Source organism: Mycetomoellerius zeteki, unplaced genomic scaffold, assembly GCF_001594055.1.
Source record: "Mycetomoellerius zeteki isolate Tzet28-1 unplaced genomic scaffold, Tzet1.0 scaffold135, whole genome shotgun sequence".
Classification (NCBI taxonomy): Eukaryota; Metazoa; Arthropoda; class Insecta; order Hymenoptera; family Formicidae; genus Mycetomoellerius; species Mycetomoellerius zeteki.
This window is the reverse complement of record NW_017256287.1, coordinates 2,720,126-2,792,214: the sequence shown is the minus strand read 5'-3', so window position 1 is coordinate 2,792,214 and position 72,089 is coordinate 2,720,126. Positions and strand designations below refer to the sequence as shown.

General features: G+C 39.9%; 2 protein-coding genes across 6 annotated transcripts in view; both read left to right on the top strand.

Moving 5' to 3' along the window:
- The first annotated feature begins 22,376 nt into the window (after window positions 1-22,376).
- On the top strand, window positions 22,377-63,673 carry LOC108731670 (titin). 5 transcript variants are annotated; one of them, XM_018462105.1, is made up of 8 exons: window positions 22,377-22,813; window positions 45,684-45,796; window positions 53,603-53,650; window positions 53,961-54,425; window positions 54,507-54,788; window positions 54,895-55,548; window positions 55,669-62,830; window positions 62,937-63,673. In XM_018462105.1, the coding sequence occupies exons 2-8, from the start codon at window positions 45,706-45,708 to the stop codon at window positions 63,040-63,042; spliced, it is 8,808 nt and encodes a 2,935-aa protein (XP_018317607.1). In that variant the 5' UTR covers window positions 22,377-22,813; window positions 45,684-45,705; the 3' UTR covers window positions 63,043-63,673. The 5 variants fall into 5 exon arrangements, with proteins under 5 accessions (XP_018317607.1, XP_018317605.1, XP_018317604.1 ...); XM_018462103.1 differs by having other exon boundaries at window positions 54,892-55,548; XM_018462102.1 differs by having other exon boundaries at window positions 54,892-61,439; window positions 61,536-62,830.
- A 3,985-nt stretch (window positions 63,674-67,658) lies between these two features.
- The window catches only part of mib1 (E3 ubiquitin-protein ligase mind bomb 1), a 418,118-nt gene continuing 413,687 nt past the window's right edge, over window positions 67,659-72,089 (top strand). Inside the window, exons 1-8 of the mRNA XM_018462058.1 lie at window positions 67,659-67,859; window positions 68,319-68,666; window positions 68,746-68,946; window positions 69,049-69,168; window positions 69,282-69,611; window positions 69,697-69,844; window positions 69,939-70,180; window positions 70,268-70,465. Of these exons, the coding sequence (XP_018317560.1) occupies window positions 67,758-67,859; window positions 68,319-68,666; window positions 68,746-68,946; window positions 69,049-69,168; window positions 69,282-69,611; window positions 69,697-69,844; window positions 69,939-70,180; window positions 70,268-70,465 (1,689 nt within the window). The 5' untranslated portion in view covers window positions 67,659-67,757. The remainder of the gene's footprint in view (window positions 67,860-68,318; window positions 68,667-68,745; window positions 68,947-69,048; window positions 69,169-69,281; window positions 69,612-69,696; window positions 69,845-69,938; window positions 70,181-70,267; window positions 70,466-72,089) is intronic.

Below are 72,089 nucleotides of genomic sequence, written 5' to 3'. Positions count from 1 at the left end.
TGTAAAGTAGGTTTCATAGATTTTTATTAAAACGTTCTACATCTCTACCGCGCGCAAGAATTACAAGGAACGTTGCACGACAGGGGGATGTTATTTGGGTTCTATTTGCTGCTTATGACTTTATATGCAAGATAGGTACGACAAGATGAGTTTAAATAAACGTCGCCTTTACGAATATTTACGTAATACACGGCCGGCATTAAAATAATTGCTCCGCTCATTACCAGTAATCGTGCCCCGCAAAGAAACTCTTTGAAGTCACGAAGACGTGATCCTCACGATCCTATACGGATCTTCGTGACTAGGAGAATCCATGAAGGAATCTTCCAAAGGATGTCGGTTATCCGATTGGATCCTGCGGAAGAAAGCGTATCATCTTGTAAATTTCTTACGCGGTACGAGCGCGCGACGTCCTACGACGTATAGTATACCCTGTATACTTATAGGCATGGGGGTAGGTACGTGCATACCGTACACGCAGATTGTCCGGCGATCCTGTTTAATTACGGGGATCGTAGTAGCGCGACAGATGCCGTGAAGAGGCGCCTCGTCGATTTTCTGGGAAGAGAAGACGCAGGAGCCCCGTCGCGCGCGTTGCTTCCCGTGTCCACGTCCGCGTCCTCGTTGCCGCCGTCGTCGTGCTCGTCAACGGGCGAATAGCTTGCGAGTAGAAGGAGAGAGACTTTGATATTTATAGTGCCGTACGCTGGGAGACCCGCAAAAACACCCGGCGATTCGCAATCCTGAAATAACAGGTTACCTCGGAGCGGAGTGAACGGGAGGAGCAGAGCGCGCAGGGCAGAGTCCTGCAAGAACCCTGAAGAGGGCGAGGAGTATGAGAGAAGAAGGAGAAGAAGAAGAAGAAGAAGATGAGCAGGGAGGAGAACGAGACGCGGTGGAACGACAGGAGGGTGGGCGGGAAGGGGAGGCTATGAGTGGTTCGGCCTGTAAGAAGGAGCAGGTTTCTATTTATACCGCGTCACCGCGAATCAAAGACCCTGCGGAGTACGTAGGGAAGTCAAGAAGGGTACTCGTTCTCCTTTTCCTTTTTGCTCATACTTTCTCTCTCTCTCTCTCTCTCTCTCTCTCTCTCTTTCTCTTTCTTCCTTTCCAGCTCTCACTTTTTCTCGCGATACGCCCCTCTTCTACACGGACCTCTCCGAAAATTGGTAAATGAGCCGTTGGTATTCGCCGAACGTTCCCGACGTTCCATCTTCCTGCACCCGGCTTACGCGTTTAAAGCGCGACAACCTTTTTGGGCAGACATATTACAGCGATGCCCGGTACCTGACAGGGCCCTCCCCGATCTTCGTCGCCGGCGATCTACTTCACCCCTTTTTCTTCGTTCTCCACTCTTCTTCGCGTCCTCTTCCTGAAGCTTTTTCCGAGAAAGCTGATTAATGAACGTGACAGGTTTCGGCGCTTCGCTGATGTCGCGATTCGAGAGTGGAAGCGAAGCGATGTGTCACTCTCGTGACAGGTCTGACAAGAAGAAGTCTGCAAGAAGAACCAAATCGATATCCCTCAAAGTCAACTATTTCTGGAATTAGCCTATAATGATTCCAAGAGAGTTTATGATTCGGAGGAGAAGGTATAAAAGTTGATCTTCTGACACATCTTTCAAATAAATAAATCCTATCCCTCCGTTTAATTTCTTATACATTTCCAAGGTTGTATGATTCACTTTTATATGATGCAATTTGACCATTCAATTTTCTTTAAGAGCAATTTCTTATTTTCATATTAATATACAAATTGCACTTCATAAGATGAATGTTCACGCACAGACGGATTCATCCTTCGTCGGTAGAGGAGAATAGAGTAGCATGCAAAGAGAAGTGAGAAGCGGAAAAAGCGGGAAAAGAATAGGCACGTCGTGCCGTGCACGTGATGTATCTTTATATGGTTTAGTCGCAAGAGCGTAAGGAAGACTAGGGGAAGTAGTAAGAAGCGTGGAAACCTTTCTCGCGATAACAGTTAGTCCATTGTTAGCATCGTGGATCTACATGTTAACACTTTGAACACTGTCTATTCGTTAGCTATATTCTAACTGGATCTATGATATAAATAACTTGTAAAACGAGATAACAATGTTATAATATTTATGACATAACATGTTATTTTGACCTCGGTATATACATTTAATTAAAAAAAAAAAAAAAAAAAAAAAAAAATTAAAAAAAAGAGGAAAGGAAAGATCTTAAATTTCTGCTAAATGTTATATAAGATTCTGCAATATCCTATATGTGTATATTTTTATCTTTTCCAATTAAGGTTTTATGTTCACCTTTGCACTTTTGATGTTGCCTCTTTTATCTTCTTGCCTAGTAACCTCGAAATCCACGAAACATTCTATTCTTTACAAATCCGTTGGTATCATCAGTCCAACAGCTGTCAGCATGCCGAGGGAACTGGGCAACGCGGCAAAAACCAAATTGGGAAACGAAACTCCTCGAGCGTGACGGCGGTCGTCGCTGTGCTTCAGTCAACCTTGACTAGGACACATCGATGCTCACGGAACATCGCATTCACAGGCGCATGTACGACTGCGTCTTTGAAGGTTGTCCAAAACGGATGTATACCGTCAATGATATTATTTACTACCTCGTGAACATCGATACCCCGCGTTAAGACACCGGTCCTCGTACCGAATTATAACGATGTTTGTCAAAGAAAGGAAACCAAGGAAAAGAAACAATTACCGATTCATCAATCATCATGCGAAATACTCGCTGTTTCGTAAAAATACGGGTTCGGTTTGCAATCCTTAGAACTGTCTCATTTGCCGTCTCACGTGAGATTTGATAATATTGATCTATGACTGATTACGTGCCGTTTGGCTTTCACTTGGCGAATAATTTTAAGACTAATAAAGTTAAACGACGAATGCCAGAAAGTATATTTAACTTTCCATCGAAGATTCAAATTTCGAAAATTGCTCAGAAAAGAGATTTTATCCGAAATTAGCTGATGATTTACTTCAAAGGTGTGGACATGTGAACTTCAAAGCTTTGACATTAAAATTTTCGAAGATTTGAAGCTTCGAAAGTTCGGAACTTTGATACTTTAATCTCCAAAACATAAAACTATATCATTATTAAGTTAATATAGTTAATATCTAATAACAAACATATTTTTATTTAAAAAGTTAAATAATCATATTATATGAATATATGTATATTATGAACATTTTTAATTTTTTTCTATTCACACAAATATATTTTTCGAAGCTTCCAAGCTTCGGAGTTGTCAAAAGTAAAAGCCCAGTCCGAAATAATTAAAAGTTGCGTCCATCTTCATTAATTACCAATCACGACGATGCATCAGTATGAAACAAATGGAAATTGCTGGAAAGTGTTTTCGCGCGATATTTCTTTGAATGAAACTTGTTAGAGTAGGCTTCGTCGTGACAAAATCGCAGAAAAATTCAGTTATTGGCGCTTCCACTTAATCAAAGGTCTCTTCACGCATGTCTCTGCAAAGCAAAAGCCAAATCGGAAGATGGAAGGAAGTCTAAGTCGAGCGGAAGACGGCTCCATCTAATCGAATTTCCCCCTTCGTCTCGTTCCCTTGTTCCTCTGTCTCTCGCTTCTATCTGTGCAAACCTCGAGAAGAAGCCGCTTCTCGCCGGGAAGAGTGATTTATTCGTCAATGGGCGACGGTACAGGCGGGTCGTAAAGTTCACGATGGAAATAGGATTTCAGCGGACAGGTACGGCGTGTATACTTCTTCGCGAAAGAGCCGCGCATCTCTACGCTTCTGCGGCCTCCGCTTCTTCTTCCTCGTCCTCTCTTTCTCTTTCTCTCTCGCCTCTTTCACGCCAAGTCAGGGTTCCGTGTCGTAATAAGAATGACAGGTTTCCACCGGTGGCGTTGGTGTATTTCTACGGTTGACACGTAGAATCCTCGTTAGGCCGGAAAGGATTCGCGAATAAATCACTAGCGGTGTATTAACGGCGACGGTAATTTCGTGGCACGAATTACCGGTCATACACGGAGGCTACCTACCTACCGGCCTCTCAAGATTCCCGGAGACTCGCGGTCGACGATTTAAGGCGCATGTAAATCATCGTCTGGACCGTTTAACGTCGATAACATCCATTTATTTCCTTTCTTTCGCGGTACTTCTTTCTTCAGTTTCACTTCTCTTTATTTTCCATCGCGGAGTGTCGCGACGGTTACTTCGTTCGCGGTGGAAAGAAGTTATTCACAGTGGCGTACGTTTCTGTGAAATTGCGTCTATATGTATCCGCTGCATCTAAGAAACCACGGAAGTGGACGATAAAGCCATTAATGAGATGTTTCGATAGCGGTCTACCTAAGGATACAAGCCGCGAAGGACTCGCACGAGGCAATTTCCGCAATACGTAAAAGATCCTGGCGCCTCTGGGCTGCGGTGCGAAAAGCAACAACAGAAGAATGCGCCTGGGAATGCGTGGTAGGCTCATTTAAATTCCTATCATTCGTTATCAGAACCGCCCCGGTGGACTCTTATTTTACCGTACGTTATCTCCGTACTGTAATTGAGCGGAAAGCGGCAAAAGGGAGAGAAAAAGAGAGAGTAGATGAAGAGGTCGAGGGTAAGGAGATGCGCGGGTGGGAAAGAGAGCAACCAGGTTGGCGCCACGGAGGTACAGGATCGGCCAAGCGTGACGGTAATATGCGAGACACATTGCGCTCGCCAACGGTGCGTCTAATCCGATCGGGATTGCCGTGGAACGTGTAAGGCCGTGCCGCTCGGCAAAGTGTTACGCACTTGGCCGCTGCATGGCTGCATCGTTTACGCACCAAGTTCACGGTTGCATTGCACTGCGACGCGTTACATATGCATACGCGCATATATGCGCGTGTATGTGCGGCGGATATGCCTTGCCGCGACATATCTCGGGGGTGGATCCATCTGTCGCGCACGGGGGTTACTGGGGTGCGATGACGAATACGCCTTTTATAGGGTAGGATTTTCCGAACTATGACCCACAACGCGGTCCATATCTTTAAAGGGCGATAGGGAATGAATGAAGCATATCAGTATTCAGCTGAGTCACTTCGTGATATACAGTTGAATACTAATATGCTTCATTCATACCCTATCGCTCTTTAAAATTATAACTATGTGGGCACGCGTTTATGTAGCAACGCGTATGTGGACATCGTGATGACTAATTCGATAGAATCATTTTTAATACAGATTAATCAATGTACCAATCAATTTTGATAAAGTTATATATATGTGTATGAAGCGATATAAAGTGTTTATGAAATTTCATTGGAACTGATCAGCCAGTGTTTATTAAAAGTAGCTCCATTAGAATTAGTCATCTCGGTGTTCCCAGGCATTGCTATATGAATGGTAATTTACTTATGCATTTTATTTTGTTGTTGTGCGAAATATTATGCTTATGTAATTAAGTTTCCGGAAAGTCTATTTCCCTTATTTCTGAGAAGGAAGGTATCTTAAAATCAAATTTTTTAACCGCAAACGTTCGTCATTGCTTCTATTCATTAGTGTTTTTTTTTCTTCCTCGTTTCATCTTCATTAAGGAATCTGTGGAATGTACACGATTCCATTGTATTAACAGAATATAATTGCTATGTATTGGGCGCATATGTTCTTGAAAGATGGTGGAAAATCCAGAACAAGGATTTCTAACGAAATTATCATGATTACCAGCGAACTTCGTTGGCAATGCCGCTAACATAATTAAGGCGTTACGTCTGCCGGTAAAATGTACCTCTAATTACTTGTTTATCTACGCCATTAAAGCTTACTCCTGCCGAGTAGAAGTATCCATTTTAATACATTACACGAATTCTCGCGATGCCTCGGTGACTGCCGTAACCACGCGCGGTTCCCACGCGCGTGCACTCTGGTAATACGCGTCTGTTACGCATCGTGTGCCGAATGTTAGCAACGGGGTGGCTAGCAAGTTGCGGTAATAGAGATTCCAGTCGGGCGTATCCAGTGTGCGCGTTTTTTAACGAAATACAGGGCGCTCTAGACCGCCCGCAAACTTTTTTCCGAGCGTGTGCCAACTAGCTGGAACGTGGAAGGAGATCGCGTTGGTTGGCGCAGAGTGTCGATGGCTGATAAAAATAGAAGCCAGGAAGAATGCGAAGATTCTTATATCGTTGGCAAGGTGCAGCAAGCACGTCGATCGCGCCAGTGTTCGCTCGGCGCTTTCCAAGATTATCTTGAAGTCGACGTTCGATAACATGTTCTTTTATACAGGATTTTTCAGGATTATTATAAATATTCTTTCAGTCATTTTTATAAATATATATAATGAAATATATAATTTTATAATAAATTTAAAGTTATTTTTTCTTGGAAAGAATTTGGAAAAAAATTATTTAACATAATTTTTGAACTTTTTGTATTGAATGTAGGATGTAACCTACTTTATTTGATATTTTGACTTTAGGAAAATAAAATTCAATTAATACTGAATTGATAAATAATGGATAATGCTATAACTAATGATGTTACTAAATAATGGCTTATTTTTTCATTTTATATTTGATAGTCTAATATATATTCTGTGCATTACGTATACAGGAGTTTACTTGAAATTTTCCCTTCGATTGAGTCCCAATTCGATTCAGTCCGTATCCGATTCACGTAAAATTGCTCTTCCCACAATGCCGTGGCGAATAGTCTTTATGGAATCCATTTTGACTGGATTCAACGAACGAGGACAATGTTTTCGAGCAGACGGTAACTTCGAAAATCAATACTTCACCCCGGTTGTCGTAAATCTGAACGAAGAATCCTTTTATACATTCTTATAACACTTTTATTCCATTGAAAGTATTTTTGAAGATATTGCTTGCGAGTGAGATTAGTAGTACGATTTAAATTATGAATATAATTTAACAAAATATAATAATGTAATATTTTGAGGAATAATTTTTAACGTTGTTATCGAGGCGAATATAATATAATGTAGAATTAATCGATTTTGGCATCAAGTAACCGCGATGGACACTGCATAGAATCGAGGATGGCTAGAAACTGTTTCCCGAGCTTTTTAAAGCGAAACGAGCCGTGTGATTGGATCAATAATCTATAGGGACCCCATGGGGCATCGAGGATAATGGCTTAATTCATACATGGAGTTCGTTCCATTGTAATATTAAGAGAGATCATTATCAGTAATGACGACTGAGGTGTAAATAAATTCTACAAAAATACCGTTATAATGCTTTTATAGAACTGGTACTCTATTTCGCGATCTATTTAAAAAATGTTATTTGAAGTAGATTAAATATTTCAAATCAGAAATAATTTATAAACTATCCGATTGTTTAATGAATTTTAATTTAATGCATGCAATGAAATCTTTATGAGAAATAGTCGTCGTTTTTATGAACATTTTAGATCTTAAAGTAATCCTAATATTTCTATTTCTCATAAATTTAAAACTTTATGGCATGCATTAAATTTTAAGTATTCATAGGTTTTTATAAGTGTTCTCGAAATGTCAATTGATTTGAATAATTCTGTATACAGGATGTAACGCTTAAAAAGCGTCCACGACCCGTACAGCGCTATTTCTAATCAAAAACTGAGTCTAAAACTTATAAATCATTTTTCAATTTTCGCAAATTTTTTTTTAGTTACGCAATAAATAGAATGTCTAAAATCGACAATAAAACAACTTTAAGAAATTTCTAAGAGTTTATCTGTAAGATATTTGATAAAGAAAACTGAAAAACATCTTGAAGTTGTCTTATGCGTCGATTTTATCCGCTTATTCAGCAATCTTTAAAAATTAATATCTCGTTAACTATTGTGAAAAGAGCAAAATGGTTCATAAGTTTTAGACTTAGTTTTTGATCAAAAATAATGCTATACGGTTCGTGAGCGCTTTCTAAGTTATATCCTATATGTAATTTTCATCATATAGACGCCTACTTTATTAATAACGATCTAATATTAGTTATTATTATATAGAGATATAGAGAGATAGATAAATATAGAGGAAAATATTTGTTGAGAGTAATTTTTCCGTATTCTCACGTTATACACTTAGAACCGTACTCCCTGAACACGTATCTGTTCTTTTTCCAGGCATTCTTTCGTTAGGTTTTCCGATCAAGATCGGAACTGAAAGCTGATATTAGAGTCAGAAGCAGGAGGAAGCGAATCACTTCTGTTCCCTTCGCGTTCACGGCGTTCCCCGCATCTTCGTATCGCGATACAGCGCAGATTCGTATCTGCGATTTCCTCTCGAAGCGTTTCAAACGTGACCGCGTGCATACACCCACGTATATCTACGTACGCACGCACCTGTATACGGACGCGCGTACGTAGGAATTTTACAGATAAACAACATCGCGGACGCACACGGACCAGCAGCACTTGCACGTATAGGTTTCGTGCTGGTTGGTGCACCCTGGAAAAATTCCCCCGTAATTTTCTCGTGCTGGTATCGTGTTTCTCGTAATGATGTTACGGTTGTGCTGTGCGCGCGGCGGGGTCCGTGAACTCCTTGCTTTGATCGATACGGCGAAGGAAAATCGGCGTTGGGAATTTCTCATTTATCAGAGTACACGGCGGGAAGACCGGCGGAAGAATCAACGTGAACCGCAACGGGAAGGAACATCGGGAATGACGTGACATCTTTGTCACTTGCCTAATTTAAGAGTGAGCGCATTTGTTTCTTGCTTTTCTTTACCTTTTGTCTAGAATATATAATGGGAATATCGGTTTTTGTAACAGTAGAAAATAATCTGAACAAATAATTTTTATTACTACTGAAAAAAATAGATTGGGTGATTCAGCAAAACTACAGCTTGCTGCGCGAGTTTAATATCTATAACTAAGAAGATTTGATGATTCAACAAAGAAATTATGCCTGTAAACAATTATCAGTATGATAATTCAGCTAATTTTTTGTTATAACGAAAATGACTAATGTAATAAGATCTTCTTCGTTACAGTAGCAAAAGTATGCGTCATCTCAGCTAGCATGTTTTGTTAAAAATTTTGATTTATATATTGGATTGATTTTCGTAACAAGTTATATTTTGCCGTATTATTATCAAATTTGTTATGCTATTATAACAAATAACTAGCTAAAAATAATAACTATCTATGTATAATCGCTAATTTTATTCAGCTATATAGCTTTGCTAATTCAACGTACATAACACGGTTAAATTTGCTGAATCAGTGAAGTTTTTATTTGTTTTAACACTTTTTCTCGTGAATGTACACATAATCGTAATGCAAGCAAAAACCGTGAAATAATTCATGAATAATAACTAATGCTTAAAATATGCGTATACATTTTCAAAGCATACGAGTGCTAGATTATTTCTTCTGTTTGTTACAATTGCCCGTGTTCTTCTGTGAAATCATAAAAATGCAAATGTACGCGCATAAGTGCGAGCAAGCGGATGCGTTCACGATTGTTTCGCGAAAAAATGCAGCCGCCGCGGCTCTTACTCGATTTTATGAAATCCTATAGAAGTCGACGGTACGTCGGGAGACGTCGCGGGAAGATCTCGATGATTATCCGTACACGCGTATAATTTGCTGGCATTAACCCGATAGTAAATTCCGCGGTCGTATGAATTGTGCGAATTTTGCGGACGTGCGTACTGCCGAGCACTACAATGAGACTACCGTCGCGTCAGGTTAATGCTGCTAATCAACGCGGAAGGAATTTGTCCGTGATCTGTACCGCTGCGGAAATACATTTCTGCATTTAACCTTTAAGTAGGTAGGTAATTTTGAGATATGCAAGTTGATAGCTGGAGTGCTCAGAACAGCCTAAAGAATTTCAATTTTATAGTTACATTTTTTACTAGTATATTACATTAAACACTGAGAAAAGAAGTTGCTGATTAAAAAAAATATTAGTTGATTCAATTAAATGCAGCGGTCATGCAAATATTTGAGCTGCTAAGCAAATATTTGTTAATTCAAATAAATAACATGATTTAAATTACAAGATTTTGTTGATATGACTCACGTATATTTGACCTAAATTTAAATATATAAATACTTGAATTAAATAATCATTATGAACCAATCACATTTAGGCAAGTTAACAACTTTTTTTCTCAATGTAGTTAAATTTACATTGATTACCATATATCCTTATTAGATAAATGTAAAAATAATGAACTTTATCTAGACATCTAGGAAATACTTTTTATTTTTCTTTTTTAGAATAAGAAATTTAAAGAAAACTATACTGGGCTATTATGATCATCTCATCTGCCTACTTAAAGGTTACTTGGTGATGAGGAGACTCGACATTAACAAAACTCTCGGATTAATAACGAGACTAGTCTTGGGGGCGCAAAAAGGGGAACATCACCATTGCGGAAGATGCGAAAGAGAAATGTAAGAATCGCTTCTAACAGGAAGTACTATTCCGTGCCGCGCTAAACGAGATTTAATTGCTCGTGAAACCGTTATACAATGTTACAAGTGCGCGCGCGCGAGCGTTTAATCAGTGACAGCGATTTGATCGAATTAAGACATTCAATGCCTCGAGCGCTTTCCCTTCTTTCATTTTTTTTTCTAGAAGTGTAAGTAATGATTGAAAGAGAGAGAGAGCGGAGAAAGAGAAAGAGAAATACTGACGGTTCTTCATTTCTTCGTGTTCATTCCTATTCAACCACGCGTGCATAATAACGTCAAATTACATTGCATCGTGTAATTGTCAGGCGAAATAAAACAGTTTAACGGTTAGCAACCTTGTAGACGAGTCTATTGTAAAATAGCAGCTATTGCACTTGGTAGCTTCGGAATAGAGATACTTGTAGTCTTATTGTTTGGTATTTATCATATTATTAATGATGTTGTATTTAGTAATATAATTGATATTTAGGAACAAACTATTATGCAGATTTGTAGATTTTGAAAAAAATATTAATTCTTTGTTTACAATTTTTCAGTAGACTGACATCTTTCTAATAGGATGCCAGATTGAGCATGAAATTATTAAATTGCTTATCGATTTAATTTGTGATATTACTATAATATTTTAATTGTATTTATAAGTCCGAAAATAATTTCGGCGCGCAATTCAAATAACTACATATTTAGTATATAAATTCACATAGAAATTATTTAAAAGCATTAAGGGGACAGTCCTATGAATTTGTCGAAAAAGAACCAATTTTTTTTTTAATATTCTTAAAAATATAGGAAGAAGCGGAAGGATTCCTTTACGGCCCTGGCATCGCTGATTGAACGTAAGTCGTATAAAAATATTTCTTACCTCGCAAAAACCACTCCTCAAACTTTAAACGCGTTTTTCTCAAAATGATTTTTTCGAACTCGGCGAGCAGTGTATCTCGAAAACTTATTATCCGATTAAGATGAAATTTAGAGGGAGTTTTCAAAACATATCACTGCATGGAATGAACCTATAAAAATTTTAATTTTTTTCAATTAACGATTTTTTATGCACCCTAAAGACAAAAAAGAAGGTAAAAAATGATACTCTTCATTTACCGTCGTGTAATTTCTATAATTTTGAGTTTTAACTTCTGGGGGTGGTCCATTCCACGGAATATAGTGTCTTGAATAACATATTTTTTGTTTTTTTTATTTCAGACAAAATGGCAGAGAGTTATTCTACCCGCCAGGTGGACACTTTCCTTCAAGTGCGACGGATGTTCTTATTTATATCTTCACAAATAAATGTTTTTAAGAAATATTGCGACTCGTGTACTTTCATTTGTGTATATTCAAACAACCCTGAAAATTTCAATAAAATCCCTTTATAACTTTCGTCAGAAAAAATTCGCGAATATCGTCCAATTTTCGACCCGATTGATAGGACTGCCCCCTTAAAGATCCAGCTTCGACCGGTATAGGCTTCTAATTTATCGATTGTTCTCACATGTACGATCTAAAATAAAATTCTTATTGTTTAATTCTTTGTATTATCGAAACTTCGATTTTCGAAATAATAATTTGTGCATAACGTGTTAATAATATAAAAGCTATTGAATATTCGATATCAATATAATCATGATCGCTTGTTTCCACTGATGTGTTTTATGACTGAGCAATATTGCTGACATGAATTGGCGCATAAGAGAATCTATTTATAATCGAACGTTATTACTGGCTCTCTCATTCGGCCAATTTCGCCGCTGTCCCGAAACGCGATGTGATACGCCTTTAATCTCACAGAGCAAAAAGAAACGGTCAACAGATTGAAAAAAAACGAGTGATGCTCGCTCGCGGAAGCTAATTTCGTGGTGGTAATCGCCTGTCGGTGGATACTCGAACGTAAATCTCGCTGTCGTCGAATGAGACCCGTCGTGATACAGTTTTGTTAGAGCAACGGTACCGTCGGAACGTCCCTTTTTTTGTGACGCTTTTTTTTACACAAGATGACTGTTATTCAGGCCCGTCTAGGTGAAGAAATTTCGACGATACGGTATTGTGCAAGAATGTGCAAAAAAAGATTCAATCGTACGATTCGCAATAGAATATAATGTATTTTTTAAGTAAATTATGATTTAATTCGGTTGACTCTTACAGAAATTTAATACTAGTACTGGCTAATTAATTATTTATTTTAAGTATTAAAAGTACTGTTAATAATACTTTAGTTAATAGTACTAGTATTAAGTTTGTAGGAAAAGAAAGGCAATGACAGAAGCGTAATAAAATTTTTAGATTTACGTAATTAATTCTTAACATAAAATTTATCATTTTAATACTTTCCTTCTAGAAATAAATAGAATCGACATCAATGCGTTGAAACGTTAAATGGTTTCTTGTTATTTTTTGCATCATATTGTTCCTGTATTAATACACATGTTAACAGTAACAAATATTTTTATAAAATTTATTGTCTTTAATCTATTATCTTTAATTTGGTCAATTTCATATTTTTGTTATTAATTTCCGACTATCATTTTTTCTACTAAACTCTGCATAATTAAAACGAATCAATCTTGAGCGAGTTGATGGAGACAATGAAAGAAGGGAGAAAAATGTATATAAATATTATCGAAAGTTTGACATACAAAATAAGTGAAATATAAGAGTAGACTTGTATTAATATAATATAAAGTTAATATATAATGCGGTAGTTCCAGCTTTAGGCAGCGCACAATAAGTTTCCATAGAATTGACGCAAATTTCGAAAGCGTAGTACGTACTGTGTATTCGACGAAGAATTAGCCGAAAAACAATAGAAATTTTGTGTAAATATTTGCAATTAGTCAATTAACATAAAAACAATTATACATATATGATAAAGTCAAAGATAACAAAGAATATCAAACAGATGTCAAATTGATGCCGACTTAACTAATCATTTCTGGCTAAGTTTACGATTATCTTTTCTCCTTTCTTGCCAAATTGTTTTCTTTGATAATTTTTCTTTCCATATTTTTAGAAACGATTAGAGTATTGATAGTTTTATTAAATAACGGGAAGCAAGGATGCAATGCCTGAGATGAGTTACAGCGCGTCGTGCGAAGTTCCCTTTGGATGTTAAACGTTGAATTCGGAAGGGCAGAAAAGCAGACTCCGCTTTGTTACTGCCTGATCACTGATGTGTACAAAGACCCGGAGGGGTACTGGCGGGAGACACGTCGGAATCAAACGGCAACCTGTGCATTGTGCGTCCGGAGGGGGCGAAGGAATTGGAAAAACGAGACGCACGGCACGTGAGCAAACGCAGCCACCAGGACGTGCACGAAGACCTTCTCGAGTATCCACTTCGTGTCAAAGGGTCTGTCTGTCTTCTCCTTTCGTTCTGTCTCACTCGAATAAACGTAGTAATCAAACCACCCGCGCCCCAATGTCATCTCCCTCCCTCGGCGCTTGTAAACAGAATCACCCTCTGGAAGGAGAATCAATTTCCCCGCGGGCGAAGATGAGAGAGTGAGAGGACCGCGGCCGAAGGTTCGTATCCACCGGCGATTGGACTTGACGTTCTTCGTCCATTATCAATATTTGAGTGATGCTTCAGCGAAGAATTGATGGAACGCAGGAGTGATGAAGAGTGGCGCGGAAAATGGTTATCGATTTAACGAATTTTGCGAGGTCTGTTGATGCTTGCCGGTGTTTCGCGGAAGATAATATATGGATTAATTTCCTGTTCTTCGGTTATAACGCTGAATCATGCCATTGACTTGGTCCTAGGAAATTAATAATGCCCGTCTGAGACAAGGTGACCACCATAGTCGCGATAAATCAGGAGCTGTTCAGCGAGCAGTTCCTACGCTTGAGTCTCATAGAACTTCACTTTATGATGGTACAGTATAGTAAAATAGCTCGAAATTACCAGGAGTCAGGCATAATTCCCTCATAAACGTCGAAATGAAATAGTTACACTCGGTCGAGCACCTAGACTTGAGCTCGGCGCCTGAGTAAATATACTTAATTCCGAACGTGCTCCATTGAAGATAACTATGACGATCGTTCGCCATAATTTATGACTCGAGTTCAGGGCCGCGTGGCAGTTTTTATCTTCGATGATGGAGAATATATGCACTCGATGAAACTGGGGCGTGTTAAGCAGGGAAGCAATGCATAAGTCGCGTTTCAGCGTGTTTCATCTGCTATTTATCTTGAAATCCGATGTCACGAGCAAGTACGATATGGATATGTGCATCGAAGATGTATTAGAGAGGATATATTTTGAATCGCTTCGTCATACATTCACGGAAACTTTCCGCCTTCCTTCCTCATGCTTTCTTTCTCTCTGTCTCTCTCTTTCTCTCTCTTTTTTCGTACGTCCGATACAGCGGGGATTTACTCTCTCATGCGGGATTTGCGAATGCAATGTGATGTCATTCTTCTCTGAGAGCGCATATGCGTCCACGCATGTGTGCCCAGTGTCTCCCATTGTAATCCAACCTGCCGCGCCGGTATCAATCGAAATCAATGAGACCCGATGGGACAGCTGCAAGCTAAACAGGAACTATTCGAAAAGCCTCGGATTATGCCGACCCTCACAAAAATCCAATCACCAATAATTGATATTTGATTCCGTATCCAAACATTTTCTGACATGCCATTAAATTGTTTTGCAAATTTGCGATCGTATGAATTGTCGGAATATTTCAGCAATCATAAATGGTTTTTATGATTGCTTGATATGCCATAGAGGGAGCGAGCGCGAGAGAAAAGGGTAAACTCAACGTGATAGGAATATTACGAAAATAACAAAAAAAAGAGAAAAATCGTAAATGGATATTCGACGACCTGACTTCCGCTTCCTGTCATCTACCCTCCCACATATGACACGAGTCACCCCTAAATCCGTACCTCAGCTTGAGATTAAAGTCGTTTTTCATATCGCGACCGCGGTATTTCGACCGGTAACATATGAGAAATGGAATATCTAGAATAATGGAACCAGTTGGAGAGATGTAAGAGAAGATTAAGTTTTTTTATTAATAAAGCTAATAAAAACATATTAAAACTATTTAGTTATAAAATTGATAAAAGATTCATAGAAACTGCTTATTATAAAGATTAATAAAAAAATAATATTCGCAATTATATTAAACATTTTATTTAGTCATATTCTTATAACGTTAGGTTTATTAATTCAATATTTCTAATAATTTCCTATGTAGATAAAAATCTCATTTTAATAAAAAAAAATGAATAAATGCAAGAATCGCTTTTATAATATCGCAACGCTTTTAATTTATCTAAAATTAAAGACAAGTCTCGATCAATTTTTTTTCTAAAGTGAATATTTTATTATTAGCAAGATACTTTTTCCCTTCATAGCCGGCATTAATATTTATTGGACCATTTACGAGAAACAGACGCTGGACGTATTCCAGCACGGAGAAGATTCGATAAACTTTAACTCCATTGTCTTCTCCGTGCAAAAATTTATTCCCTGAAAAGAATATTTGAGAGAGGAATAATTTGCAAGCGTGCATTGTGGGTGTACTCCGCGCCGGAGCTCTCTGGATGCTTTAAAAGCATCATCGTCCCATGCTCTCCAACCAGCCCTAGCAACGCTATTGATTTCCTACATCCCCTGCGAGAACTATCTCGCAGAATTTACCCTCTTTCGTGAAAATGCGCCCTGTAAGATCATGATACTCTCCTACATCGTGCAATAAAGCATCCGTTACGATTCTGCCATAAAATTTCACTTTACTAAAATGAGAAAGAAAAAAAATTTAACAATGATTAAAAAAGAACTCTTAAAAAGAAAATTAAGGCTTTCTCGTTTTACGTTTTAGCTTATAAGTTCTTATTATAAGTTTCTTATATCAATAACATATCCAACATAAAACGAATAATTTCTACGATAATCTCACAAACTTCTTATCTATATTTCCCGCAACGTGAATGTAACGTGTGGTGAACAATGCCTACAAGGCGGAACGATTCAAAATAATGTTTCCGTTATGTACTCGTCAATGCAATATTTGAGAAATCCGTACTCTCGCTTAGGTATCGGATAAATTTGACGTAATGATCGCAAAATGCAGTCTACGTATTGAAATTTATCTTTAACTCTGCATAATTGACAGTGATATACGGATCTCCGCTAATATTGCGGAAATAACATCGGGCCAGGTTACGTTTCCCAGATACGAATGAAACATTGTAAAGCGAGCCACGAAATCGATGATAATGCAGGCGTTGCAAACGCAGAACGTTTATTCTTACCCAGAATCTGAAATACGTATTCGCGATAGCACGTGCGGCATGGAGACGCGTGACCGTTTTTCGCGTTATTTTAACGTTGGCAGCGTGCTCTGAGTCGTGATGACGGCGAAACGGATCCAGGAAGAGGACTCTTCCGTCACATTCTACGTGCACCTCGCGATCGCAAAATGGATATATCGCTATTTTTTTTATATGTATTATAATACAAATACATATATATGGAAGTTTTAAATAGCTCACACAATAAACTTTAATATATTTTATCTTTCTTCTCAAAAAATTGAAGAAATCATTCGAGAAAGCAAAAATTTGTCTATTGTTCTTTTTATATTGACAATTTTAAATGATATCATAATAAAACAATGCCGGTATCTAAGCACTTATTTTAATCAATATAATATATACACAGAAAAAACTTTGCTGAAGTATCTAATTTAACTAGATCTAAAAATAATTTTATTGGACCATCACAATAATTACAAAACGCTCAAGATAATTGTTGACAGAATGTAAAAATTTGATTGTTGTAACAGAATATCAAAATTTTTTGCACCATCGCTCATTATGTTTAAGCGTTCATGATATAATTATTTCGACGATCCAACAAAATTATTTTCAAATCTGTCTCTAGCTAAATTTATTTATATATTTTAGGAAAATCGTTTTTTTGTATATTTATATAATTCTACATAAAATTAAAACTCGAAAAGATTTAAATATACAAATGACGTAAGAAATTATATTATTCAACGTACGAATTCTTTATTTATCAAAATAGCGCCTCGCGTCATTTCAACGCTTTCAATCGATGTTTTTTATTTGAATCCCATTGATTTCTTATTATATGTTTCAAATAGGGTGAATGGAATTTCAAAACGGTATCGGAGTCACCGTCTAGCTCGGAATCTTATTCGAACGCATTCGTTGCAGGGCGTGAAAAGAATTTTACGGTGTGCTTATAAATTCTGATGTTTACGGTCAATCGGGGGATACTGTTCGCTGAGCCAGCTGAGGACACCCCCATCGCACGCGCACGTGTGCGCGCCGATGTCAGCGTTTCCGCGTGCACATGTACGCTCCCCCGTGAAGAGTCCGGTAAATATTTCGCTAGGTTTATACGCGACAGCGGCGACTTTACTGGAAAACCGCGGCCGATCGTTCCGTTTTTCCCATCGTTCTGCTGATCCACCGGTTCCTTTTTCTCGCTCTAGTATCCAGCCGGCCGGGAGGTCCGCATAATATCTCTATTTACCGGAGCGACGATGTGCGGTACTGGCCGCGCGTTTATTTACGAGACGGGCATCGTAGTTAAATCGCAGATAGCAACACAGATTTGCCGTGTCGACAACAACGGTGCTTCTCGCCAGGAAGAGACTCCTTAGAACCTTGATCGGAACAAGGCGAAGAAAGAGACGGTCGGCACAAGTCGAGGACTCGCGCTGACTACGCGGTTGTAATATCTGACCTATCCGTGAGAGTCGCTCTGTAATCTCATCGAGAACGGGATCGTGTCGACATCTCGCCGGTGAATCGCAGTGTCGATACGTAACGTCCGACGACCGGAGTCGCCAAGTTCGCCGCACGGCAAATGTCGCAAGGTCGTTCGTCGACTTGTTGCCCGCTCCGAGTAATATCGGGAGATACGTCTCGGCGATCGGCTGGTTTCTCCGTGGAGCACAGAGTGATTGAGATAAGATGCATAATATAATCAAGATGAAAAGTTACTTATTTTTATCGAAAATCTTTAATATATCTCACTCTTCATTACATTTCACGTAGAAATATTTTTTCCAAAAAAAGGATTGTTTTTTTCTTTAGAACTAGATATTTGGAAAGAATTAGAGTTTAAGAGAATGACAGTTTATCATATTATATGAAAATTTAATAAACAATAGTAAGAAAAAATCAACTGAGAAATGTTTAACATAAATAAACGAAGTAGGTTGTATTTAGTCAATTGTAGTATTTTGATACCTAATAATATTTTTGTACAAATTTTATAATTTCTTGTATGTCAAGTTTTGAGATTGATAAATAATCAGCGAAAAGTTTGTTTGAACTGAAAATTGTAAAATTTACACAAAAATATTAGGCATCAAGATCCACTTTCAAATATGACCTTCGTTTATTTGTATCCCAGTAAGCAAGAAACATTTTGAAATATTCTAGCAACATTTCAGCAATGTTGTTGGAATGTTTCAAAATGTTTCTTGTTGAAACGCAATGCTATGAAAGTAATTTACACATATAAATGTTGTAAGACCACTGGGTTCCAAGAACATATATTTTAACCGAATACGTTTGGTCACCATGTACCGTTGTATACCACTACAGTTGCAACACTGAATTTTCGACATCATGTTAAGTGCAGTCTACGCATTATGTCCAAATGTTATTAGCGGCATGATGACAAGAACGACATCCTTTTCGGTTTTATTAGATAATTCCCAGATGAGTTAGTGGTTCGTCTCGTCGTAACTTTGATGGCAATAGAATCGATGTTTGCTATCAACGTGATGTTCGCGACAAGTTAATTTCATCGTTACGTATACATGGAATCGATCGAACTCGAATTTTATGATCCCCGTCTGTAGTACTTTCATGTCAAGCGCACAACAATAGCGATATCTACATCCGAATGGTTCTAAACCATCGGCGTTTTCTGCGAACGAGTCAACGTTAAATATCACTAAAATTTTTTAAATCTCTATAGCAATTGGTACATATTACTCTAGGAAACTAATAACGAGGATACAATAAAAAGTTTTGCGTATTTTTATTAATCGCTAATCTTTCTCAAATTAGAAGACATGAGGTGTTCGGGGAGACGCTATTAGCGCTATTTGTGTCATTCTCTCTTTGTTTTACGTCTAATAAACAACGAGAAGATGGAATGATAAAAATAACGCTAATAGCGTCTCCTCGAACGCATCAATGATGTCTCGAATGTCACAAATCTCAATTATATATTTTATACATATATTTGTGTATGTTTATAGCATGTGACTCCCGAGATCAGCCATGTATTCTAACTGTCGCGACCCATCACGATAATCATCAGGTAAGACGCAATGATTGCCTGACGTTTTCACGGTCGCGGAAAGTGTATCACAAAGATCAAGGGGAGAAACGATCTCACTGAGCGGTGGTGAATGAGGGAGAAAGTGTAACCGATCTCCGAGAGTTCGAAATTGAAAGTAATTTCCTCGGTCTCACTCTTTCTCCGCCTCCTTTCTCCTTTCTACAGAAGCCCACGATCATTCTTTCTCCCTGACCGAGATCCAGGTCAAGTTCACTGTCTGTGCTCGACAGTGTCTTTCTCTCTTTCTCATTTCACTTTCTCCCTTCTCGTCACCCTGCTCTGCGTCCGTCTTCTCTCTCTCTCTCTCTCTCTCTCTCTCTCTCTCTCTCTCGCTCTCTCCCTATCACTTTCTCTCTTCCGTGGAACACTGCTTGATCTCTGCTCTCTCCGCTTATGCAAGAGGCATTACACCATCGGCGGCAATTTCATTCGTACGTCGTGACTCCGACAAACACGGTCGCGGTGAGTTATTATGTCAGTGTCAATGGCACCGATCTTGTAAGAGAAAGATCCCGATAGTTAGCGAGTACCAGTTTCATCGTCGCACGGTTCGCTGAACCGAATTCCCCTCCCTCAGCGTTCGATGAGCCAAGGTGAACCAAGGTGAGCCGAGGTGGATACATCGTCTCGGATATCTCTCGCGAGTACATCGTGCAGGGCTCCGCTGGTCGATGTTTTACGGCTGCTCTCGTCTACCCGATGAACTCCTCTCCGTCGTAAATATGGACGATGCACTGTACAAACGTACGTATGAATAGCGGTTGAGAGGAGGGACAGTGTCGGTTAACTTCCTGGACATTGTTCAGGTTTATCGGCAAACGCAGACAATTAACGATCGTTCGATCAGAATTTTTGTACGTTTTTGAGGAAGAATATGACGCAAATATCTTGCAAGGACGGAAGATATAATCGGATAAATTATATACCGTAGGCCGTGTTGTATCAAATCGGAGAATGATTTTGCGAGGTTTCTTTGAAAAGAAAAATAAAACGCATAGCTTCTTGCCGTTAGGCAAACTTTGCATAGTAATTATGTGTATAGTGAGTGTCTTAATCTTGTAATCAATAAATCTGATAAATGGACCATCGATTTGCAATTAGATAAGCGCATGTAGTAAATTGCTTTACATACACGATCTTTCTAATTACATTCTTGATGAGATCATCGTTAAAATCATCCTTTCGTAGAACGTGACTGTGTTTCTCTGGATTTTATCAACCTTTATGCGGTCGATTTAACGACCACACGGAAAGGAGACTCGGGGGAACGATTCAGGGAAATAACGTTACTTCGCTGTAACACATATGAGGCATCCCATATAAAAATCGATAAAAAGAAGCACGTCTTTTCTCACAACGGGAATGAATGGAGGTAGAGATTCGGTGAAGATTTCACCGTAAAATTTTTTCTCGGAACGATTGGAGAAACGTTTTTTGGTCCAGCTGCGAATTTACCTTCATGTTCATCGATGTAAAGGATTGATAGTGAGTCAGCGGATTAAATTTCTGATGTCATTGTTCGATTTTTTCGTCGAATTCCCAAATAGACCTTAACATAACTTATTTATTCTGCTTCTCGGCAATACGTATAATTAAATCACATTAGTAAAGAAAAATTAGAAATTAAATTAATGTAGTGAAATAAGGTAAAGAATCTTAAGACTCCTATTTTCAGTCAAAATGGTTCTTGATAATATTAATATGTAAATTTGCAAGTACATTTATTGAGCATCACGATAAACCTTTGACTGAAAATAAGATTCTTTTCTGTTATTTGATTTATTCTTCTAAATTTTACTTTAATTGTATAAATGTTATCAATGCAAATATATACAAATTGTCCGTACGAATTTATTTGAAAAAAAATTAATTCATCAATTTCAAACTTAATTGATTCTTCACATTCTGATTCCTTTCCGATCATTTCCCTTTCGTGTTGGTATCTCATTTCAATTTCCGAAAGCTCGGAGGACGAGCGTCGCAAGCGAGAGCCCCGCACAACAGATACACTCGCATCGAGGCGCGTAGCGCGAATGCGCGTATTCACGACGGGCGCAATCCGCCGTTTATGCGCATTCGCGCTTGCGCATCGCTGCTCTTGCGGCGCGGCGACCGACCGGTGTTCCTCGTCGTTCTGCTCCTCTCCGGTCCGTTCGCCGATGACACCTAATACGTTCAGGACAATTCGCGTGCATCCATTCGTGAGTCGGACAGCGAGGATGCCGCTGAAGAGAAAACGCCGGACAAAAGGTATATATCCTTCCATCCCGTGCCGATACTCGGGACGTTACACGCGTTAGTCCTGCGGACATGCCGTTGGTGGTCGAACGTTGAGAAAAAGGGGAAAAGGGAGGACGAAAAAGAGAAAGATGAGAAGCGTATGGGTGGAGGGGTGGGAGAGGCAGGAGGTAACGTGAGAGAGGAGGAAGAGAGAGAGAAGAAACGAAATAGAGTAGGAGAAGAAGTGTGCACGAGAGGGAGCAAGAATAGAAGAAAAAGAGAGGATGCTCTCTCCGGTGTGTAGCCTGCGGGTACACATCTCCTCGCGTTGCTCCCCCGCCAATCCGCTCGCGCGGCGTGGGGCGAGTTTAAGGTAGGGGGCCGTACGACGCGCACGGTGGTGGTGGCGGTGGTGCGCTACGCTGCGCTGCGACGGCGGTGGCGGCGGTGGCGGCTGCCAAGGTATTTAAGGTACCGTGAACCGGCGGCGCACGAGTAGTTCACTTCTGTTCGGTGTGGTGTTGCGGTGATTTTGAGGGACCAGCTAAAGAGAGCGAGAGAGAGAGAGAGAGAGAGAAAGAGAGAGAGAGAGAAAGAGAGAGAAAGAGAGAGAAAGAGAGAAAAAGGGGGGAGAGAAAGAAGAGAGAGAGAGTAAGCTCTTTCGCTCGTACGCGCTCATCGAGGGTGCGAGAGAAGAGCCCGGGTTCCCTCTGAAAGACGATCGCGGCTCCGGAGCGAGCACGTAGATTTGCCGTAAATCTGCGATAGATACGCGTCCGACACGGTGCGAAATAACTAACTAAATCGACCGTGCATCGAGAGGAGATCACGTTGCCGCATCGAGCCGTCAGGGTCGTCGACGACCGTGCTGGATAGGTAAGTGATCGTGAAGAGTACTTAGTGCCGGTTTTCTCCTCGGCCGGTTGCTGAGGGTGGATAAGTGATTTAAGCGGGTTGGTCGCGCCTCCTTCGATGATATTCAAGTGATCAAGATCAGTGATTCTCGGTTGCACGCGGCTGTGAAGGGCTGTCGTGATCGTCGTCGACGTTATCGTTGCCATGGATCTTAAGAATTGTGATGATGTGCACCACCAAGAGAATGTCTCGATTCCCGAGTGATACGAAAGGACAGATTTAGAAAATTTGCAGAAAATTCGGATGTTCCGAGAAGGGTAATAGTGAAGTAACTCTGTTGCATGGAGAATCTTTCTGCACACCTGGTGTTGCCGGATAAGAATTCGTTTATCATGCGTGATTAAGTTATATTTAGAAAACAAGAAACTTTATTAGATAATTTATATAGAATTAGAAAAAATTGTACATTTTTGAATCTTTAGATATTTATGTATCTTTGTTGCTTTTGCTGTAAACATGAAATCGTAAAATAACAATCAATTTTCTGTTAAATATTTCACTTATACAGGAACGGTTGTTTCGTTAATATATAATTAGCAAGAAACGATCGACCACTTATTATCAAATTGTAAATTTATTCGTGTATCGATTCTTACAGTTAAATGAATAAGAAAAGATTAAGAATGGGAGAACAATCGCAGAAATAATTTCTTCTTAAATGGACCGAGAGTCAAACCAAAAAGAGCCGGTCCGTACTGTCTAAATAATCAAGGCGGCGTACAATAGGTATGCGTGTCGACTTGTAGCCAATGAAGGAAATCAGACGTGCACAAACACTTCGTACAATTAAAAGATAATATTTGAATACCCAGTCAAACACCGCCAATACGTAAATATCAAGGAACACCTCCGTTCCAATTCGGAGGATCTTGGATATCCGCGATATCCGGAAGATCATGGGATAGTCGCGAAACATTACGAGAATAATCTCGCAAATTACAATCTCAGAGATGATATAATTAAAATAAAATATATTTCATACAAAATTTATTATTGCAATTTTTTTGGCGAAATTTAAACTGAAATCGTTAAAAAATTCTAAAAAACTTTCTCGAAATGTGATTGAACTCTTCGCAGTGTGTGCTCCTACACGGGATCAATAACCGGAAGTATATCGATTTTTTTAAACGACAACTAGTTGAGGAGAATTTAAAACAGGCCGTACAGTCTTACATAATGAGTCACAGAAGTATTGATGGGGATCGGAATAATAGTCCCGTGCGAGAGAGCGACGAAAAATGCAAACTAGAGGAATCTACGAGGAATCCCCTCGGTCCCTCTTTGTATCTTTTAGTGTAGAACTGTCTTGGCATTCTTTTCAATAATGATGAAGAGAGACGTATGTGAATAAACGGGACATTCCTGTGGTGGATCTCTTAATCTCATGGAAACCATGGCGGCGATGACGACGACGATCACGGCGACGACAACGATCGGAAATTCTGCATGACGCGGCGCCTCGCGTTCGAGCACGTGCAACCGCTGTTGCTGTTACATTCGCGGTCGATTGTTGCTATTTTCCTGACGACACGCCGCGATCTCGTCGTTCGCGAAGCAATCTTGCTTCACGCAAAAACGAACGGTCGGTAAATCCGTCACGGTCGACGTGCGTCCGATAGCTCGCCTATCGCGTAACGATCAACGGGCGTGATATATTAAATCGCCTTTCAACGGAAACGCGAGGTTTCCGATGAACAGTTAACTCTGCATATCGACCGTAATAACGCTGCCGATCCTCGCAGCCTCAACTGCGATGTTGCGTTTCTAATACGCAACACTAGTTAGAAGGCTTACTTGTCCGCATCGCTACCGTAACGCTGAACGTTAAGAGAAATGTTCCTCTCACGAGGAACACTTATTCTCGCTTTTTATTTCTTGATCTTCAACTACAGCTATATGTACACTGCATCTAAGTTTTAAAGCATTCTGTTTGAACAAAATGCAAATGAACCGCTTTATGGCGATTGATAGAGGAACTCTCAAAATTCTTTAGAGTAGAATCTCATTCTAAAGAATGAAAATTGTTTTGGAAAAGAATAATCGAATTTTTAATCTTCATAAGAAAAATCTTATCCCTTATATAGAGTGAGATTCTACTTCAAAGAATTTAAAGGGAAGGTTCAAAGTTTTTTTTACTTACAATTTAGAACTTTATGGTACCAATCGTATAAATTGTACCGTTTCAAATTTTCGCATCTGATTTGAAATGATTCGTTACTGTAGTCGAATTAATATTGTATATGATTAATCGTTAGAAATATATGTTGCGTTATTTGTAATGACATTATCAAATTCGTGAATAAATTTCGTGAAAGGTTATTTTCCACTCTACCAAGTGATTGTTTGCTATCATATTTATTTGAGATTTAATCACTAAATTGTTTAACTTGATTAAAAATTAAGAAATGAAAATATTCAACACCCAAGCGAATTTTGTTTATAAGAAAAAAAATAGATTCCGCAGAATCTGTGCATGAAGAGAAATACCGGGAATACGTTAACAAAGTACTCATTATTGAACGTTAATTAGCAAGATCAACCTGTGTCCACAACGATGCTCGCGCGCTTGTTAGGTAGAACGACGAAAATGAAACGTGGTAATGGAGTGTAAATAAGAATCGTGTCTCGGCAGACACGTGATCTAGGAAGGGCAATAACCGAGAGAGAGAATCCGAAGTTTGTTGGTCCACAGGTAGACGGTGAGAGCGTCCTTAAGCCGCTGAATGATTATTTTGCGATCAACTCAGCCATCGCTGCTGCCGCGCAACTTCTTGATAGGACATTTGCTGTTTTCTTTCTGTAATAGTACTGTTAGCCTCTTGCTTTAACTAAGACTTTGCTTGCATATATTTCCTATGCAAATTTTCCCAGTACTACACTAAGAAAAACATAAAAAATATTATTAGGCATGAAAAACCGTTTTGATTGAAAAATGTCTAGTGGGATTAATTGGAATTCTAGTTGAAAATGGACGATCAGAGTTTTCTGATTAAATCTACTAGAATTTTAATTGAGATAACCGGAGTTCTAATTAAAAGAATCTTTTGATTCGTCCATTTTCAGACATTTTTCTCAGTGTAACACTTGATTGCTTACATTTTATTTTGATGAGTTTCATTTTTACTCGGAAAATCTTTCTTTTAAATTAATTTTCTTCGTTTTGCACATTATATTTAATTATTGAGCCGATAATCTATCCGAAAAAAATTACCTTGCAAATTAAATAATTTGAGAGATCGAAGTTTATAAGATGAGTTAACGGTTTACAATTCTTTCGTTACATCAATATGAAAATATCGCATCTAAACTATCGAGGTTTTAATGTTACATTAAATGCTGTGTGAAATGTCGTACATGTCTTCGTCAGGCCCGTTTTAGATTCTCGCTTGACCGAGCACTCGAATCGCACGGATATTCACGAAACGGTAAAAACGAGAGAAGCGAACGGTGTGTGTCGAAGCAATGTATTCGTCATGAGCACACGCTACAATAAGTTTCAAAAGGACGAGGCGCGTGTCGGATCGTCGCCGTCGCTCGACTTTGAATGACGGACGCTTCACGTGACTTTCAAAGCGATCGATCGTTGAGCGTATTGAGCCGATAATCTATCCGATAAACAGTGTTGCGGATAAAAAAAAACAACAACGAGAGACGCTTGGACGGCCGTCGGCCTCCGGTTATAAAAGAACAGCGCGTTACAAACAACGCGTATAAAAATATCGAGTACATAGGCTCGCTCCTGCAGCGCGTGAAATGAGCTCGCGAATTCAATCGAACGCATCAATTCTTCAGTCACATAGGACAATACCGTAGAAATCGGATGGTTTTGCTGAATTTAGCGATACTTTAACAAATCGATAGAAGTCCTGGGACGATGACCCACGCTCTACCTATCGACAGACGAGACAAAATAGGAATGTGCGAAAATATCAAATTTCTAAATGGTATTTCCGCGCGTGAAATGCATTTGGTGTGTACCTCCGATCAATAAATCGAGTTGGACATTCGGTCGTGAAATATGGATGATAAATTATCAGCTTTCTGTTATCCGCACAATGAGGTGTGACACTGCTCTAGACACGCAAGAATTTTGAGCATCACGTACGAGAGTCGTGCTCTATCAGCTGTCGCGGTATTACAGACTGCCTCTAGTACGTTCGCGGCCGTCACTAAATATTATTACGCGAAACACTTGTTCATTCTTCTTGACGTTTTATCAACGGTTTTTTTCCTCTTTATTTCGCTCATTGAAAAAATCATACAATGTTCGAATAGTTTCTCTCTCGTCTGATCGAAATATCGCGAATGCGCGTCCGGTCGAGTACTTTTTATTCCGCGTGTGTTCGACCGTTCTTCGATATCGAATGCGGTTTATGACTTCTGTCCGGTAACCAGTCGTGTACTCGATAAAAATCGGCTACTCGGTCTCAGTGAGATCGGGGGGAATTTCAATGCGCGCATGAATCGCTCTAACGCCACCTTGGGACTCGTCCCACGTATAGTGCACGACCTCACGAACGGTTTTCAGAACGCTAGTCGACATATAGGTGCGGTTTGATTTCCTCATTTATTCAATACTGTTTAAAAAAAAATTTTTTACTATATAGTACTACAATATAATGTATCTTCTCGAAATAATTCTTTAACTCGTATCAATTAATTGGATCTATAAAAAATATACCTCTTTAAATTATATTTAAATAAATTTTTCATTTTATATTTCGCGATTCTTTTAGCATTACGATAAAATATTAAGTAACGCGTAATTAATACTATATTATAAGAAACATAATGAGAAATTACGTTGATATAAAATGTATATAAAAAATATGAGAAAAATTATTGTATACTAAATAATGATAAGCATCTATTTCTCAGAATTAGGTTTTATTATGTAAAGTTATTCTACAATACGCTATTTATAGAAAAAAGATAATTTAGATAATAATTTGAAAAATTTATTTGAATATAATTTAAAAAGAGATATATTTTTTATAGATCCAATTAATTGGTATGAGTTAAAGAATTATTTAGGAAAAATATATTATATTGTAGTACAACTAAAATATTATTTTTTTAAAAAAGTAAACACAAAATGCGTGAACATAGACGTCATATAAAAGTGAAGAATTATGTCACTTTGGAGGTCACGCACAGTTAAACTCGGTTAGGCGGTCGACGGTTTGAAATACTTTACATGCCTTTATTTCAGCATAAACGAAAATAAAGATAATGTGTTACGTTGTGGATTTTTTTTTCTTTTTTTTTTAAGCGAACCTGCATTGTTGGCCTAGTTCCGCTAATAATGTAAAAGTACCTGTCAGCCGGTGCGTCGGCCGACCGTCAGAATTGTCACCGACAACTGGTCGGTGACCTGTCTGCGTCTCTCTTCTTCGCGACACGCGTCTCTCTGTTCCTTCTTTTACGGCCTATCCTTTCTCTTCGTGAATCAGCATGCAAACAGGGACAGGAACAGGTTGCGAATACGAGTGCACGCGACTCGCCGATGGCTTATCCACGAAATAATTCGTAACATCCGCGTCGACCTAGTAGCGATAAATTATGGGCGAGACGACAGCGCAAATAGACACCGCAGGTATACTGCTACTGAGCATACTAACGAATACTACATAACCGTGAGATATGGGCCGATATGCTATGTGGATCGTGTTAGCGGCCTACTACTAGCAGGTTGCCGCTGGTGTATTCGCTCATATCGCGCATGACTCTCTCACGACTGTAGAGGCGGGTTCTACATGATATCGAGAATTAATCTCCATTGGTAATCGGGTTTTCGTATAGTAACGGTAAATTATCCGTCCAAGCGCTTAGCTGCGCTCTCCCTGCTCTTCGTTACCGTTGTATGGTTTTGTAATTAGCCGGCTAATTCGCCGTGTGGCACGATATCACATTATCTCGATATTCGATACACTCGAGCATTCTGAAGAAACACGAAAAAAAAAAAACGAATTTAACCGTTGAAAAAGTAGAGCGTGACTGTTACGCACGGGAAATCCCCGCAGAGCGCTGTCACTCCTAAACGCTCGTGGTCCTCGCCTACAACTTCCTACGATTGTTGTTAGAATATTCGCACGATTATCCCTTGCGAGGTAACCGAGATAGATATCGAGATAGAGAACGAGCTAATCGAAAATGATGTAACGCTCAGTCACGTTCTATTTTCTTCCGTAACAACTCGCCATTTATAGGTAGAAAATGAGAAACTCATCAAGTTTCTTTCATTAAGTTTCAAAGATATAAATGTAGCTAAGAGAATATCATTCGTAGACAGTTTAATTAAAGAGATGTGACAAACATAACAATTTTTTAAGAAAAAAGCGATTCTAAATTTGTTAAAAAACCGATTATCTAAAATATCATTTGTAAATTTGGATAATTCTCTTTGTTTTGTTGATACGCCCTGTTGATTTGATGAAAAACGCTCGCGATGCTTTTGAGCTTGAACCTCATCAGAATCATTTGTCTTCGACGAAGGGGATGATTCCGCCGGCCTTGCGATAACCCTTCATTTTTAACTTCCTCGAGCACTTGCTTGTTCCCGCGGAAAGAGGAACTGTCGCTTAACGAGCACAATCGTTAATCGTCCTCGTGTAGTATATGGGCGAAAGTCGCTCGACCGTGAAGAACGAACTTTGAAACTCGTGGCGTTCGTACCCTCGATCTATCTATTCTGGTGCGCGACGAAGCCACGACCGTTGTTGCGCGTGACAGCCATTCCGAGATTAATAACGTCGAAGAATCTCACCTTCTCATTCTGCCTCTCATTGGCGAGAGGAGCCTTCGTAGTTTCGTCGACTCCTTCGCCGCCGCGGCAGACGACGAAGGAAGAACGGAGAGGAAAAAGAAAAGAAGAAAAAAAAGCACAAGGAAAAGGGGGCAAGGAAAGAGAGAAGGGCTGAGAGGAAAGGAGAGGGAGCAACGGGAGGAAACGCCGGCCTAGTGGAACACGATCTTACCTTGATGAAGACCATTTACGGAGCCTTGTAATAAGATAGTAACAGACTGCGGCTCCTCCTCGATCGTTCTATCTCGAACGTATGAAGAATAGCAGCTCGCCTTCTTCTCTCATTTGCTCTTCCCTTCGTTTCCTTGTCCTCCGCCGCACTACGCCGCGTCGATCTGTTCACTCGTTCTCTCTATATCTTACTTGTTTTGTTCTATTTCATTTCGTTTCGCTACATTTTCTAGTCTTTCCTTGGTAGACGAGACCGCGTCCAGCTGACGGCTCCAGAGCGCGCCGGCTGACACTCCGTGGGGTTTCCACGGCTTGGAAAGAATTGAAGTAGCAAGGTTCGCGAGAGAGAGAGAGAGAGAGAGAGAGAGAGAGAGAGAGAGAGAGAGAGAGTCAAAAGAGTCTCTTCCGGGTCTCGGAGGGTGATGCGCAGCTCGATTCCGAGAGCTCAATGCCGAACCACATCGTGCTGATTCAAACATTGATATCAATGTAATTGGTCCGTTTTCAATTGCAGGCACTCAGTAACCGTAGGTACATATCACAGCAATGATCCCTCGTCATAATTGAGGATCATTGAGGATGTACCTAGCGATTGCTCGAAGTTGCAACATTAGATCGTCCGGTCTCCTGAGATATCAGCAATCGTCACAAGGATATGAATCCCACAATAATCGCTCAATCGCCCAAGATATATCTCTAGCAGTGATAGACATCAAATATACTTTTCATCATTTTTATACAGTACGGACTTAATCTTCTTCGTTATTAGCATATTGAGTAGCTAAGCTGACACGGTAGCATCAGTGGGACGAGGATTGACCGGGGTAAAACAGTCCATCACGAAGCGTTCGTGCTACTTTACGCCGCGGACTTAACGACGTGCCATTTCGTGGGTGTCCCCGGCGGCGATTATCATTTCAAGGCTGACAACGTACGAGTCTCGTCGACAGGATTTGTCGTTCCGCGAGCCCGCCTCGGAGCTATGGGCCCACAACTAGCGGTCAGAAGTCGGCGGAGATCGTATCTCGCGTCTACACCGGGTAAGACAACTCCACTGGCAACTAGCGCTGAGTGGCTGCCCCTCGTGGTTCACGCGGTCTCGCATCCGGTTCGCCATCGTTCCATTATTTCCCGTGCGCCTTGTCCCTCGGAAGGTGATCTTTACTGGCGTGTAGCCGGGTGCACTAGCAGCCTCACTAGTGTACTATTTATTTATACAGAGAAACGAAGGTGTTCCCCTGCACCTGGGCATAGGTCACACTGACGTTCCGTTGTATGCCTTGAGCATGAGCCGAGCATGGTCGTCACGCTCTTTTACTTCATCGATCCTTCGACACCTGAGGCTGCATACGTGATTGTATCTTTGAACGCGAGAGTTTGATACACGAGGAATCTTTTATGAAGTTCGTTCTTAATTATTCTTCATTTTATAATGACCGGAAATGCTCGCCTACTCTGCGAGCTTGCATTGTTTGTTCTTATCACAGACAATGTATATAAATTAAAAATTTCCTGATTTTAACATCTGTGTTCCATTATAAAGAATGGAATCAGCATTTCTCTTCAATTCGATTTTAGAGATAAAGAGAGCGATATGGTTTAAGCTATCTTATTCTTTCTAAATCGATAGTGACAACTTTATATAAATGTACAGTCTATTCTTATTATGTTTTTTCTTCGATTCTTATGCTATGTAAGACGCTTTATAAAACTTCGTCGTTTTGTTACAGTAAAATAATTTATTTTAGAGGGAACCGAAAAAGAACGACATAAAATAATTTCTTGAAGAGTAATTTAATCTTCCGTTACGTCGCTGGTTTTAGAAAAGTTAATAAAAGTCACGACACGTTCCTCAGACTTTCGCACACACTCGTGAGCGCTTCCTAGAAGTTAAGAATCGTTCAGCTATCGTCTTGCACTTCCTTGTACTGGTTTCCTAGTCGGGACGTCGTGTCGGTCGATCTGGAAACCTCGTATAAGAAATCACTATCGTGACTCGCTAAGGCCATCGAGCGTGTTACTTCGGTAAAGCCCAGGCAGGCACAGATGCGCGTGTCTCCTCCTGGCAGGGTACAGAATCACCGTTTCTTCAAACGCGCCTTCTGCCCTCGCTGTCCCGTCATTATGGTTCCTTCACCTCGACATTACGCGGAAATCTGCACGGCGAGGTCACTCTTTATGAGATTTTCCGAAATATTTATCGTAGAATTAGTATTTGACAAATCTGTAATTATGACGTTCTCGTAATCTTCTTGCTGAGTAGGCACGCTTTATCAAATCCTCGTATCTGCAATCGGAAAGGATAAGGAAGGAAGGAAGGAAGACGTTGAATACATTTCCACTGTGCGGCTGAAATCCGAAAGACTTTCCCATGGCACATTGGTGTTTGTACAACGTGTCGATTCTCCGCTAAGTGGCATGGCACCCCGACGTTAAAGGATTCCGCTTTTCCGGTTCATACGGTACATGACGCTCTGCGCTGCCGCGTCGCGTCGCGTCGCGTCGCGCCGCGCCCAAAGTAAACTCGGCTGTTTCAGGGATTCCGTGTAAACGCAAGGCAAACAGCGATGAACACCAACCTGGAGAGTTTTCCGATGTGTATGCAGACACATTAAGGGCGAAGGAAAGACTTCTGCTTCCATGCGTCGTCGTCCGCTCGTTGCAGGGAGACACGCTGTTATGACTGCCATTATTATTGTAATTACTTCAGTACCCCTATACACGCGATGCATCACGTATTTGCATGAGATTCTGTGCTTCTGCTGGGCGTAACCGGCATGTTGAGATAGGCTGTGTTTAAGGGAGGTATATAGACTCGCGTATATGTCTTAAAAACTGACCATATTAACGATGGGGCGAATTCCATACGAAATGTAATCAGATTTTCTGATCTGTGCTTGAAAATGTTAATCATAAATAATTGAAAAATATATAGCGCGGATAAGTAGATAAGCTATAGGATTAGTTAAGACAAGAGCCCATGAATTTGTTCGTCTGGAAAATTACCACGGTAATAATCTTAGGCGCGTCCGGCTTGCTTTTACTATTTTCTTGAGAATTATGGGCCGCGGTCCATGGAGCCCGTATGCTTCGCATCGCGACGTTATCGACGTCTGCTGATAATTATTGTACGGTACGGGAGAGACATGTTTATGTCACGTAGGCTCATTATATTTGGCAATTATTTGCCACATAAATCAGAAATCTATGTACGCGACTGACAATTTCCGCATTCGATCCAACGGCGCGAGCGTGTCGGCAAATATTTGCGATTACTTATCCGCGATCATTCGCGCTTCATGTTCTTTGATACTTTTTCTACTTGTCTTTCCATTATATTTTGTTGAGATTCGAGGAGACTTTAAGATAGACTCTTGAGAGTGCATATAAGATAATCCGCCATACTTGAAACGTCGAAGACAATGGATACTCAATGTACAAATAATCGTTCAAGTTTATCATTTTATAGAATGCATTATATAATGTCATGATCAAAGAAACTCCGAAAAATTTGTTTTGTATAATGTATTTATCCATCGTAAAATCATAGTTTAGAGCATTCGAATCGGTCATTTCAGAAGTTCTATAAGTAAAAAAATATAATTTTTGGATAATTGAAGAAAACGTTTTAATTTTTACAACTATAGTACTAAAAATAATTAAAAATATATAAAAAATGTCTCATTATTTCATAAATTAAGTGAGTATCACTTTTAAAAACTTATTTCCAAAAAGAAAACTAATTTCAGAAATATTGACTTATAGTGTTTTACTGTTTTTTTAAAAAGTAAAAGATTATTTTTTATTCATTATTGAGCGCATTTTTAAAATATAATATAAATACAACATAAATCATCATAACTCATTGTTTCTCATGTGAACGTTTTGTTCACATGGGTGTTTTGTAGATCTGATATCTAAAAACAGAATGCTTGATGAATATGAAGACAATCGTGTATCTATACCTATTCCTATTCAGAATCCTCTAATATCTCAATTTCGATAAAAATTGACTTATGGGGTTTCTAAAATGATCGATTCACTTATTAAATAAATTTTCTCTTCCGAAGTATATATTCGATCGTATACTCTGTACCCGTCATCTAATTTAAAAGAATGACGACAGCGAATTCCATCGATAGCGGTCCCACCGATAACCCTATTTACACACATCTAATATGTCTTATTTCTGCTCGAGAGACAATTATCATACCATTTTGCCACGCCATACATTATTTGGAGCGATTCGCGATCGTGTCGACTGGACCTCGCGGTAGAGCTTCTCATTTGATAGGTGCGAAATGGTACCTAACTACAGAGAGGCTAACATCACGCGATGGGATTGATGGTAGCGTTAGGCAGCCAGGCGATGAAAGCTCGCGTAGAGAGCAGTTCGCCGTGTTGCGTTAGAATACAGAGCAGTCGCGGCGGTGGCGTCGGCATCTCCTGCTTGAATACGCCAAAGGACGGGGAATGTCGGTACCGCTAGTTTGCATAATAATTAATCACCGGTGCTCCTCATAACGGGCGATTTCCGCCGCTCCTTGAGATTGTAGCTAGGCTACGGCAACCAATAATATCGCGGTGGTGGCGGTGGATAGCGGACGAACCGGCTCTTAGCGAAAACGCGAACAACGGAGGAAGGAAGAAAGCTGCATCGACAGCCGGCGCGGGAATAATCAAGCATTAACCAGTACATCCGTGCGGCGTTCGATTAGGCTCGAGGATGATCCCCGTCATCTTTGAAAGGAAATCGGCGAACGATTAACAGAACGGAAAGATAGCGGACACACAACATCTCGCGCGGAATTGCGCTCCCTTTATATATACATATTCGCGAAGCTCTCGGACGTGTTAGATTTCTCTTGAAAGGTATAAGAATGGAAATGAGAAAGGGTGCCAGTTTGCTCGCTCGTGCCGTAGGCTCAAAATGTATGTTACAGTTCATATTAACACAGTTTATTGAGCTACCACGCCTTCATGGTGTCGGAGTTAGATCCGGAGTATTGTTTCTCCGGGCTTTAGGAGAGATTCTTCATATCTATAATACCACGCAATATATCATTCGTTTATCACTATTGGGACGCCATTCAATACAACGAGCGTAAAATAGAATACGTGGAATTAATCGTATTTCATTCCGCCGGAGGTTACTGTTAGCAGGATGTACTGATTCCTCTGTTGGCGATATTACATATACGTTTGATTAAACGGCCACGATTATGTTCCTAGAATAATTAAGTGGATACCGTTGCTGAACGTTCAGAATTTCAGATCGAAGATATTATTCCGCCATAATTACGATGGCGCGTTACATATTCATCGATGCCGTAACGCGTGTTCGTTGAAATTTTGCCCATGATCGAGGGTGTGCAAAAGAATCATCATAACGCGATGCGATTAAACTGGTTGGACGGTAACCAAAGATGCAAAAAATTCTAATCGAGATTCATCGCACTGGAATTTTCGACTGGTCCATTAAATCGCGTGCCCTTCCAAGAATCTATCGACTTATTGGTCCAGCCCAACGGTCATTATCGCGAGAGCATCATCCTGAATTATGCGCCTCGCAGACGAGTATAGGATATGCCGCTTGTTGGGGGAAGGGTGTGCGTAATTGATGGGCTTTAATGGGCTGAAGATTATAACGTGCCGTGTTTTAATTACCGTGATCGTAGCCTGTCTTCCTGTTATTATGCAGCCTGATGTGAACTGACGCGATTGAACGAGCCCTAAACTTTGTGATTACTCGCGACGATCTTCCTGCCAATAAATGTGACGACGACACCACTTTGCTTGCCGTGATCTTCGATTAACGATTACTCTCTGCGGTAATAATTTATCACGCATATCAGCTCTCAATCTTGCGTGGACTTACGCGGTAATTCATGGTTAACGTACTTCTAATCGTTGTAATTACCTTGCCGAGACGAAAGTATATAAGATTAATAATTCATATTCTTAAACGTGCTTTAATACAGCGTGTCTTATTCATACATTGTGTATTAGAAATTACGTTAAAAGAAAGTTGAATTATTTTTTTATTTTTTAAAAAATAACTGTAACTTTTAGTTTCAGTTCTAATTTTTTCATCGCGGTAACATAATATTTATATTTTATAAAAGTATATAATCTAATAGAATTCTAATTGGCGTGACATACAAAATGAAATTCAATGGGCTCTAATAATATTTTAAATGCTACTTGATTATTTTCGTGAAAACAATATTTAGCAGAGGAGCACGTGTAACGAAAATGCGGCACAAGAATGGGTGCTACGTGCCGGACAAAACAGCCACTTATGGATTATCCATGAAGAAGTCGTGCATTCCCGAGATCTTCGTGTTTACACGAGCGTGGCATTTCTCGCTAGAAACTTGCTGCTTGCTCTGTGGGTTTATTCTCAAAGGGCCCGTAAGTAAATGGCGCGACGCACAGGAAAAGACTATCAACATGGAAAAGGAAGTAACATCGTTGTAAAATTATTAGTCAATAATTAAGAAGAAGCAGAAGCCAGAATATTAATTTATATAAATTTAATGTCATCTTTAATATCAATAATGGTTAAAAAAAATGAAGAATTATGTTAGTCAATTAAATACATCAGGTAATGCGTAACGAAACGAAAACGAAAAGTTTTGAAGTGGATAAGAGTTCAGATACACCGCGGAAAGGGAAAATGAAGTAAGAGATAAAACGGGAGTTGCTTAGCCTCGCGTGAATTTTTACAGAATGAAGGAGAAAACGAAGAACGAACCGTGTAAGTACGTCGGTTTCGTATCAACTAAGAAACTCGGAAGCATGACGGACGAACGAGGAAGATGAGATTACACCTTCATTAATTTTTTTTCTTCTCCGATATATGTCGGAGATATACAGAGCCTGGACGTAAAGAATCGCAGGTAACTTTCAGCCGAGTTATGCGCGTGGTATTAATATCTAGTTAATTGCTTAGTGACGAGAGGCGTATCTAACGTTGTTGAGTAAATTTAAAACTATGCAATATTCTGAGATATTTGAAAGAGAGCATGTTTTTAGAGCTTGTGTCTACAAGCATCGCAGTTGATTGCATATATACTTGATAAGTAATTTTATTACGAGTTTTACTATCAAGCGAAATGTTTCAAACTTGTGCTAAAAGCTTACGATTTATAATAAAACAAGTTTAATGCTGAAGAGAAAAAGCTATTATTATATATTTTCTAAAAAATAAGAGTATTATCTGCCCTATTTGAAACTGCCGGATATGTCTATACGTTAACATAAATCACTATATTAGTGCAAATTCCTTGAAAAGCGTAATCGTAAAATCTTTCTGCTCGGTACAAATGTATATGTATACATATGCGCTTATTAGCTGTGCATTTGGCGGGAATGAACAGAGGAAGCAGGAAAAAAAGAAACAAGGAAGATGCGTATCTCGTGAGGTTCTAGGCGAGGAAGATGCGTCTTTCTATGAGGTATTACGATATCGATGGAGGGGCGTATCTTGCGATAATGCGCATTATTACGTGCTGCCGAGCGAATCAGCAATCGATGGAATGACCGATCGATCGATCGAGGGGACGTTTCAATAGCGATCAGCTCTGTACCACAATGGGTCCTCTTGAGTTTCTCATAGCAGTTGAACGGCTGATATCATAAAAAAAATAGAATAAATTTATTATATAAAAGCCGATTAGTCCATATATTGAAAAGATATTTTAGTTGGATATTTCGGCACCGTAAAGAGTACTTGATTTTTTTACGAAATGTCCACCGTTACAGTTTTTTTTATTCAATTATTCAAGATAGCTTAACTCAAACGCGTCCTTGAGGACTTTTATCTTGCACGGTCCATTTAAATGAGACTAATAGATGTTTCTAATGCGGAAAATGAATTTGACGATGACTCACGAAGGTCTATCACAAACCGGAAAGATCCATAACGGGGAATAAGTTGAACGCCTTCCTGTATTCGCGGAAACCGGCAGGTAAAATACTAAACCGTACGCTCCGACGTCTGCGTGAGATTAGCAGCAGGTAAAATGCGAACCGCCGCAACGCGAACGGACCTAATATGGGCGAGGGTTGCGTCGTGGGGGACCGCGGGGGAACACGAGGAGTCCGGGTGGTTTATCCTCCGCAGCGCGTAATTCTAGCTCAGGTAGGTTTATAAATAGAGGCCGTGTACGTGTTGCTGACCTGTTGCTCGAGAGCACCCTCGTGTGAACGTCGGGGCCCTGAGTAATCGAACCCCGTTGTTCCGAGAGTGCCTTCTCTCCTCGCCGCCTCACGTATCGTCGTTCGTGCCCAAAAGCACTCGCGCCAGAGCCGAGCTGAACCGAGCTGAGCCGCGCGCGCCTGGGAGAGGTCATTAAGCGTAATGAATACCCGATAGTCCCTTAACTCGCAATATAATCGCCTCGGAGAAACTCCAAACACGATCACGGGCATTCGGTGTTCTGCGCGCTCCTCGAACAGCCTCACGCCGGGCATTTCTGCGATAATGACCGTTCCGCGCGAGCTTCGCTGCGAATTTCAACGATGACCACCGTGTAATCGGCAAAGAACATGCGACCTCGCAGCTTACGTGTAAACGCGTACGACGCGTCTTATAACTCACACAAACGTACACAAGTGAAATTCATGTGGGACGGAGCAACATGGGTCGCTAGAGTTCTCGTGTCGCGATCTCTCGCGTCTCGAGGACTTCTCCAAACATCAACGGTCAGTTTCAAGCTCGAGAGATTGCCCGTTGATGATCGCGTAACAAGGTCCTCGCCGTCAACCTGTCCTACCGCCGCGCCGGTTGCTTGCCGAGACTGTTCAGTTTACCTGGCACGCGGAAGTCACCTCTTCAAGGACCGAGGGTTTCCTCGAGCGCCAAACTTGACGTATGATCATATGTACCGCGGCATGCGATATACAAGCGGTGTGAGAAACAAACAGAGAGAAAGAGTGAAAAAAGGAAAATAAGGAAGAATACAGCACTGGCATTTTCCTACCAGTTGTTGTAATTACCCGTGAGAATTTCGCAGAACAAATCGAATGGAGGTGAAGAATATCTCTAATGGTGGAAGAGTCATGAAATTTCATTGTTTGTTCTGTAATCTCACCCGTAATTGACGCGTTTACCACACTACAGATTCGCTATTTTGATCCCATGAACCATTCGGTTCTATTTGCAGTCATAAACTAAAAACGTGCGCTATGTCCGGGTGTTCCCTCCGCTCGTTTCTTAAGATTCGCCGTATCAGATACGTGAATTCGTCCTACGCGATCTTTTATTCCAACTTCCTTCGCGCCGGCATTCAAAGAGCCTACCTATTAACGGAACTAAAATTACGACTGTTGCACCATGTCCCGCTAAAGACCAGAGATCATCGTACAGTACCGGTAACAAAGTAGAGATCATGTCTCTCACAATATTCTTTATACGCGCGGCTATGTAATTTTATACTCGTTCAAAAATTCCTCGTTTCCTTGGCGTGTCGATTTTATTGATAGATATCTGATTTTCAGTCAAAATTTGTCATTCAAAAAAACTGCGCTTGTTCTCTTCCTACATAACTCCCACGCAAATAAAAATAATGACCGAATCTTTTTGGTCAATTTAATATACGAGAAATGTTAAATTTTGTAAAATATAGGATGCATAGATTCTTCATTTTGAGGCTTTCCAATTATGTATAGGTACTCCGATATATACTTATTCCTGTAGCTCTCTCAAGGACACGATGGAGGCATTATTGATGCATGCCAGACCGACATACTGTTATGCCAATAAAGCGCTCGGGATGGACTGGTACTCGCGCTGTCAATTATCGGGTTTTTAGTCGTCGAAACTCGCGTAGTCCTCAAAGAAGATGAAGCAGCACGTCGGCGGCTCGAGCATCGGATATCCCTTTTACGAGAGGCGGACAGGTCCGTTATTCATTCCCCGACTCGTACGATACCAACACGTACGAAGTACCACCTTGCCGGAAGTACGCGCTTTCAGTCGCCGGGCATTTGTTGTCATAAATTGTTAACCGCGTCATTACTTGCACGGACGTCGTAAATAAAACAATGTTGCAGTTGTACAAATCAATTTCAGAATTTTCAACGGGCATTTCGAGGCATGGCAAGAAAGAACCGCGAGATTAAACAGCTCCTTTACGAGAATGTGTACTTCGTTACGTCTCTATAAATTGATATGTCCGCGTAGTCGTGCAGCCGCGTAATCAGTTCCCGCTCCTTAAACTACACGCACATATTATGTTCATTTGCTCGCTCACGTGCATGCGTATGCGTGTATGTACGCACACTTGTACGCACATCGATTATCGAAATGCGGATATTTACATAATATGTGGGAGATCAAATTAGCTGGTACGTGCCGATGACAAGCTCCAAAATACCATTTTCAATCGCTCTATATGCAGATTTGAGCCGCCGCGCCGAACCGATTCTAAGTGGCGGCACTGATTCGTCTCCTCGTTGAAAGTCGGTCGATCCGACTAGCTCCAATCTGATTAGCGAACGCGAACGGCGAGTAAAACCGGGACACGGTATCCACGACACGAACTTCGCCCACGGACTCCTTTGCCGGTTGGTTGTATATAAGGAGTTTGTTCCCAGGTGAAGGTAATCATATTCCGCGTTCCACGATAATGGTGAACGAACGCAGCCTCTGGGCTGTAACGGAACCTCTGCCACCAGCCTGCACCCCGGCCTCTGTGTCGGACCCGTGGGTGCACCTTAGCTGAGCTGTGCCTCTCTAAGCCAAACTCCTATGTTGCCGCAATTATCGCACGACCGGCTGTTATCTCGGCAAGCAACGTCTCCCTCCTTCACGATCGTTATCGTTACCATCTTGTTCCTAAGCGCGGACAAGGCGGACTAGCCTCTGAACCTGACCTGACCTCGTGACCAGCCGCGATCGGGCTGGCACCGACCAGTAACGTATACAACCGAACGCTAATAACAATTAATTTGCTGTTATCCACAATTCAATGAAATATTTCGCCATGGGCGGTTGGAAACCGTACATGAAAAAGGATCCCGTTGCGGTTGCAGAAGCTCGATAGTGATCGTTGCTGTTATTACTCGGCGTAATGGTTACCTCAGCGTGAATGAGCCGAAGAGTAATACGCTCGCGCGTTAATTACTCACGGGATAATCATGATATTAATTAATGTATTAATTAGAGCGGGGCGTTTGCCTTATTTCGCATTTAATGCACTACTCGTTCTCGTTGTTGTCGTTGTTGTTGTTGAGAGTAGTACTACTCTTCGCTTTGAGCTATTACTCTTCGTTCAATATAATTTATCGTGAGTGTGAAAGTAAAATCGGGGATGCCTCTCTTCGCCTCGATATTGTTAGTGATGCCGTTCATTCTCGTTTTTGAAGTTCCTCGTATATTGCTCTCGACAATACTACAGCATCACAATATTATAGCATCGATTCAAAGTACTTGTGTCGAGAAACCAGAGGGGATTGACTATTACGATTGGATTGAATACAAGTTACATATCTATGATTGTGTACTATTTATACTCGTTAAATATATACAAGCTTATTTGAGAAGAGAATCAAAAGGCACGTTAGCTATACATTACGTATTTCTTAACCCACCATTAGCAATGTGTAATTTTCCACTTTCCATCAGCAATTATAGGGTCTTTGAACTTCAGTGCAGACTTTTATATTATTCCGGACTAAAAATCTAAAAAAGAATTTCGTGTACTTATAAAACTTTAACAACTAGTATTTACTACCACAGAAGTTAGATTGTATTTTAGATTATTTTTTACAAATTTACAATGTAATAAAATTTACAAATTACAAAAAACGACTTATAGTACAAATTTATTTATTTTATAATGCAAGTAAAAGTTACGACTTTAATAATAATAATTGATTTTTATAAAAATAAAGATAAATTTACAGAGATGGTTAAAAAAAAATGATAAAATTAATGCTTTCTTCCGTTCAAAATGTGAGAAAAAAATATTTTCCGGATACCCCCCAAGACAATTTTATTTACGATTTTCGAATTCAGCAAGTAAAATTGAGTAAGAAAAAATGTGAACACGATTCTTGCGAGCTACCTAAATCATTTAAAATGCACCAACTCCTTTTACCAAAAAATGCCTTCACGATTTCGTATTCAATGTTTCACCCTCCGGCAGAGTTAAAATACGATTACTCAGTTTTTTGACGTTTATAAGTTTTATAATGGTTACATTATTTTCAACAGGTGATTTTTATAGAAATTTTTTTCTAGAATTGATATACGAAATTGAGAAAAATATGTAAAGAATAGCGATTTTTTTTTATTGGATTTATTATGCAAGATATCAAATATTCAGGGAACGGAGAGAAACATATTTCTCTACATTTTGAATAATTTTACATGTAACCGCAGTAAATTATAATCGACAACTCGAAGAGGAGCGGATCCCGTTATGAGTGGGCACTTCAGTCACAAGTTAAGAGGATCCGGAGAGTCAGTGGTTTCCAGCGTGTACATACACAGTATGTACATACACAGCACGTACTATCGTAGTCGTCAGCGCGTGCTACAACCGGAAGATGTCATCGCCGGCAATTACGACCGAATCGAACGATTTCATCGGCGACAAACGCACTGCGTGCAGGCCGGACACGACGCCGCCGCCTGCAACGATGCACTTGGACGCGCGTCGCGCTTTATAAACGCGTGCATCCGAAGACACGGTGCCTTCCGGTGGAAGACGCGGCGCGGCCGTACCGAGAGCGTAAGTGGAATTAGTCTCGGTTCGACGGACGCGCCTACCGCTCGTTCTTGGACGAGCAAGATGGAAAGTAATGCACCTTGCGACGAATCAGGGTGAATCGACGAGAATGCCGATCGTGCCGATTGTGGGAAAGAGAGGAAGAGGGAGACTGAAGACAGCCGTTGCCGGAATGGAGCCGGGCCGATATTTCCATTCACAACGCATCACCACACGGGTGTGTCGTTTCTGGGTTGTGAACGCGACCCGCACGCACCCACCGAACGTGAGATACGGGAGAAATGCGGTCTTATCGGGGGCCGCTTCTCGGAAGAACAGACGAATGGGCATGAAACTTAAGAAAGATTAATAGGATCGCCTGGGTATATTATTAAATCCTTTCTTGATACCTCCAGAAGTTTGATTTATTAAAATATTCTCTGTAAAAGATCAGAGTTGTGACATTTAAGTTATATCTTGAAGACAGAATTGGATTTTAAGTCAGTATGCATGCATATTGCAAGTGAGATGAAATATGAATCTAGACCATGTAAATTTAGAAGCTATCAATATTTTGCAGATTATCGTGAATGAAAGAAGAAACTGAAATGACAATTCTGACTATTTCACTAGTAAAGTTGGAAGAAATATATTCGTATTTGCACAATACTCGCGCAATCCGATCCTGGCCAGTGCTCAGGCTGAAGCTATAGAGGTGCGTGCGCGTATTAGCGGTATGCGCTCGTACCCATTCACCGAATTCCCTTGTTCAATGAGTTGTACCGTGAATACGCAATGACGTAAGGGTCCCCGTTGCCTCGCCAGATAGTCTCAACGTATTGCGGACTCCAATGTTCCCCTGGCGCGGTTCATAGTGCAGAAATATCTCGCGGACTTATCCATTGGTGCGAGATTCATTACGATCGGCCGAGATGTAATTTACTGAGCGGCTAGCATGAAACGGACGTTAACGAGCGAGCGCGAGTTTAGGTGTCGCGACTCTCGCATTGCTTCTTTTTCTTTTTCTTTTTCTTCTTCTCTTCTCTTCCTCCTTCTCTCTGGACTACAATGAGCTGCCGGTGGATGTTGCTGGGGGAAGAGTGGCAGAGGAGGAAATATACGTAGGGGAAAAGATGAAGTCGACAGGTAGAAGAGAAACTACCTTCGCGCTCTCTCTCTCTCTCGCGCGCGCGCGCTTCTCTCTTTTATCTTGGTACCGCTTTGTATTAGGCCGCTGTCGCACGGTTGGTATGCGCCGCCAGCTTCGCCAAAGTCCTCCTTTTCTTCCGGAGATTCTTCTTATTTTTCCTCCTCCTTATCCTCCTCCATCACCCTCCTCCTCTTTCCTCCTCCTTTATGGCGTTTACCAGCAAAGTCAGCGCTCCTAAGTAATTTCTTTCGGTCAAGAACCCGCGGACACGATCGTCGTCTCCTCCTTTTCCTCCCTCTACATCGGAACGAAGGAATGCAAACGCGTTGATACTCAATTTTATAGCACCACCTTGAAAATCGAACTTTTATTATATGAATCTTTTTTCACTCACGCTTTTTCGCGTGCCTATTCCCTTATCGGGAGAGCGAGCTCTGCTGGTCAACGATATGAACGGAGGAGGTTGAGCACACGGCGGGCTCGTGCAAACACGCGTGCTCATTCCCACGCACCCACGCCTCTCATAGCCGGCTCACGCTCCAGGTAGACAGACGAATCGCATTTAGCCTCCCGCCGCGACGCGAATGCGTCAAATGTTTTCTCGCGTCGCGAATTTCGCGTCTTGACACCGTGATACATTGTATACCTTAAGGCTAATTCTACCAACGCCGATTAACTCTCTCTACAGCGTTTAACCGATTAACTTTGTTATTTTTCTCGAGACTGACTGTCTTCTTGATTCTGACTACAACATAGACATAGTGATAGATAATTATTAATACTAAATTAATGCAAAAGGGACTATGAACCTAAGTTGGGTGTTCATGCTATAATTAACGAATATTTAACAATTATTAATGAATCTTATAAAGAAGAAACTTTTCGACCTTTATTAGATCCTTTTCGATATCAATTACAATTTTCATAAATAATTTTCAAATGATAATCAAGCGTAATTCAATATCAATTTTTAAAATATTATTACATTAGCATATGCTTCACATATATATCTTTATAACACTTATTTGCTACAATAGCGTCATTATTAAAAAATATTTATCTTTAAGTTGCTTGTATATGTTTGAAAAAAAGGACGGGAACTTACAGAAAACAAAATGGAAACTTTTTAAAGGAAATATTTTAAAAATACACACATACTTTTATTCTTCTACAATCAGTTTTTATCAAAATTATATCAAAATTGCATTTCAAAATTAATATTACAAAATTTTAATGATTCAAAACATTCATATTTTCTGGGAAAGTTTGTTTTTCAAGATGTGTTGTTATTGTAGCAAATGAGTGATATGTTCATTTACGTAATCAATATTTAGTTACATATATAAATTATACTTGTCGCGTCGAGTCTTCTGCAGCACATAGACTCGCGAGAAGGTCAAAGTGCAGAGATGCGTCTGACTCGATTCCAAACGCGACCACTGTATCCGTTCAGCTGTCATCCTGTCAGATCAAGGCGAGAGTTACATGGTAGAATGCCACGTGACGAGATAGATATACCTTTAAGCTGCCTCATGATGGAATAGATAAGTGCGCGCGTACAATAGCTCGTTATACTTTCACGCGTATGCAGATAACGCGAAAAAATTTTCAAAGCCGTCTGAGTAGGTATGAATCTAAGCCGAGCGATTGCATTCGTGATATAATATAAGATGATCGATATTAAGGCACCCCCTTCCAACTATGTTTACGTTAAAGCATTTTAATATTATTCATTGGCAATTGATCATGACTATTGAATAATCGATAAAGTAAACGAATTTTACTTATATTTAAATAAAGTCAGAGAGAACGTTAAACTTGTGATATTACAAGTAAGAAATCAATTTAACTTTAAATAAATCTTGTAAAGATTTTAAATTAATTTTTACTCCAGAGTCATTTTATATGTAGCCAAAAGGGACCAAAGCTTAGTTTATGTTCACACATATAATATAAGTTAACGAAAGCATAATTTATGTGTTGCAGGGTACGGAAGAAGAGTGCCGACATGTCGGCGTTGAACGCCGCGCTTTGTAGAAGCGGGATAATCCTCTGGCTGGCCGTCGTCCTACTGCTTGCGTCACGATCCACGCATTCTGGTGAGTTTTTGCAGAAATACCTCGGTGTACTTCTAGCTCTCTTTCTTTCGTCTGACTTCAACGCCTTGGACACGCTTGAGCCGCCGTACAAAACGTGAGTCATTTATTTGATAGAGAGACCATGAACGCGCGGACTCCCACGAGGAAATAAGAGGTAGACGGGCAAGAAATATTTTCGCTCGCCCGAGAAAACGCGATCGGATTATTTCTGCTTGTGGCTTGCTCGAAGTTAGATTGTACTCCACCGGATCGTCCATAAATACCGTCCATAAATGTAGCAAAATATGCTGGAATCGTAACGAAAAAAAAAAATTTTGTTTCCACGTGGATGTTGTGTTTACTCTTTTTACACTCTGCGGAATACAGACAAGAAGTTGAATATTGCAGTAATAGAGACCAAAGAGAAAGAGAGAGTAGAAGTAATCTCGGATGAAGATGAGAAAAGTCTTTCGTAACTCGAGTATGTTTTATTGCATTTACGATGGAAACTGGTTTTTTTGAAAGGCAAAAGAAGAGTAATTTTATTAAAGCACGATAGATAGAATCAAACCGCTGCATTTTTTGAGATTAGAATAGAGGTGCGATAGAAAGCTTTAAATCGGGCGTGAATGCGCGTACGTTTTGTATTGAAATTAATTTCTGAAAATCAGAGTCGAGAGATGAGACCATTACTTCCGCGACCGTCTTTCTTGTACCGTCTGTGACTAACGCAGAGTCGGCCAGCCAATGTTTGAATGAGCGAGCCACGTTCTGTCAGGCCGTCGAACCTATTCGCGTGTCTCCCTTCCTCTCTGGCAACGGGGAGAGCATTACCTCATAATGCTCACCTCTGGCATCGGTCGTGTCGAGGCCCAAGGTGCTTTCCCATGGACCTGGCACACCATATTCGTTCTTCGACCACTCTCGGGTCGCCTTCGAACGGTCGGTCGCCTCCTTCCTATCGTGAACCTCGTTCCGCGAAGTTTCGCGAGCTTCTTCCCTTTATGTCGAGCTGGTTTAAAACGGTATGCCTGGACCTATCGAGTCCCGATAGGTTATCCTGGTACCGAAGACGATCCAGTTAAAACGGGGCCTCCAATTGTCATCGCTCGTGTCGTGAATTATTTCCGGGAGAGGAAAAACGGTGATAGATTTACGCCGCAATAATATCGACCGCAAAAAAAATGCGCTTCAGTATCGATAGAAAAAGGATTCGTCATTCCCGTAATTCGTTATTCGAGAAAGTAATTTCACATCTTGTGGTCAAGAGGCCGCAAAGAAAACGAACCTATTTCGCACAGGCGCTCACGACGATCGATCGATCGATCAGGAGCGCGTTCTCGGAAAAGCATGATGCTATGAACACGACGACGTGCAAAAACGTTGCATCGTCAATGAAGGCTTATTGAAGATGCGTCAGTTTTGCCTCTCCCCTTCATCAATCGGCCGTCGGTGTTTCAACGAAGAGCAGGTGTGGTTAAACGGACGGGATCGATTGAATTCCGCGATTCACCCGGCGTGTCTTCACTCGCTCTTCTTTTTTTTCCCCCCTCGAGAATCGCTAGGTGATTCTGTGACTCTATATCGCATGCACGCTCTTTTTGTTCCTTCGAGCTTTTCTCGAGCGAGCAGCAAGGACGATCAAGATCGACGCGTTCGATCTCTGGTAATCCATCAGACGGCGGACAAGTTTTACTGGATTATGTATCTTCCTTGAGGCGCAACGGGCATTGGCGAGATACTTGTATTGAAAGGAAATCAGCAATATCGCCAACTTCGAGAGGCAACAGGTTTTCATTACAAAAAAGTGTTTACCTGTCATGTTATATTACCACGCGCGTAGCAATAACTTTCTTTTCAGGTTCGCTGTTTCGAGATTATTGGAATTACTTGATGTGCATCAGATTGCATTATGGCGAAAAATTACGAGTGAGATTCGTGCCTTGCGATTTGTTGCGCAAATTGTTACAATTTGCTTGATTATAATATTGCTCCTTTACTTTAAAAGTGATACGACTCAAAAAATTACATTTCTTAGAGAAAAGAGAAAACTATTTTTTAACTTGACAAAAAATTATTGACTAATTAAATAATATTTGTAAAAAGAATACCTATATTTTTTACATGCAGGTATCAAATATCATTCTTGTAATTTTTGTTTTACAATTTTAAACCACCCTATTTTAGAGATTTTTAATTTTTTCTAAACCATTTTTCTTAAGTTGTGACAATTTTAAATTAGTTTATTTTTAATAATTGATAAAATAATGTTTACCTAATTCATTCATGGTAATAACTGGAAAATTATGTTTTTTGAGTTGTGTCACCTTTAAAATAAAAGAGCGATATCAGTATTACGCGCGATATTTCCGATAGGAAATATGGTAGTAACAGGTATCACATATCACTGACATTATAGCTATATATATATATATATATTAGTACGAGTATATAAATATTACCGGAATTCCGAGGCAATCGTTTATTATATTTGGCCGAGATTTATGAATGTTCGATCGGTTTGAATATGACTCGTGAGTTCCGTTAATTCCTCTGCGTCTTTTTTTTCTCGTTCAACTACGCTGAACATGGAGAGCACGCTGTTAGCACCATTGTATCTTTTATTCTATCTTTAACATATATAGACGTAAAACAAAAATATAATGATCCAATAGCGCTGATAGCGCATTTCTTGAATGTACTCAAAGTATATTTATACATATTATTTCTTATATCAGTGTTAAAAGGAAAAAGAAATAACAAGAGAAAAAACAAGAAATATGACACGGTAAAATTGATTTCTTTAATAAACAGAGGAGTTAATTTCGGAGTCCTACCCGGAAATGATCTAAATCTAAAGTTAATAGAGAAAAAGAACGTCTCGGCTCTTCTCCGTGTAGCGGTTCCTCCACGTGGTTGTATCGACATGATGCTGCGTGAATTCTGGTCAAACCTGTAGGCCCTGAGGAGCAATCAGTCGACGTGCCCGCATCGGGATGTCACTGACCGTGTACCTCACCGTTCGCCACTTACGATCCACGTCCGTCGTCTACCGCATCTGACCCCTAAGGCGTTCCATATTTATGCTTAATGCTTGGCAAAGTGTCGTTATCTTCGAGCATCATCAAACTCTCTCGCGACGGCGCGGAGAATCGTGATGGTACTGTACAAGCGGCATGATGCGCATAAAAATTCAAGATATATGTGACGTGAGACGGTGTACAGTTACACGCATGTTAAATCTGCTCGCATTTCTTACGCGAGACAGAATTATATGAGTCAATTCATAAATCTATGTGAAAGACTTCTATACATTTGAGCACTTTGCATGGATCTTTCCCATCTAGCACACAAAAGCTCTAAATATACCAAAGTAGTGCAATCCTTTGATCTGAGCCGAAATGCCAACAACTTTCCTATTGACTATTTCGACCGCCATTTTCGACCTAATTGTCTGTAGTCCAATGAGCTTAGTATTATTGATATAGGGTATAATTAGTAGGTCCAAAATGGAGGACCTATACGCTACTTTGGTATATCTAAAGCTTTAGTTCTTTGGAAGTCTGTGCACAATATGGGACTAAATTACGTGCGAATTAAATGTGTGAATCTATCATAAAACGATCTTGGTACGAGAATAAATCAATGATAGTTTCAAGGTAATTTAAATGCATTCTTGACGAGCGAGCGCGAATAAACTCTGCGCCGTCAATTTAAATGAGGAAAAGCTCTTGCGCGGTAAGAGGGTATAGAAAGGACCCGTTGTAACTGGTACGTCGTAAGAGGACTTCACTCCCTCGTTCTCGCACGCGTACTCTTTAGAGTTCTTCTCTCTTTCTCTCTCGTCTGTGTACCTTCTTGACTACTTACTGATTGTGAGATGGTGAGGTCAGCGGCGGTCATCTGACGATCCGACGAAGGGTATAACGGAACGTGTAGGTGCAACGTCAGCGTGACACGGATTAAATCGATCGCATTAGTCTATTTTGGAAAATAGGTGTTCCGCTTTTGTGAGGCATAATTTAAGGGCTACGTCTACGGCATCGCGTTCAACGTCCGCTAGATCCAATCGCACATATGAAACATTCTCGCGCAACGAAGTGAATCGCGGTTCAAAGATCTCGAGTCCCTTATCGGAAACGAGCATTTCTTTCCCGAGTTGGGAATTATTCTCATTACCGGACCTAACGGCGGACTTGCATCATAATGTAGGAAGTGGTAACGCACTCGATCCCGTGTGATTGGGAAGATATAATTTATGACTGTCCTCGAAAGGGATTCTACGGGCTAGAAACAGTACGGCGTATTACGCCAGAACCGGTCGGCCAGGTTTCCACTGCGTTCTACCTTCCCGATACTCATGACATTGACATTAACAATCACAGTGATACAAACGAATTGGCATTATTTTTCTGTTCCTTTTCTGAAGCCTGAATTTATTTCAATAAAATTATACGGCGAATGGGCTGCGTAATTTCCGAATATCTGTCGTCTTTCACGCGGGACTTTAACGAGAAAAGTCATGACGAGTCTTTCATCTCAGGTATGCGTACGCATACACACAAAGAAACGAAATTATTCCATCATCTTTTTCATCAGTGTACGAAGAGGTTGTCTTGGTGAGAGCGCGACGGAGGAAACCGCGACCTTGGAGAATGCGTAATGCAGAATTTCGTGCACGCAATACGCCAGGGGCTGGCTGCGGTGCCAGGTGTTCATCGGAGCGTGCGCGGCTGATGGTAATGAACTTTCGCGAGGCAAGGCCGCCGGGAATGATTTCATAACCGAGCGCAACAGCCCCGTGTTCTCCTGTTCTCTGTAGTGTGTAATAGCATTGTTCGCGCGCGCGTACGCGCCCATACGCGGAGAAAGGGACGGATCGCGATGCATTGCAGGAGAAATCGAGAGAGTCGCCCTCAAAGTGAGAGCAAGACAATTGCGAGAGGGGAAACGACACACGGAGAGGAAACAGGAGGACTCGGCGGTACGTTGACTTACATAATGATTCCCCCGCGATTCCTTGAGATATACATAACATGTATGCTTGCACGCGCGCCTGTGTGTATACAGGGTGGATATTAAGTGCTCTAAAAGATTAAGGGATGATTTCTCACACAAATTCAAGACGAAAGCTTTATATATCTAAAACAGTTTAGTTTCAAAGGTACAGTGTGTCAAAATTGAAGAAAAAATTTTGTTTTTTCCAAAAATTTCGAAAACAACTTGTGTTATTTTTGTCAAACTTTAAACATACAAAGTTTCATTAAAACAATTCGAATGTATTTGAAATTTTTGAAAAAATGATTTTTTTTTCAACTTTGATACACCCTCCTGTATTTTTGAAATTAAGCCATTCGCATATATGAAGCTTTTATCTTGAATTTGTGTAAGGAATTATTTCTTAAAATCTTTTAGAGTACTTAATATCCACCCTATATAAGCGCGATCTTCGATTATGAGCGAGGAGGCCGAAGAACGCATAAATCTCGCTCGCGGCGGAAATTATATTCGAGGGAAGATGCGTTTATTGTTGATACCGATAAACTCCCACATTGCCCTTTTTCTATGCGACCAAGATTGATTTAGAGTCTGCGTTCCGCGTACATCGAGAGAGGTCTGCCTTAGTCGATGCACTTCCTAGCGGCTTTGTAAGACGTGTTTTATTCGGAACTATATTTTTGTATCCGAAGAACGGAACATTATCTTGCTGCGTGAGATTTATTGGACGACTCTCTCTCTCACTGCGCTTCTTTCGAGAGGTAATTCGCAATTCGTGCCTTTCGATTTCGAAGGGATAAGAAACAAGTATCAAAAGCAGATCGACGATTGAAATCATTGTGCTTCATCATGGTGCAATTCTCCGTTATTATAGTTGAAATTTTTTATCATGTAGCGATTTTTTGTCAGTATCTCCCGATCATATTCAATGATTGTCCCGTTAGTCCGTCGACGGTAATTTATCGTTTACGAGTGAAGAAATAAAGAAAATGCTCGCAACAAAAAGCTGTTTTTCGGTTTTTTAGTATGTATCATCGTAAAAATCAATGGAAAGAATCATACGATTCGTTCAAAAGATGTAACAATTCCAGCAAAAGTGTGCTTCAGGAAATAATCAAATTGGTGATGATTACAGCGAACATTCTTTTTCCTCTCAATTTTCTATCACTCTCAGCTATCCGATTTCTTTTATTCAGTCCAATCGCCTCATTATGCATTTAATTATCGCGAGTACATACCGCTGTTCTTACATTGAATGATCATATTATGTCGTTGTAGTTAAGCGCTCGCATAATGAAGATCACGTACAGAGATTACAATCGTGTACACGAAGTCTCGACACCTTGACCGTGGTCTCCACGATGGGAGGTGCGACGTAATAATTTAGTCTGACCATTGTGCGAGACAAGAATCGTCTCGGTAGGCCACGCGTACGTGATGGGTTCGTATAACGTGGAGGCACGCGGCTCGGGCACCGACTCGCTCGTGGGACTGACGAGACACGACCAAGTCTCCATTCAACCACCGTTGTGCTTCTCAGTACAGTTCAGTTCACTGGAAATCACTTGCATCGCGGAATGCTAAGGGCTCAGACACAATGAAAGGAATAAGGAACAAGGAATAACAGATTTCAACTTATCAGAAACCGAGTATTCCGATGTATTCAGTTTCTGATAGATTAAAATCTGTTATTCCTTATTCCTTATTCCTTATTCAGTTCATTGAGTCTAATAAGTCTTCTAATTCTCGAATATCACAAAACTCGTTTCTAAAGATATATTGATAAGAGATGGCAAATTTTTAGAGAAGACACATATATTACACAAAGTTTATGTCGATATCTAATCGTAAAAATGCATTAATAAATTTCAATAAAATGGTATAATCTTTTTACACGTTTGATAAGTCAACTATCTTTTACAAAGATTTAAACGTTATTGTTTTATCCGTATTTTATACATGCATAGTCGGGGCCTAAAAGGTTGCCACATTTTTTTTTCGGTAGGTTTTGGAATGCAGCCTACTCACCGAGCGATTGGTTCTTATTCATGGATCGATAAATAAGAACCAATCGCTCGTTGAGTAGGCTGCATTCCAAAATCCATTTTTAAAAAAGTGCAACCTTTTAGGCCCTGACTGTACATTGTACGGATATAATTTGGAATTTTGGAACTTTTCGTGTAATATAAAATTAAACACTATTTCGAAGATGAAAAAGCAAGAATAAAAGAAGGATAGAGCGGCGAGAAAAGGTTCATTGTGCGATTTCTCGATGAAAACATCTTTCGTGATTGTATATACCTCGGAAGAGTGTCCTGTCATGTTTCAGGAACAATTGAACTCAAGTCCTGCGCGCGACATTCCAATTTCAAAAAAGAAATTGCGAAAACGTATAGTCGCGTAAGAAAAGAATAGGCTTGTAAATGGAGATACGCGATTGTTATATACGAATATCCGCGTGGATTGCACACGAGAGGAAGAGCCAAATGGAATTCACTACTCCATGAGCACTCACCATGCAACTCGTACGACTGGGGCGAGGGTGTTAACGAGAATTCGCCCACGTGTGTTCGCGCCATATGACGCTTCCACTCGTTCCGTTGTTAAGCTCCGGTACACCCTCGAGAGACGACGAATGCGTCCCGCTAGTAATTACTATGATAAACTGCACGCGGGAGACGCATTGACGTCCACCCTTGCAAATTTCACCAAGCTTATTCGGCAATCCCGTTTTATGCTTTTCATTAACTTCACGTACATGTCTGCGCCTGTACCTGTCACGACGCACTCGATCGCGTAGCACTAACAGTCATGTTTCTTTGATTGCAGCACCGGTATATGACCAGGATACCACACAGATCGCAGAGTACGATGGAAGTATGTATATCACGCTTGCTTTTATTGCATCTAATCAATCGTCACATGCGTCAACAACGTGACATTAATTATATTGTGGTTTAAGAAGCCGCACACGTTGTACTTTTATTCAATAAATCAAAGAGGATTAAAAGAAATTTATTACTAATTATTTCTATGTAACATATTATAAAATAAAAATTTTTTCTAAATTTTTCTGAATTGAATTTATTTGTTGCATCTCGCAACGAATATAATAATATTGTAAAAATAACAATATAATTACGATGTTAGAGATTCGTATCTATTATATATACAATTATTCCTCTAGCCATCCCTGGATGTTACTTCAACTACCAGCGGTATCAAGAAGGCGATAGGATCATGACAAGTGAACCATGTCTAAACTGCACGTGCCACAACCGAATGTTGATGTGCTACTTGAAGGTCTGTCCCTTCACAAAAGCGATCGGTCAGGATTGCACGGTGGAGAAACGTCCGGATCAATGTTGCCCTGTGATCACTTGTCCGGAAGTACCGGTTCAGCTACTGACATCAACAACGAGTGCACCGGATTCCACAGAAGTCGGATTCCATGACAATTATGGCTGCCATGTCGACGAGAGGTTTTATGCAGACGGCGCTATGCTGCCGTTGGATCACCACAATCCTTGTGAACTTTGTTATTGCATTAGAAATAGAACCACTTGCGTCATGCAAGAGTGTACTTTACAAGTGGCTGGATGTAAACCTGTTTATCAACCGGGTGTGTGTTGTCCAATCAAGTACAATTGCGGTAAGTAATTGCGTTATCCTGTAATACCTTGGTATTATTTTATACTGAAAAATTATTAACAATTATTAATTCTTTGTACAGAATACGATGAGGAATCTAGCACTACGGTTGGTCCAACTCCCGGTCTCATCATGACCACAACGCTACCTCCTGGCATGTTACCTCAATGTTATTATGAAGGTAAAGTCTACGAAGACGGTGATTTGATTTATTCAACTCAGCCTTGCCAGCATTGCTATTGCTTCCGAGGCGAGATCGCTTGCGCTGTGCAAAATTGTGGAACGCCGATGCAAGAGCATGGAAAGAATTGCACGGCCTTACCGCCACCAGAAGGAGAATGTTGTCCAACCATATACGAGTGTGGTAAGTAATTTCACATAATAATAGTAACCATATATTATGTAATTTAACTATCTAAGAAGCATTATTACTAAATTACGCATTAAAGGCTCATATATACTTATTACAGAAGGAGTCACTACGGTACGAGATCAAGGTGAAGAACAGTTTTCGGAACAAGTACACAATGATCAAATGACCGAATCTCCCATATTGATTGATCAGGAAGATCAACAAATGAAGGGCGAACATCCTCAGGAAGAAGTATTCCCAGGCATCGACAATAATATACCGTATGCTCAGGAAGAAGAAGACAAAACTGTTCAAGGAACTATCGAACATATTACCCAGGGACACATTCCGTCTACCGAAAAACCTGAAGAAGAAATTGCAACACTACCGACAGAAAAGATAGAAACTACTACTGCTGAGAAAGAAGTTACTCCTTCTCACGAACATGTTACCGAAACTTCTCCTGAGGTAACATCGGAAAAGGCAGAAGAAGTGCCCTCTGAAATAGAAGCAACAAAACCAGAAGCACCTACTACAGTACAAGGAACTGAAGAAAGTTTAGTTACTGAAGCACCTGCCACTGAATTACCGAAAGTTTCGTCTATCGCAGAAGGCTTGCAACCCGAAGAGGAGTTGTTAACAACAGAACACGTATCTAAAGAACATGTAAGTACAGAAGAGAATATAATTGAAGAGGAACCTAGTACTTCTGCTGTCACTGAAAGGGGACAATCGATCGAACCTTCCATTAACGAAACAACGCAAACCGAAGGTCCGATAAAAGAAGAAGAGACTACTAGCCCGCACGAAGAATTGTCAACGCAAACCGAAGGTCTGATAAAAGAAGAAGAAACTACTAGTCCGCACGAAGAATTGTCAACGCAAACCGAAGGTCCGATAAAAGAAGAAGAGACTACTAGCCCGCACGAAGAATTGTCAACGCAAACACAAGAAGAGATAACACAAAAAGAGGTAACACAAGAAGAGATAACACAAGAAGGACAGATTAGTTCAGAAAAACCAGAGAGTTCAACTGAAGCCATTGAGAAAACAACATCGCCAATCGAAGAGCCTAGTATCAGCACTGTTTCTGAATTTGTTAGCGAGCAACCAAAGGCAAGTGAAGGTGAATCAGAAACTATGCCTGGTGTACTCTTAGCAACAGAAACGGAATCACCGAAAGAAGAAGAAACTGTGACTCCTGCTCATGAGGTGTTCAGTACTGAACAAATCACTACTGAGAGAGAAGAGATGTCGCATCCGACGGAAATCGCTGTTACGGAACAATCAACTGAAATAAGTGGTCTTCCTAAAGAACAACCTGCTGAAGAACAAAAACCAGTGATAAGCGAAAAGGAACAACAGCCGGAAGAAACAACATCCGAACACGCAATAATTGAAGAGCAAGCCACTGCTGGCGCTAAGAAAGAAGATGCCGGTTTGACTGAGAGTTCAGTGATTAGTGAAGAACCTCTCATCACGGAAGTGTCACATGCAGAGGAAGAATCAACTCCGGAAATTCCAGCTCAAGGTCCAACTGGCATACCGATTCCCGAACGAAGTCCAGAACAGAAAGCAGAAGATGAGAGCGTATATCATGTGACAGAAGACTATCATGGTTTCACTCATCCGGAAATTAGTCCCGATAATCTCATAACTGAGGTTCCGCAGAAAATACCTGTAACTCATCTCCCGCAGGAACAAGAGACCACGCTAGCTCCATCAGAAGAAATTGCAAAACCAATTGCAACGGAAGGTATTGAAGTATCAATGGAAGGAACGATGAAACCAATAGAAGAAGCTACGGAAATAAACCTACCAATTGAGCGTAAACCTGAAATCACTACAGTTTCTGAAGAAACACAAAGTACACCTGCTGTCACCGAAGTTCAGATTAGCACAGAATCTTCTACAGCTGTTATTTCTCAAAGAATACCGGAAGAAGAAGCACCTGAAAAATCTATTGTGCCAGAGGAAACAGTAAGTGAAGTACCACAAACGGAAATTCAATTAACAGAAAAGTCTCCCAGTAGTGAAGAAATGCCCACAAAAGAACTTGAAGAATCTAGTGAAAGTTCTTCTGGGGAAGTCAGTGGTGAAAAAGAAGTGCAACCAAAGAAGGAAGAAGAAATAGAAACGCAACCTCCAATCGTAACAGAACCAGAAATAGCTCCCGAAATATCCACAACTCTTTCAGCGGAACATTCAACAGTACCTTCGGATCTTAAGAAAGAACATACAACAGAAGGTGAATATGTTACGACCGTCATTTCTTCTGCTGAGCAATCAACGCACGCTCCACAAGTCGAAGAGAAAGAAACTGAAATAATTCCTATTGAAAAAGAAGAACCAATTACTGAAAAACCAGTTGAGGAACATGTTACGGAACATCCCATTACAACACCAGGCATAACTGGCGAAGAAGAAAAAGAATTACAAACTGAAGAACCTATTTTGAAAGAGGAGCAAACCACGGAAGTGATAAAGACGACAGAAACAGAAGAAGAACGTACACGAGTTCCTGCCATTGAAGAAGGAATAACTGAGCAACCCGAACAATATTCTACAAAGAAAGCTTTGGAAGAAGCTGCTGTTACGGAAAGTCATGGTCTAGAGGAAACAGAAAGTACGAAAGGCGTGACAACAGAAAGTGCAGAACAACAAGCTGCTACAGTAACAGAAAAGGAATCAACTGAGGAAACTGTGGAATTAAAACCAACGGAAATTACCGGCGTCGAACAAACAGAGTTGCCCGTTGAACATCCCACTGAAGCAGGAAAAATTGAAAAAGAAGGTGAAGAAAAGATTTCTGTGCCTGTATCCACGGAGGGAATACAAACAGAAATTCCTGAAGTTGAAACTGAGACAACGACGGAACTAGAAAAGAAGCAGACTGAGACTTCCGTCAGTGGAATATCAAGTCAGCCTCCGATTCCTTCAGATCGCAAAGAAGATCAGGAACCGATTGAACCAGAACTAAACGAAGAGCAATTAACACAGAAACCAGAGAAAGAAATAACTGAGACGTATGAGGAACCACAGAAACCGACAGTTCTTCCTGAAGAAGAAATATCTCATATTCCATCTTCGGAAGGTACCATTACCGAATCTGTTCTGCCGGAAGAAAAACTGGCTGAGGGTAGTACAACGGAATCTGTTACTGTTACCGAAGCTATTACGCCAGAACAACCTGAAATATCGAGTGAACAACCGGAAGAAGTCACAACCGAATTATCCGGACAGGAGGAACAGACTCAAGAGGAACAGACTCAAGAGCCAATCACTGAGAAACAACCAGAAATTCATGAGAAAACAGAGATTGAAACATCCAGTCCTGCAACTCACGAAGAGTCTTCCACTCCTGAAGTTCCTAGAGAATCAGTTGAAGACGTAGGTGTCAGTAATACAACCGAAACCGCGGAAAGTGAAGGTACGTCGATTCCAGTATTAATTTCTGAGGCATCAACTGAGCTGCCTGGACTTGAAGAATTTACGAAGCACGAAGTTCTTGCCGAGGAAGAAGTTACACCTGCAACCGAATCTGTACCTTCCGAAAAAGAACAACCAGAAATACAAGAGCAAGTCACGCAACCATCACTGAAGGAAGAAACGCCAATTAAGGAAAAAGGTGAAACGGAAAGTCCAGCTGAAATATCCACAGAAGAAGGTATAATTTCTGAAACACCTAAAGTATCGATTACCGAACAACCATTGAAGTCTGAAGAAGAAGAAAAAATGATTACGGAGATGCCGGAGCATGAAGAAAAAGAGACATATTCAACGATTGTTCCGAAAGAAACAACTCAATATACAACAAGCATTCCAGAAGAAATTTCTGTAGAAGAAGAAAGTACAACAGAGTTAGTACCTCGTCCGTCGGGTATTCCAGGAGAAGGTAATTGTCTTGTTGAAGGACAATCTTATAACAACAATTCAGCCGTTCCACCCGCAAATGCGTGTCAGACCAGTTGTCGTTGCATTAGCAGTATTGTACAATGCGAACTCGTGCAATGTCCTGCCCCGCCAGCGCATCTATCAAATTGCATGCCGGTTCACACAAACGGAGAATCTTGCTGTCCAATGTATGCTTGTGATTCCACACCGACTGCTGAATTGGAATCCGACAGTCATGTAATTGAACCTCATGTTTCCGGAGAAAAAGAAATCCAGACGACTGTTTCGCCTACGGAAATACCAAAAGAAGCTACGACAGAATCGAGTACATTAGTTGGTGAGATTAGTACTCCGAAGTCACCTGTAGAAATTACTGTTCCTTCTATTACATCTGAAGAAGAAATAGTAACTGAGAAGCAACAGACCACTCTTAAACCTATTGAAACGGTTTATGAACAGCCCACTACAGCTCGACAACCTATTGAGCAATATCCTGAGGAACACACTATTAGTTCGGTGCCTGAGACATCACAAGAATCCTCCAGTCAAATATCCGAAGAACATACTGTGTCACCAATTATACCAGGAGAAACTACTGAAAGCAAAATTAGCGAAGAAGGCATAACAGAATCAGTAGGTTTGACCGAACAACCGCAGAAGGAGACTGGAGAGAAACAGATTCCTATTAGTGACGAAACAATTACTTCCACGCAGGTACCAGCAGAACAGGAATCTCACAGCACTGAAGAACCTGTTACAGTTCCTAGTTTGACAAAAGAGACTTCTGTTCCTGTCGAAGTAGAAGAAAGTTCAATACCTGTTGAGAAAGGACAAGAAGTTACGACTATAGCAGCTAGTAAAGATGAAGGAACTAGTATACCGACTACAGAACAGGAGAAACCCACCGAAGAAGAAGGTATCGAAGAACAATCTACATTTAAACCAATTGAAAAAGAACAACCAGAAGAAGAAAAAGTTTCATTAAAGCCAATTTCTGAAGAACCTGTTACTGTCGAAGAACAGGAAACATCTACGAAATCGAAAGAAATTTTAACGGAGAAACCAGGAATTCAAGAGGAACAAAGTACTTCAGTTTCTGAAATACAATCAACGACTGAGCATAAGCCCGAGAGTGAAACTGAAAAGGAAAAAGAGTACGAGACAGTTACATCAACTGAAACTGTTCAAACCGAGGAACCAGAAAGTCAAACAAAATTGCCTGGTATTGCTCCAAGTGAAATTGAAACACAGGAGCCAATTACATCTACTGCTGAATCAACGACACTAATACATGATCATACGGTAAGTGAGGAGACGTCAACAAAAGAATATACAACTATAAAATCTGTAGAAATTTCTACGGAAGAAAGCACACAGATGGAGCCGAAAATTTCAACTCAAGCTCCTGCAACAGAAGAAGAACATGTTACTGTTGCTATCTTGCCTGTTGAAACAGAAACGCCTATCGAGGGAACTACTAAACTAGTCGAAGAATCTACTCCTGAAGTTTCCCATGAAAAAACAACAGAAAGCGCAATAGAAAAGGAAACTACAGAATATCCTGAAAAACAAACAGAACCATCAATTATAGAGCACGAAGAAGAGCTGTCAGCTACAAAATTACCCGAAGAAAAGCCATCGGAAACTGAATCTTCAGTCATTAGCGAGGAACCAGCGAAAACTGAACCTACTGAAACAGAATACGAGAAACCTACTGAAACCAGTATCGCTCAGGAACCAGGAAGTACGCAAATCTCCGTTGAGGAGCATCCAGAAACTACACCCGAAATTGAGTCTCATACGCCTGAATTACCTGCCGAAGAGCATACTGAGGAAATATCAACGACATCTGCATCTACAGAAGAAAAAACTGGCGAGCAACCCACTACACCGATCGTAAAAGAAACTGAGCCAAGTTTGAGTGAAGAAGGAACTAAACAGCCTGTTATTTCGGAATCCGAAACACCAGTTGCAGAAGAGGAACACGTCACTGTTCCGATTATAGAGCAAACTTCAAAATCTGAATATCCTATAGAAGAACAGACTGTTACTTCTCCCAGCGAAGAAAAGATAACAGAAGGCGCTTCAACAGAAGTTATACCAGTAACGAGTCAAGAGGAACAAATAACTGAAAAGACAATAGAAAGTGTTAAACCAGAAACGCAATTGCCTGATACAGCGGAGGAACATACTGTTGTTCCTGAAATTTATAAAAAAGACGAAGAACAGAAACCTGAAATTGGAATAACGGTAGAACCTGGTAAAGAGGAGCCAACTACGGTTCCGGAATTAACGGGTGCAGATGAGAAAGAAACGGAAGAAGCTGTTAAAGAGGAAGCTGTGACATCTGGTACTACAGAAGAGTATACCAAACAAGAAGAAATTGAACCAGTTGTAAAAATTCATGAAACAACAATTATTCCAAAAGAACAGAAGCCGGAAGAAGAAGGTCAAGTTACCGAAGCTAATTTACTGGATCATCCAGTAAGTGAAGAAGCGACAACCGTGACAAGTTTGGCACCCGAAGAATATCCAATTGAACCGGTAAAGACTGAAGAACAAAGTACCCATGAACCTGAATATCAGACAACGCTACCTACTGTAGAAGTATCGCAGCCAGTGACCGAAATTAGCGAGGTGGAAAAACTTCCACCTGAAGAAGAAACTGCTACAGCTGAAAGTACAGAGAAGCCAGAAGAACCTGTCACAAAACTTGAAATGAGTTCAACCGAAAAGTCTGAGGAAATTCCATTTGAAACGGAAAAGCCGGAAGAAGAAGGTCAAGTTACCGAAGTTAATTTACCGGATCAGCCAGTAAGTGAAGAAGCGACAACCGTGATAAGTTTGGCACCCGAAGAATATCCAATTGAACCAGAACAAGAAACAGAGCCGCCCGAACAAGGTGAAACTACTACAAAAGCAATTGAAAGCGCAGTAACCAAAGAAATATTACCGGAAGAAGCTGTTTCAGTAGAAGTAACTCCAAAAGTTGAAGAGAAACCGACAGAAGCTTCTACAGCAGGAGAAGAAGAGGAAGTACATCCTACCCAATCCACAGAAACTACTTCTGTTCATAAGGAAGAACAACCGTCGATAACTGAATTTGAGCCTACTGAAAGGCCTCTTCCTTCTGAGGAAGGAACCCCTGCAGGAGAAATTCAACCTAGCCAACCTGAAGAAAGCGAGGAGGTTCATCCAACTGTATCCGAAGAGGGTCATCCGGGTATGACCGAAGAACCTCAGTTTACTACGGAACATGTGCCCGAAGCACCTATTACGACAAAAACAGAAGAGCACCCGGAAGTAGAAGAACCAGGAACTATTGCGACCGAAGGTCTAGTTAAGGTTTCTAGCGTGAAACCAACTGAATTGCCTGAAGAGATAACTACCGTTGGACCAGAAGTAGTACCAGAAGAAGTATCCGAATCCCAAATCCCGATAAAAGAAGAAAGTCCGGAACCGGAAACACCGGTTGAAGAACCTGTCATAAAAACACAACCGATACCCACGGAATTACCAATTGGAGAAATTACGGAAGAGATTCCTGAAGAAGAACCCATTCATCCGCAAGAAGGTGAAGAGCAGACTCACATTGACCATTTCCCAGAGGCTACCGTGAAACCAGAAACTGATTATGGTTTCCATGAACAACGGCCGGCGACCACTCCTCATATTCCAGAATATCCTGATCAAAGCGGAATATCGGGTGAAGACAATTCTCAATTCCCCATACCCGGTGGCTATCCGAATCCCGACGACGACTATGGCGAAGACGACTATGGAGGACCGGGCACTTGTCGATACGGCGGCAAGGTTTACGTTTCGGCACAACAGATACCGAGAGACGACCCGTGCGACTTCTGTTTCTGCTTCAGGAGTGACATCATTTGTCTCCAACAAAGTTGTCCACCGCCTATTCCGGGCTGCCACGAAGAACCGATCAGCGGTTTCTGCTGCCCCAGATACGAGTGTCCCGTATCAATGGCTACGGCTCTTAACTTGACCACTACCACTACTACAACCACGACCACGTTACCACCGCACTTCCCCGCGCACGCTTATAAAGGGGCCGCGAGGCGAAGCGGTTGTCAACTTAATGGCCATGCCTATCGAGTTGGAGAAGTCATTAAGTCGGCGTCTAATCCTTGCCTTCGCTGCATGTAAGTTTATAAAAAATTATCTTTTTATATTCTCTGTAAATTGTTTTTAATTACATGTGCATTATTTCTAAAAAAATACTTAACGTGACTTATTGCAAAATTTTAGTTGCGGAAATGATGGTAAAATGAAATGCGATCCGCAAGTATGCAGTCCGGAACCAATGCTGAGACAAATGATAGCTGCGACTACAGAAGCCAAAAGAAGGAGATGAGCCGCCGAGTCGGATCGAGGGATTCATCTTTACAAAGAAGCATATACGAGGGCGAAAAAGTCGACAACAGGAAAAAAATTCAGTGTTGTATAAAAGTGAATGAAAATTATTCTAAACTACCTAAATATCGCGCGAAACACAGACAATAATGTGCTTCGACGATTACGAACTGAGTGGCCAAAACGTAAACGTTTATATTAATAATATTATATTATGTTATATATAAATAAAAGAAAAAGAGCAACGGAGAAAGAAAGAGAGAGAAAGAGGGGAGGAGGAGAGGAGGCATACCGATTGGAGAATCATAGAAGATTAATTGTGTATTGAGGCGTGTTATCGATGCTAATATACGAACCACGGAAGGAAGAAGCTAGGCAGCATGGATGTAAAAAATGTAGACAAAAAAGAAGAAAAAAAGAAAAAAATTTGTCGTGTAACGAACATAATTTCGCGTTCTGTCTTGCGTGGGATATTTTACATATGCCCTAAAAAGACAAAAAAGAGAGGAAATTACTGAACGTACGAGACTTATGACTGTGCCTTTGTCAGTGTCGAATATCAACGGCATTGGTTTCGTTTCGGCAACGAGCGCCGTCCGCAGCCACGGTCATCGTCGTCGGTATTAAAAAAATGGAAACACGGAAAGAGAGAGTTGCGATCACAATTCGTAGGTGATGGGGAGGAAAAAAAGAAGAAAAAATGCAATAAATGCGTTTTGTGCGACAAACAAGAAACGAATAAAAAGATAAAAGGAAGAAAATAGAATCGAAAGAAGAATTCAATACACCGGCCGAATGGGTCGTGTAGTGATACTGAAATAGCAAAGGAGAATCGTACGAAGGATACCTCAATTTGCAAATCGTTTAGCTAGTTAGAAGCTTTTTTAAATGTTTTTTCTACGCAAACTATATCCTTGGTATCCTTCCTACGATGCAACGTTGTAAATTGAAAAATATGGGGAAGAAACGAGACTACGATATTCGGCATATCCTTACTGCTCTTATGGTGTCACTGCGACAATCTTAAGCGACGATGATATATGTCATTATTTGCTACGCGATCGAGCGTGTTCTGGATCGTTTATTCGGCTGCTACGTGTATCCCAAACGACCGGGTCATATTACTGAAGTTTGCTGACGTTCATGCGCACTCGGACACGATCGAAATTATGGATCGGCATAACTAGAGCCGGCCGTGCTTCCAGTATTCTTAAGCAGCAAAGATCTTATTCCTTTTGAAGAAGAACTTCCGATTAAGCTATCTTTTTTCTTCCTTTTTTAATTGATACGCCAACACCATACATATACAGTGCCAACGATCGTATCCCAGTGCGCGTGCGAGTGTGTGTACGTGCGTGTGTATGCATGGTGCATGTGATATGTTAATGGAGAGAAAGAGAGAGAGAGAGAGAGAGAGAAAGAGAGAAAGCCAGAGAGACGAAAGATACACGCATCTCAAAGCTCAAACAGCGGCTCGCGCGGAGGACCGATCCGAGAATTTGCTTCTCCGGCGAGCTGGCGTCATTATATATAAATATAAATATAAATATAAATATATATATAAATATAAATATATATACATTTATATAATTCTTTATATACACTGTACCCTCCTCTGATGATAATACTTAACGATAATGATGTTCTATACGTTTGTACGAAAGTATAGTTGTTAAGAGAACGAGATGAGAGATAATCGCCCGTATCGGTTCTTCAGTCTCAAAGTATCGCGTTAGAAAAGAGAAAACGATAAAATCTTCGGAATCTCTTTCCAAGTCAATTATTTATCTCGATAGCGATGATACTCGACTCGTATGATCGTCGTCTAATAATGAAAGTAACGTCACGCTTTGAGACTCTGGAACTCTGCAGGCTCTTTTTAGTGTAATAAATAGAACGAATGTTTTGTATATATATATACATATATATACATGCACATATATATATATGTATATATGATCGCACGAAATACTGCGCATACTGTCTGTATAATAATGGAACGAAGACGAGTCAACGTTCGGTCTTCCTGATATCAGCGGCCCGTTAATATCCTAGTTACTCATTTATTAATAATTAATTAAGCCCGTATGTGCCCCTGGGACAACAGCTTCTCGCGAAGAACTATCATGAAAGCGTTTTTCTCTTTTTCTTCACGTAAAGGATCTCTTTCGACATGAAAGATCAACGTATTCATGGAGCTTCCACGACAACTCGATCGTGATATATAAAGTGGCCATATTATTACTGTCACTGTTTTCAGACGTGAATGAAACAAATTTCCCATGCAATAATCGATAATAAATTTTTGATACACGTACAAAACGTTTCTTGTGTTTTATAATAAAATTACGAAACTGATCAGCGCTGCGACATTATTATATCGAGGAAAAGTTGAAATTTTAAATACTCGTAGAGATGAAAATAACTACGATGGAACTACGCGTTTTTTATAACCAGGCGAATGTATATTCAAGAAGGTCGAGAAAAGAGAAAGGATCAATGTCATAATTCTCAATTAACTGAAATAACATCGACGAAAGCGCGCGATTTCGTACTTGTCTTCCATCGCGACAAAAATTTATCACGCCAGTACATTTTGCGGTAAGCAAAGCGAAAGTAACTAAAATAATTTGCTCAAGGCTCATTGAAAGTTACGTGGTTATAGTCGAGTCAGTTCTTCCCAAGCCAATACTCTTAAGCAGTTATAGTCCAAACCCTAGTATTTATACTCGATATCACCCTTTTTCCCTTTCAATCATAGTGAGTAATAACTATCAAAGATAAATATGAGTGTCGAGTGTTTACGATAATAAGTACGATATTATACAGCTGTACGATATTATGTAGCTGTAATGGCGTAAGGCATATGTTCCTTACAGAAATCCAATTTAATACTGAAAACTGCTTATTTTGAGTAAAAGCACTAGACAATAGTGCTTTTATCACTCGAAATAAGTAATTAATCACTTCTTTCCAGTATTAAATTTCGATAAGGGATATCGTGTTGGATATATGTAGAACGCATGTAAGACTATAACGTCGAAGTCGATCGAAGCAGCGAAACGTCCGCGAAAATTAATTACGTAGGCATAAAGCGCATAATGCGACCAATTCCTATCCATTTCGCCGCATCAACTATTCCTTCGTGATCTAACATATTCACGTTAAACTATTTTCAGATTCCCACCCGAGTGCCACTCATATATCACTCTATCCTTGTTATTTACCGAAAATTAAACAAGGATGACATGACACTCGGAGAGTACTCAGGAATCCGAATACAACTTGATGAGAGATTTCCTTCAATTTCCTTGTAATCCGATATGATTACCGAGAGCTATGTAGCAGAAGGATTTGAATCGGTCCCGCGTTTGCGCGCCTAAAGCAATATGGCGCGTGGCGCGGTTGACTTGATGAAAATTACTTGAGCCTCACGACAGATTTACCGATTTCTTTCTCGCACGTGAGTATGATCACAGTCGCGTGTTGCTATGAGGAATATAACTTGATCATTCGTCGCTTATTATACTATGTGATAAACGGAATAAACGAGAACGAGCCGGGAGACAGCGAAAGAATGTCCTGGCGGTGCCGACTATACGGAAGTAGGCTAAGTTCGACAGTACGTGCTAGTATAAAGTGTCCTTTTATATGAATAAAAGATTTTGTATGTCATCCTGTGTATCTCTGTGCACCTCGTTATTCACTGTATAAACAATAATCTGCCATCCTCGTTTGCGTATAAATAAAAAAATCTGTTTGACAAATAATAATAACAATCATTAATAATAATATATTTTATTTAATTAAATTAAATTGTTTTATAGTGCTAGTCATTAAAAAAAATCTACATAAATTGTTCATTTATGATGCAGACTCGTAGTGAGGCATTATCGTTTTTCCATTTCGCGTCTATTATAGGTTATATCAGATAAAGAAATTTAAAAAGTATATTTGTTTTTATTTCATTTTATTCCATTAATATTGTGCGATGAAGGTTATAGATTGTCACTTCAAAGAACTATGAGAAAAATTCGAATCTTGTACATTTATAGTCATTTCAATCGTTTGAATAGGTCTGTTCGCGTTGATTGCATTTTTGACACTCGGCGTCTTCGCTTTCTCTCTTTTCAAGGTAAATATATATCTATCTTATTTTAAATGCAAAAATATTAGGGATTTCATGCAACGCGAATAGACCTAATGAGCCTGTTCTTTTTGGCTGAACTTTTGCACCAGTTCACTTTTCTTCCTTTTCTTTCCTCTTGGAGGACTCTAAAAAGAACAGACCGAATATTTCGTCCATCTGAAATTCCGGATTTAGGGCTGCCAATATCAGAGAGAGAGAAAACAAATTCTATATTTCTGTGGCGGGCCGGCTGCGCGAGCAATTTCGCACGAAAATTTAAATATTGGACGGACATACCGAACTATTTTATGTTAGAAATAAAAAGACGAATATATAAACGTAACTTCTATAAAATAAATGCAGCAGCGAGACGCGTAATTATGAAAACGTTCTAAATTGGTATCACGAACACCGGGCGGCCGAATGAAGGGTTACGTTCCTAGATGAACGCGCGTTGGCAACGCGTGTTTTGAAGCATTGTTGAAGTCAGTCAAAGTGGTATTTTCTTTCGGTGTTCGCGCTAAGAAAAGACGTTGTGTTCCGCGATTTTCGAGCGAGATACGCGAAGGAATCGTTGTCAACGAACGATGGAGGCCGGTGCGAGTACGGGTACTCGTACGACGCGATTTATGATGGAAGGTGTCGGCGCCCGAGTGATTCGTGGACCGGAATGGAAATGGGGAAAACAGGTTAGGATGAGAGGTTAAGTGCGTTAAACGCGATTTATTTGAGATAACGCGATGTTTTCCTCCTTCAAGATTAATAGCAATAAATACTCTCATATTTTCTGTTTTCTGCAACGATAGCTCAATAATTTTTTCCCAAAAATTATGCTTGTAAAAAACTAATTTAATTCGCTGTAAGGTTACTCCGATTATTGTTTATGTCATGAACATTTATATTTAATTGGATTATAGATTTGTTGCATACTTACTTAAATTACTATTAGATTTTACAATATTATATATAAATGTACGTGATTTTTAATGGACAGATAATTGTACAAAAATAGGCGTAACATCTTTATTTTGAAACATGTGTATTTTACTGGCAACAATTGCCACATTGTTAAGAAATAATTTCAATCATCCCATTAATAACAAATTTAAAGGATATTTTAATTATTGTTTTTCAATTTCATTTAAAAGGATGGTGGAGAAGGTCATGTGGGTACCGTGAGAAATTTTGAATCACCAGAAGAGGTTGTGGTTGTCTGGGATAATGGCACAGCAGCCAATTATCGATGCTCTGGAGCCTTTGATCTGCGAATTCTGGATTCTGCACCAACAGGAGTGAAACATGATGGCACAATGTGTGATACTTGTCGCCAGCAGCCTATCTTTGGTATCAGATGGAAGTGTGCTGAATGTGGCAACTACGATCTTTGTTCCATTTGCTATCATGGAGATAAACATCATCTACGACACAGATTTTTTCGTATTGCTACACCAGGAAGTGAAAGAGTTCTACTAGAGCCTCGTAGAAAAAGCAAAAAGGTATAATAATGATTCTTAATTTTATTATTTGAAAATTACTTGTAACATCATGTTTTTTGTTAATTAATATTTTAATAAGATTGGAATTCGTGGTATATTCCCTGGTGCAAGAGTTGTACGAGGTGTGGACTGGCAATGGGAAGATCAGGATGGTGGAAATGGCCGCCGTGGAAAAGTTAATGAAATACAAGATTGGTCTGCAGCTAGTCCACGTTCAGCGGCTTACGTTATTTGGGATAATGGTGCTAAAAATTTGTATAGAGTCGGCTTTGAAGGAATGGTTAGTATTACAATATTAATTGCTTTATATTAAAGAAAGTATGAAATGCTTTATATAAAAATTGATTTTTATTATAATATATATATGTTTTTTTATATCTAGGCTGATTTAAAAGTGGTAAGTGATGCAAAAGGACAAACGGTATATAGAGATCATTTACCATTACTGGGTGAGCAAGGTCCAGGTCGAACAGGACCTCACGGTTTGCAAATCGGTGATCAGGTAAATAATTCATAATATGTCTGTTATGTGTAAAAAAAGCACACAACGTAAAACATGGCAAAATGGCAACATAAAACATGCACAAAAATTGTAATTATTTTTTATATTTACAGGTTAATGTCGATTTAGAGTTAGAAATTGTACAATCACTACAACATGGCCATGGAGGCTGGACAGATGGCATGTTTGAATGTCTCGGCACTACAGGAACGGTTGTCGGTATTGATGAAGATCATGATATTGTTGTTTCATATCCAAGTGGTAATCGATGGACTTTCAATCCTGCTGTACTCACCAAAGTCCAGATACCTGTCCCCGTTACTAGTTCGAGTTCTGATAATCAGACATTTGCTGTTGGAGATTTAGTTCAAATATGCCATGATATAGAAAAAATTAAATTACTCCAGCGTGGTCATGGGGAATGGGCTGAGGCAATGGCTCCAGTAAGCATTTTAAAATAATAAAACTACTAAATTTAATTCTAATTGTCTTTATATCTCATGCTTAATTCTGAATGACTTTTTGTAGACTTTAGGAAAGATAGGTAGAGTACAACAAATATATCATGATGGAGACTTAAAAGTGGAAGTCTGTAGTACATCATGGACATACAATCCTCAAGCTGTCACAAAAGTTGCTAGTAGTGATGGAAGTGTTCCAGGAAATAGTAGTGGTGGTAAGTGTAATAAACTGAACTAATTAGCTATTTTATAAATTATATATTTCTAGTTTAATACATGAAGTAAGTTATGCATTGTTTTATTTTCTAGAACGATTATCAGCATTATTAAAGAAATTATTTGAGACACATGTTTCTGGTGATGTCAATGAAGAATTAGTAAAAACTGCAGCGAATGGCGACGCTACTAAGTGTGAAGAATGCTTAAAAAGGCCGGAAGCCGATGTTAACGGTGTATTCGCTGGTCACACTGCCTTGCAAGCTGCGAGTCAAAACGGTCATTTAGAAGTTATTAAAATACTTCTTCGGTACACTTCAGATGTAGAAATGGAAGTAAGTATTTTTTACAAATTGAATGAAGATGACAGATACATACTAGATTTTTTTTCATTTATATCGTATTTTTGAAAAAAAAAATAGGATAAAGATGGTGATAGAGCCGTACATCATGCTGCTTTTGGAGATGAGCCAGGTGTTATGGCGCTTCTCGCTGGTGCCGGTGCCGATTTAAATGCTCGAAATAAAAGACGTCAAACAGCTCTTCATATCGCGGTTAATAAAGGACATGCTGGTGTTGTGCGAACTTTATTGGAATTAGGCTGCCATCCGAGTTTACAGGTAAGTGCGCATGCAATTTATTATTTTAAACTAGCACAAATGTTTTTTAGCATTCATTTTCAGAATGCTATATACCTTATTAAATGTTTACTTTATATTATACGAATTAAAAACTATCACTGTATTAGATATATTTTGAAATATTGTGCCAAAAAAATATTTTAACTAAACAGAATTCCGCGAATAATAGTCTTATTATATTTGCATAAGTTTATATAATTTAAATAATCATAATATTTAATAGAGAGAGAGTAATTATTTGTAATAGATTATTTTGATGTGTCGTTGAAAATAGTTTTAATAATGATGAACAAGATAATATTTTTATCTAAAATATTTACTTATTTAAAAGCTTTTTTTATAATACTATATATAGTAGCAAACATTTTATACGTATATAAACGTCATATTAATATTTTATTAATAATTACGATCAGAGAAATTGCATAGAATAAACTCCGATACATAAGCTTAAAACAATTCTGTTTATACAGTCGCGAAGTAAATCAACGACTTAGAGAAAACCGCGGGTTTATTGTAGGAGATTGTACTGGAATGAAATCTCGTGAAATATAACCATAGGCGGAGGTTTCGGTGGCGGGCCGCATGGGAGGATAAAGGAAAGAAGGGTAGGGGTTGTTTATTTTATTCTTGAACTGTCTGAACATGATATATTTGTGGTATTCCGCCCTCCAATGATTTATGCCGGTCTGAAACTGCGTAAACGAACACCTCCTGCTACAACCCTTTTTCCTCTCTCTTTCAACATTTTGCTTCGTTTCCCTTCTCTCATTTCGTATTCGACGATGTGCAACTCTTTTTGCAGCATGTAATTCCATTGTTCAATGGCTAATTGTAAATTACGTAATCTATAACGAATTAAATTTTCTATTTCCATAAAAATCTGTTGAAACTTTATATTTTACAAAAAGAATTATTTTGAATCTTTTAAAAAATTTGTTTAGTTCGCAATTCTGTATTAATAATTATTAAATTTAAAAAGTAAAAGAAAGAAAAAAGAAAGAAGTATCTTTACGAAACAATTTTTTAATTGAGTATATTATATTCAAATTTATATGATATATTTATATGATATAACGTAATGTATATATACACTGGAAAGATAAATATTTATCTTTCTTCCTTTTCGTGAAAACATTTTTCATAACGTCGAATATGTAACGGCACCGCAAACGCGGCTTGCTCAGAATAAAGAAAATAAATTTGAGTAGAGGCGCGAAGGAGACATAACAAGAGCAAGGAAAATAAAATGGAGGAGAGCAGAAGGGTTGCGAAAGATAAAAAAAAAAGTGAATGGTGTTGAAGAAGGAAGAAGATTTCAATCAGGGTATATCAGCATATATATTACTCTTCTTGCCGATATTTGAGAGCAGAATTTGTAGGGTTCTCGGGTACGCTGTATTTTATTATTGATGGCATCAAAAATGCTTGTGAATTTTCCTCGCGTTAAACGGTCAATTGTGTGAATGTTTACTGATATTGCTTAAAGCATTGACATAGGTATACCATATTTTTTCATCTTCACCTCCGCGATCGTAATACATTTCATTTATTTTCCTTTCGTTTGATATTCAGTTTCATTGATTAGATATATTACTCAAAG

Excerpts from the sequence above, each read along its gene's own strand:
- LOC108731670 (XM_018462100.1), top strand. The coding sequence starts at position 45,706 with ATGTCGGCGTTGAACGCCGCGCTTTGTAGAAGCGGGATAATCCTCTGG. Across the intron at positions 45,797-53,602 it reads GTCACGATCCACGCATTCTG|CACCGGTATATGACCAGGAT; the intron begins GTGAGTTTTTGC and ends CTTTGATTGCAG. Across the intron at positions 54,789-54,891 it reads TCCAACCATATACGAGTGTG|CAGAAGGAGTCACTACGGTA; the intron begins GTAAGTAATTTC and ends ATATACTTATTA.